Below are 72,089 nucleotides of genomic sequence, written 5' to 3'. Positions count from 1 at the left end.
ATGTATGTACCGCAAATTGCGTATTTTTTTCAATTTTAGAATTCAGTCTAGATGTAGCCTGAGTCTCTGAAATTCCAACTCCATGAATTATTTTCTGCCCATCAGTATCCCACCTCCCTCTTCAGATTCAATAGGAAAAGAGGTTTTTCTTCATTGCCTGTTCTAAGCAACTGAATCATAGTGCTGTGCCCTGTTAAACATCTGCTGCACTCCACCAGAGAGGAGACGGCAGTTTGGTAGTGAGCAAAGCCTTGCTAATTATATTAATGGCCATAAACTGTTTGGGGGAGGGAGACCTTTGGCATGGAAGGTGCTAAATATAAGATTATTGTTACTATCTCTTTGATGGTCATTATGAAGAGCAGGAGCAGAGAGAACACTGTGTAGCATCTCTAATGTAGCTGAAAAATCTAAACAGTTATGGCATTTTAATATCTGCACGGTTCTTAGAAATGAAGCCTTCATACGCTTCACCCCCTCGGTCAGGAGAGATTACAATAGCACATGAATAATAGATGCTGTGCTATTTCGATGATGCCAAATTAGTTTTAATGCAGAGATTATTTTCATCAATGTTCATAAATGGAATTTGCAGTGCTGCAAGGAAACCTAATTAAATAGGCTTCTCTTAACTGCTCGGCAGTACGCATGTTTTGGTGAGGAATGGGGAGCTTTTAAACAGTTGTCTCCATCTCTTATTTAAATCCTGCATTGTTATTTTTAGTCCCGACAAGCTAAAAGAGCAACTTAATAATGAGGTTAGAGGAGCCGCCCTTTAATAATGCAAAGCTTACTGCACCAGAAATCAGACACGCCTGCACTCAGGGAAAGTCAGACTGAGGACATGACGGGGTTTCAATGCTAGTTAGTTAGGAAAGACACTTTGTATTTGTTTGGCTTCTTTTCCTGTTATTAAGCGCTAGAATTCAATCAGATCTCCAAGCTAACACCCCTATTCTTGCAAAGAGTGCCAGTGGAGTTAGCAGACATGACCCTAGGTTTACATAAGCACACAATATAGTAAGTTGAGGTGCTAAGTCCCCATTAGCCTCTGGCTGGGACTCTGGGTTAGGTCTGACTCAAAGAGCTGAGAGCTATGTGTAGAATTAGAAATACTATTTCATTTCAGGATCTTTATTTTTCCCTAACAGTCTCTTACCCAAATACAGATGTTCCGCTTAAGAAGTAATCAAATTATTCTGGCAGTCTGACAGCAAACAGGCTTGGGTGCTTTCTTCACCAAGTGTGCCTATTTGGCAGCCCCAAGCGTAGAAGGAAAGGATTATTTTATGTCAACAAGCAGGCTAAAGAAATGCGAAGGATCAACTACATCATGGCAAATCTGCTTCATGTTGTGGAAGGGGGGAATGCAGGAAGATGCATGGGCATGAATCAGACTGCCCTTCACTGAAGCTAAGGAGGTAGTATTTGGATGCGCCAGCAAAAGCTTTTGTAATTTAAAAAAAAACACTTCTTAGTAAAACAAAAGGAAAAAATTATGTAGCACTTTAAAGACTAACAAGATAGTTTATTAGGTGATGAGCTTTCATGGGGCAGACCTACTCCCTCAGATCATAGTCTGAAAGTGACCATAGGAATACAATGAATACAATGAAGTCCTTTGTTATCTATGGTCATGCCAATTCACTTTCCATGAAAGCGTATCACCTAATAAACTATCTTGTTCTTCTTTAAAGTGCTACATAATTTTTTCCCCCCTTTTTTTTTTTTACCAAGGTCAGACTAACTTGGCTACCTCTCTAACTCTTAATAAAACAGGTATTGTGTCAGGAGCAGGCCACACATCATAGTATGTTATTCATAGTGACTGTGTCTAGACTGCATCCCTTTTCCATAAAAGGGATGCAAATTAGACACATCGCAATTGCAAATGAAGCGGGGATTTAAATCCCCCCCGCTTCATTTGCATAAACATGGCTGCCGTTTTTTTCCGGCTCGGAGCTTTGCTGGAAAAAAGCGCCAGTCTAGACAGGGATCTTTCGGAAAATAAAGCCTTTTCTGAAAGAACCCTTATTCCTCTTTAAAAAAGGAATAAGGGATATTTCGGAAAAGGCTTTATTTTCCAAAAAATCCCCGTCTAGACTGGCGCTTTTTTCCGGCAAAGCTCCGAGACAGAAAAAAACGGCAGCCATGTTTATGCAAATGAAGCAGGGAGGATTTAAAGCCCCGCTTCATTTGCAATTGCGATGTGTCTAATTTGCATCCCTTTTACAGAAAAGGGATGCAGTCTAGACACAGCCAGTGTGTTATTTTATAAAATGGCTTAATACACTTTTTGGCTCTGTACAATGCTAAATTTCATCCATAACTGCCTTTCAACATCTGACACGCTTCCACCTGGGGAGCGGTTATTTAGACAACTCCCAGTACTTCACCCATTCAGACATTGCCCTCCTACGAAATGCCAATACGATGCACAGGAAGATCTGCTTAACTTCATCCATCTATTTTCCTAGGGACACAAAGAGGCCAGCTCCATGCTGGCTCCTACCTAAGAAAACCCAGCAAGAAAAATCAGCCTAGCCCAGCATCCATTTCTTTGTGGGTGACAGACACCAAAGGAGCTGGCCAGTTAGAGCCACCATGGCTGTTACTGCTCTTTGGGTGGGATTCTGATCTCATAATGGGGCAAGCTGACAGCACTGGAGTTCACCCACTGTAAAACTGGGTGATATGGTCCAGAGGGACCTAGACAAATTAGAGGATTGGGCCAAAAGAAATCTGACGGGGTTCAACAAGGACAAGTGCAGAATCCTGCACGTGGGAAGAAGATTCCCAAGCACTGTTACAAGCTGGGGACCGACTGGCTAAGTAGCAGTTCAGCAAAAAAGGACCTGGTGATTACAGTGGATGAGAAGCGGCATATGAGTCAATAGTGCACCCTTGTAGCCAAGAAGACTAATGGCATATTAGGGTACATTAGGAGGAGCATTGCCAGCAGATCTAGAGAAGTTATCATTCCCTTTATTCAGCACTGGTGAGGCCACATCTGCAGTACTGCATCCAGTTTTGGGCACCCCACTATAGAAAGGATGTGGATGCATTGGAAAGGGTCCAAGTGGAGGGTAGCCAAAATGATTAGGGGACTGGAGCACATGACCTATGAGGGAAGGCTGGGGGATTTGGGCTTATTTAGTGTGAAGAAGAGAAGAGTGAGGGGGGATTTGATAGCAGCCTTCAACTTCCTGAAGGGAGGCTCCAGAGAGGATGGAGACAGGCTGTTCTTAGTAGTGACAGATGGCAGAACAAGGAGCAATGGTCTCAAGTTACAGTAGAGTTGGATATTAGGAAAAACTTTTTCATTAGGAGGGTGGTGAAGCACTGGGATGGGTTCCCATGGGAGGTGGTGGAATCCCCATCCCTAGGAGTTTTTAAGTCCCAGCTTGACAAATCCCTGGCTGGGTTGATTTAGTTGGGATTGGTCCTGCTTGGGGCAGGGAGCTGGACTCGATGACCTCCTGAGGTTTCTTCCAGCCCTACGATTCTCTGAACTAGGATTCCAGCAGCATGTAAAAATCCAAGGGGCAATAAAACCAATAATGCTCATCTCCAGGGCCCAAGCACTGAACATTGTGTGTCATAGGATGTAAGTGGTCCCTCTCGTTATGCATATTGTCCTCTTCCTCTGAATTCAGAATGCTTGGGAACATCAGTGGGCGCAGCTCTGCCTATTATATCTGAGTTAAACACCCAGGGCACGTCTAAACTACATTCCTCTTTCAAAAGAGGAATGTAAATTAGGCAAATCGAAAGTGCAAATGAAGTGTGAATTTAAATATCCCATGCTTAATTTGCATATTTGCGTCCGAGTGCTTTTTCAAAAAAGGGTTTTTCAAAAGTGAAAGCACAGTCTAGATGCGGTTCTTTCACAAAGGAAACCCTTTTTCGAAAGAACCCGTACTCCTGAAAAAATGAAGAGTATGGGTTCTTTCAAAAAAGGGTTTTTTTTTCCAAAAGAACTGCATCTAGACAGCACTTTCACTTTCGAAAAAGGATGTGAATATGCAAATGAAGTGTGGGATATTTAAATCTAACGATAGGAACAGTCAGCTTTCAGAATGGAGAGAGGAAAATAATGGCGTTTCCCATGCCAGGAGCTGTACTGGGACCACTCCTTTTCAACATAGTCATAGTGATTAGGAAATGGGGGTACATGGTGAGGTCGCATCATTGGCAGGTGATACTAAATTACCCAGAATAGTGAAGTCCAAAGCTGACTACGAAGAGTTATAAAGAGATCTCACCAAACAGGGTGACTGGGCAGCAAAACAGCAGTTGAAATTCAGTACTGATTAATGCAAAGTCATGGACAGTGGAAAATATAATCCCAGCTATAAATACAAAATGAGTGGGCCTAAATTAGCTGTTACCACTCCAAGAGAGCATGGTGTCACCTTGACTAGTTCTCTGAAAACATCTGCTCAAAGTGTTGTGGCAGTCAAAAACGCAAACAGAATGCTAGGAACCATTAAGAAAGGGATAGATAAGAACATAAAATGTCAAAAGGCACTATGTAAATCCATTGCGTGCCCACACCCTGAAAAGAAACATAAGAACAGCCATACTGGGTCAGACTAAAGGTCCATCCAGCCCAGTATCCTGTCTGCCGACAGTGGCCAATACCAGGTGTCCCAGAAGGAGTGAACCGAACAGGTAATGATCAAACAATCTCTCCCCTGCCATCCATCTCCACCCTCTGGCAAACAGAAGCACCATTCCTTACCCAGACTGGCTAATAGCCATTAATGGACTTAACCTCCATGACTTTATCTAATTCTCTTTTAAACCCTGTTATAGTCCTAGCCTTCACAGCCTCCTCAGGCAAGGAGTTCCACAGATTGACTATGCACTGTGTTCCTTTTATTTGTTTTAAACCTGCTGCCCATTACTTTCATTTGATGGCCCCTAGTTCTTGTATTATGGGAACAAGTAAATAAGTTTTCCTGATTTACTTTCTCCATGCCAGTCATGATTTTCATAGAATCACAGCGCTGGAAGAGACCTCAGGAGGTTATCAAATTCAGCCCCCTGCCCAAGGCAGGACCAATCCTAGACCTCCCTCACTGTAACTTGATTTTATATACCTCTATCATATCCCCCCTTAGTCTCCTCTTTTCCAAGCTGAAAAGTCCCAGTCTCTTTATTCTCTCCTCGTATGGGACCTGTTCCAAACCTCTAATCATTTTAGTTGCCCTTCTCTGAACCTTTTCTAATGCCAGTATATCTTTTTTGAGATGAGGAGACCACATCTGTACACAGTATTCAAGATTTATGGATTTATGTAAGGGCAATAAGATATTAACCGTCTTATTCTCTGTCCGTTTTTTAATGAATCCTACGATCCTGTTTGCTTTTTTGATTGCTGCTGCACACTGCATGGAGGTCTTCAGAGAACTATCCTCGATGACTCCGAGATCTTTTTCCTGATTAGTTGTAGCTAAATTAGCCCCCATCATATTATATGTATAGTTGGGGTTATGTTTTCCAATGTGCATTACTTTACATTTATCCGCATTAAATTTCATTTGCCATTTTGTTTTTCAGACACTTAGTTTGGTGAGATCTTTTTGAAGTTCTTCACAGTCCGCTTTGGTCTTAACTACTTTGAGCAGTTTAGTATCATCGGCAAACTTTGCCACCTCACTGCTTACCCCTTTCTCCAGATCATTTATGAATAAATTGAATAGGATTGGTCCTAGGATTGACCCTTGGGGAACACCACTCCATTCTGAAAATTTACCATTTATTCCTACCCTTTGTTTCCTGTCTTTTAACCAGTTCTCAGTCCATGAAAGGATCTTCCCTCTTATCCCATGACAACTTAGTTTACGTAAGACCTTAATTTACATGGGACCTTGTCAAAGGCTTTCTGGAAATCTAAGTACATTATATCTACTGGATCCCCCTTGTCCACATGTTTGTTGACCCCTTTAAAGAACTCCAATAGATTAGTAAGACATGATTTCCCTTTACAGAAACCATGTTGACTTTTGCCCAACAAATTATGATCTTCTATGTGTCTGACAATTTTATTCTTTACTATTGTTTCAACTAATTTGCCCAGTACTCATGTTAGACTTACTGGTCTGTAATTGCCAGGATCGCCTCTAGAGCCCTTTTTAAATATTGGCGTTACATTAGCTATCTTCCAGTCATTGGGTACAGAAGATGATTTAAAGGACAGGTTGCAAACCACAGTTAATAATTCCGCAATTTCACATTTGAGTTCTTTCAGAACTCTTGGGGTTATGCCATCTGGTCCTGGTGACTTGTTACTGTTAAGTTTATCAATTAATTCCAAACCCCCCTGTAATGACACATCAATCTGTGACAAGTCCTCAGATTTGTCACCTACATATATCAGGGCAGACCCCGAGAGGTGAGTGCTGGGCAACCCCCCAACCTCGCCACCGCTCCACCCTTGTCCCACTCCTTCCCACTCCCATTGCACCCCTTCTTCAAAACCCTTTCCACAGCACAGCCATCATGTAGTTCTCCACTGTCAAAGCTGCTCTCATTCTGGTGTCTCGGTGCTAGAGGGCTGGGATGAACTTGGGGCACCAAGTCCAGGAACATTGCTTTCCACATCCAGAAGTTCTATAGTCCAATGCTGATTACCACAGATCCACATCACATAGAATCATAGAATCATAGAATAATAGGACTGGAAGGGACCTCAAGAGGTCATCGAGTCCAGCCCCCCGCCCTCAAGGCAGGACCAAGCTCCGTCTACACCATCCCTGACAGATGTCTATCTAACCTGTTCTTAAATATCTCCAGAGAGGGAGATTCTACCACCTCCCTTGGCAATTTATTCCAATATTTGACCACCCTGACAGTTAGGAATTTTTTCCTAATGTCCAATCTAAACCTCCCCTGCTGCACTTTAAGCCCATTACTCCTTGTCCTGTCCTCAGAAACCAAGAGGAACAAATTTTCTCCTTCCTCCTTGTGACACCCTTTTAGATATTTGTAAACCGTCATCATGTCCCCCCTTAATCTTCTTTTTTCCAAACTAAACAAGCCCACTTCATGAAGCCTGGCTTCATAGGTCATGGTCTCTAAACCTTTAATCATTCTTGTCGCTCTTCTCTGTACCCTTTCCAATTTCTCCACATCTTTCTTGAAATGTGGCGCCCAGAACTGGACACAGTACTCCAGCTGAGGCCTAACTAGTGCAGAGTAGAGTGGCAGAATGACTTCATGAGTTTTGCTTACAACACACCTGTTGATACAACCTAGAATCATATTTGCTTTTTTTGCAACAGCATCACACTGTTGACTCATATTCAACTTGTGGTCCACTATGACCCCTAGATCCCTTTCCGCCATGCTCCTTCCTAGACAGTCGCTTCCCATCTTGTATGTATGGAACTGATTGTTCCTTCCTAAGTGGAGCACTTTGCATTTCTCTTTATTAAACCTCATCCTGTTTACCTCTGACCATTTCTCTAACTTGCTAAGGTCATTTTGAATTATGTCCCTATCCTCCAAAGAAGTTGCAACCCCACCCCACCCAGATCACAAATGGATCGCACCACTTAGTGCTCATTCATGAGGGCCCAAAATCACTGCCACTCGGTAAAACCAATGGGTGAATGCCCACAGTATCTAGCAACGTTCATTCACTGTCCATCTTGCATACTCCTCTTCAGTGCTCCCATTTTCACTGCTGTGCAATCCTTTGCTTTGGATTTGAAGAGCTTCAACAACTAGCAGAGGAATAAGATGTCCTGTTTCCAAACCAGACATATAAACTCAGCTGATCTGTTCACCATCCATGCTTCTGTTAGTGAGATGGTAGAGAGATTCAAAAACAGTGTGAGGAGGGTGCAATGGCGACATTTTACAAAAAAAAAAGTAGCAAAAGAAAAGATTATGGGATGAACAGAGAAGGGAATTATGAGAACTTGACAACAAGCTCCCACAGTTCTCTGAGGCTATGTCTACACTGCAGTGCTATTTTGGGATATCGGAGGTATTCTGAAATAGCTATTCCGCATCTTTTGAGCATGCCTGTTATTTTGAAATAGAATGGGCTCGCTATTCTGACGTCCTGTAAACCTCGTTCCACGAGGCATAAAGGATGTTTCAGAATAGCGATTTATTTCGAAATACATGTTGTGTAGACAAGCGCCAAATTTTGAAATAAGCTATTTCGAAATTGACCCAAAATAAGCTACGCAATTTGAAAATTAAATAGCTTATTTTGAGTAGCGGATGCAATGTAAATGCACCCTGAGAGATATACTAGTATCCCACAATGCACTACAAAACTGTCCAATAAGGGTATGTCAACATTGCAGAGTTTTTCTGGAAAATCATCCATTTTTCTAGAAAAACAATACTTAAGTCCACACTGATATTGCATTTTTTTGCCAGAAAGTAAAAAGAGTGGAGGGGGTTTCCCAATGGCTGTAAACTTCATTCTGCAAGGAAGAAGCCTTTTTCTGAAAAAGCTTTTTCGGAAAAAGGCATGCATGAACACAAAGAGAGTGGGTTTTTTTGAAAGAAGAGGCCTCCAGGAAAAAGCACAGGTGCCCTGGTGGCCACTTTGTCTACAGTAAGTACAACAGAAATGTGAAAGCGACGAGGAGTCCTGTGGCACCTTATAGACTAACTGAAGTGTAGGAGCATAAGCTTTCGTGGGCAAAGACCCACTTCGTCAGATGCATGTAGTGGAAATTTCCAGAGGCAGGAATAAATATGCAGGCCAGGATCAGGCTGGAGATGACCAGGTGGATCCAATCAAGGAGGACGAGGCCCACTTCTAGCAGGTTTGTTGCCAACTCTGCCCACATATATACACCAGCAACACCATCACAGGACCTAACCAGATCAGCCATACTGTCACTGGTACATTCTCCTGCACATCCACCAACGTAATATATGCCATCATGTGCCAACAATGCCCCACTGCTATATACATCGGCCAAACAGGACAGTCCCTACGTAAAAGAATCAATGGACACAAATCTGATATTAGGAATGGCAACATACAAAAACCTGTAGGGGAACACTTCAATCTTCCTGGACACACAATTGCAGATCTAAAAGTAGCCATCCTGCAGCAAAAAAACTTCAGGACCAGACTTCAAAGAGAAACTGCTGAGCTACAGTTCATCTTTAAGTTTGACACAATCAACTCTGGATTAAACAAAGACTGTGAATGGCTTGCTAACTACAAAAGCAGCTTCTATTCTCTTGAAATTCACACCTCCAGATCAGCTGCTAGAAGTGGGCCTCATCCTCCTTGATTGGATCCACCTGGTCATCTCCAGCCTGATCCTGGCCTGCATATTTATTCCTGCCTCTGGAAATTTCCACTACATGCATCTGACGAAGTGGGTCTTTGCCCACGAAAGCTTATGCTCCTACACTTCAGTTAGTCTATAAGGTGCCACAGGACTCCTCGTCGCTTTTGCAGATTCAGATTAACACGGCTACCCCTCTGATACTTAACAGAAATGTGAGATAGCGTCCAATCAATTTTTATCTTTTGAAAAAGCACATTGCTTTTTCGTTGCACTTTTCTGTGTAGACACTCTGGCTGTGTCCAGACTCCATGCCTCCTTCGACGGAGGCATGTAGATTAGCCAGATCGGAAGAGGGAAATGAAGCCGCGATTAAAATAATCGCGGCTTCATTTAAATTTAAATGGCTGCCCCGATCTGCCGATCAGCTGTTTGTCGGCAGATCGGGAGAGTCTGGACGCGATGCCCCGACAAAGAAGCCTTTCTTCATCGACACAGGTAAGCCTCGTGAAACCAGGTTTACCTGTGTCGATGAAGAAAGGCTTCTTTGTCGGGGCATCGCGTCCAGACTCTCCCGATCTGCCGACAAACAGCTGATCGGCAGATCGGGGCAGCCATTTAAATTTAAATGAAGCCGCGATTATTTTAATCGCGGCTTCATTTCCCTCTTCCGATCTGGCTAATCTACATGCCTCCGTCGACGGAGGCATGGAGTCTGGACACAGCCTCTCTTTCGAAAGAAGCTTTTCCAGAAGATCTCTTCCGGAAAAGCTTCTTCCAAAAGAAGCCTACAGTCTAGACGTAGCCTAAGGCAGGGCACAAGGTGACACTAAAATACCTTCCTGCAGTACAGTGCACCTGTTGCCAATACAACCTGTCGCTGTGGGAACACACTGCACTGGCAAAGGCTACCCAGCATGCATGTGCTCCAGTACCCCACGAGAAAGGCTCCTAGTGACTTCCCAGCATAGAGAAGACTGAAGTATCTGACAATGGATATAGAAGCCTAATGTTAAGCAGTGACAGTCACATTCTGTTGCTATAATTTATACCTATGAAAAAAGGCAAAGTGTAGCCCCAATGTGAACAGTGAAGCTGCTCGCAGTGCCTCCATAACACCAGCCATGGAACCATCACAGGTCATTGTTCACACAAGTACAAGTATCTGCAGTTTTAGCTTCATTGAAGCAAAGCTTTGGAAGAGCCCATATAACGCTGACAGACCTTTGTCATCTGTGGGCAGAATCGAACCTGGGACTGCTGGAGCTTAGTGCACGAGCCTCTAAGGCATGAGCTCAAAGCCACTCCAAGTGATTTGGGTGCTACAACAAAGGACAGTAAGGGGAGATGATAGCCTCTGTGGGCTCATGAGCAACAGCTGGAGGGGAGGCTGTCCACTCCATGGTCCTGGAAGGGGTAGGCCCAAGGGCAGAAGGGGAGGGGGGCTACCTAGAGCAGGGCACCCCTCCCCACCCTTACGGCTGCCTGGAGTGTGCCGTCCTGCTCACGCAGCAATTTAAAGAGACCCAGGGATCTAGCCACCGCTGCTGCTACTTAAGCACTGATGGCAGCCGGAGCCCTGGCTCCTTTTGAACTGCCAGGCCTCAGGGTAACTACTCCCTTTGCCCCTCCCCATATCTGTGGGCCTGGGGATAGTACACCACACCCAGAAGGTGTATGAGGCACACCCACTCATTGCTGGTAATTGGCAAATATTGCAAAACCGTCTGTGGGTTTTTGGGTCCATTTCTGTTGACCATGTATTTGTAGCTTTAAATAACATGCCCTGACTTTGGTAAGATTTCTGCCTAGTTGTACCTTAGGATATGCACAGAAGGCTAGCTTTGCTATTCTTTTATGAAATTCTATTTTATGAAGCACCTGTGTATATTGTGTGCATCTGTGCAGATCATAGACACGTTCTACAAGTGATGAGGAAGATTTCGGAGCAGAGCAGTGAGATTATCTGCCCTCTTATTTCTGAGGATGTCTTTACTTTTTCCTGCAGCAACCAGTGTATGGAGCAGAGTCTTTGCACTGAAATGCCTTTGCTGAATAGATCTTTAAGAATGCTAAGCCCCTGATGAATCTTCCTGATTTCTTCAGCACAGCTTACCTTATTGGTTTCTTATCAGATCTGCACTTTGCATTCCATCAGACCTCTTCTAGGATAAATATATTTACTCTCCACTGAAATAGGGAAGTATAATCTTGCTTACAACAGGGGCAGGGAAGCAGGACTCCTGAGATCTCTGAAATATTACATACAGGCAGTCCCCGGGTTACGTACAAGATAGGGACTGTAGGTTTGTTCTTAAGTTGAATTTGTATGTAAGTCAGAACTGGTACATATTGTAGGGGAAACTCTAGCCAAACATTTCTCCAGAGCTCAGTTTTATTCTCCCACACCTCACTTCCCTCAGTCCTTTATTCTCAAGCTGAGGTGTCTGCTGAGAAAAGCTGCTCCGCGTCTCCTTGGTTTGCTGCGGGGGGGCGCTAGCTTCGCGTCTCCCTGGTCTGCTGGGGGGAAGCAGCTAGTGCGGGGTTGCCTCACCCCGTTTGTAAGTAGGGATCCGATGTAAGTCGGATCCATGTAACCCGGGGACTGCCTGTATTTCCTGTGTAGCCTTGGGCAAGCTATCTGGTCCCCAGTTCAGGAACGTATCCCAATTTGGGAAAGTATTTACACACATGATTAAGTTCCGGCTGTGCTGAAGTGCCCTGCTGAACATGGGTAGCCATAATGGCCTGATTTTCAGATGTGCTGAACACCTCTGTCAATGGGAACTGCAGATCTTACCAAGTCTTCAAATAAATATTGAAGCTACTGATCACTCCTGGCCTGTTCTCCAGTTCCATTCTCGTTCTGAAGTGTAATATGACAAGTTTCTGGGGGCACCTCTGAGAGGGACAAACCAGGGCAAATTGCTGAGAGACAGAGCTATTACAACCCAAGACTGGAGGTCCTCCACTGCAGGGCACCAAACCCGTCACAAAGAACAATTCTGTTGCCACACTGGCCAGTAAGAAGTCACACAAGCAATTCCCTTAGACACTCCAGCTTCTCCTCAGCTGCAACCAGCACACTTTGCACTGTAGTGTGGATGCACCACTGCTGTTATTTCGAAAGAGTTCCTCCTCAGGGCCATTCAAAGTAATTATTCACTAGTGCTTCCTGAGGTTCTAAATCAATGTAGTGTGTCCACATTAGGGGTTTGTCTAGACTACATGGCTCCGTTGACGGAGCCATGTAGATGAGTTTACAAGACATAGGAAAATGAAGCGGTGATTTAAAAATGGCCGCTGCACTGTGCCGATCAGCTGTTTGGCGGCACAGCGGGGCAGTCTGGACGTGCCGTGGTCAACAAGGGAAGCCTTTGTCGACCGCTCCGGTATGCCTCGTGAAATGGAGCACTTAAACAGGAGCACTGCACCATTCTGAAGGAAGCACTCTGTGTGCTCTGGGGGTTTCAGGGAGCCAAGGGACGAGGTGAAGAGTTTGAGAGGCTATACAACATTTTGGAGATGCTGCTGCACGAACAAAACTCCTTCTCGCCACATACATAAGCTCGAAACATTGTTGAGCAAGTCATTGCTTTTAGCTTGGGAAAATATGAGCTGAGCATTATCTAAATAACAAAGTGATAACAGTCTCATCTTTTATTGATAGAAATGTAGCCGTGTTAGTCTGGGGTAGTTGAAGCAAAATGCAGGACAATGTAGCACTTTAAAGACTAACAAGATGGTTTATTAGATGATGAGCTTTCGTGGGCCAGACCCACTTCCTCAGATCAAAAATCTTTTGATCTGAGGAAGTGGGTCTGGCCCACGAAAGCTCATCATCTAATAAACCATCTTGTTAGTCTTTAAAGTGCTACATTGTCCTGCATTTCTTCATCTTTTATTGATTCACATTCCTTTTGTCTCTTTGTTTTGCAGCAACCCCAAAAAATGGCTCCTATTTACAGTCTATTCCTTTAAAAAAAAATAAAAACTGTTTCCTGCCTGGGAGAAAAGCCAAAATGCTGAAGGGATCCGATGAACATGAGAGCACACATTAGCTGAAGCAGGCCACTGAAACAAGAAAGTTAAGCATTGGCATGGCCTGCTTTGATTGTCACTAGCTAATCTGAAGGCTGCTGCCTAATAAACCATGGATGTTTATTTTATTTTGCAGCTTAATAATAAACTCTGGCTAAACTGAATGCCAGCCGTGTTTCATTAAGCAATCTGCCACCTCCTTTTGCTGGCAGATGAATGTGCTGGAAAATACAAACTAAGTCTGCAAAGTATGAAGTTTGCAGAATCATGAGACACATAGAAAGCCTGGGTCAGACTCTGCACCATGGTGGAAGAGTGCTACACCCACACCCATTCAGGGTGTAAGCCACTGAGTCCAGCCTTGGACAGATCATCTCAATGCAAGGAGGATCTTCCAGGGCATAGAGGTGATGGAGAGGGTCCAGGATTGCTCCTACTTAGTGGTTTATTGGTGGAAAGCAAGGGAAAGGAGAGATTTCTCTGACACTAGTATATTCCCAACCCAGCTGCAATTCTGGGACCCCAACCAAAGTTTGTTGAAGTCAATGGTAAGATTCCCAGATTTCAATGGGCTTTGGATCAGGGCCTCGCTGTCTTTGCTCACCCTCCAGCCGATCCGATCCCAGATTCTAGCCCATACGATTTCCCATTCCGAATCAGATTTTCAATCCATTTGGTCTGTTCTTTGGCCATTGTGCATCTTGCCAGCAGGGCAATTCTATGCCTAGCACACGGCGGGGGAAGAGATTCCTTCCCAGCTTCTGCTCATATCCCATTAACTTCAAGGCCCTTCCTCGCTGAGGCCCCATGAGTTTGTAGGTTTCTGGAGGTATGTCTACACTACAAAGTTAATTCGAACTAACATCCGTTAGTTCGAATTAACTTTGATAGGCGCTACACTAGCGCTCCGCTAGTTCGAACTTAATTCGAACTAGCGGAGCGCTTAGTTCGAACTAGGTAAACGTCATTCTACGAGGACTAAGCCTAGTTCAAACTTACTAGTTCGAATTAAGGAGTGTGTAGCCCCTTAATTCGAACTAGTGGGAGGCTAGCCCTCCCCAGCTTTCCCTGGTGGCCACTCTGGCCAACACCAGGGAAACTCTATTGCCCCCCTCCCGGCCCCGGAGCCCTTAAAGGGGCACGGGCTGGCTACGATGCCCGTGCCAGGTGCAAGCCTGCCAGCATCCAGCCAGCAGACCCTGCACCTGGCACGGTTCAAGCCAGCCACCCGATGCCCCCCAGCCCTCCCCCTCTTCCCGGGACCAGGCTGGCAGCTCCCGGGAGCTTGCCCGGAACCACAAGAGGCGGGCACCTGCCTGGTCTAGTGCGGACATCGTGGACCTCGTCCACGACCTCCACAGTAGGCACAGGAAAGTGGCCGTCTAGGGCAGGAGAGCTGCCAGCCTGGCCACCCAGGAGCAGGTGTGCATGAAAATCAAGGTGGTCCACTGAGACCCTCGACCCTGAGCCCTGAGCTTACAATGGCCGTACTGGGTCAGACCAAAGGTCCATCTAGCCCAGTAGCCTGTCTGCCGACAGTGGCCAACCCTAGGGACCCTGGAGGGGATGGACCGAAGACAGTGACCAAGCCATTTGTCTCGTGCCATCCCTCTCCAGCCTTCCACAAACTTTGGGTAGGGACACCACTCCTACCCCCTGGCTAATACCACTCCATGGACCCAACCTCCATCACTTTATCTCACTTCTCTTTAAACTCTGTTCTAGTTCTAGCCTTCACAGCCTCCTGCAGCAAGGAGTTGCACAGGTTGACTCTTTGCTTTGTGAAGAACAACTTTCTGTTACTAGTTTGAAGCCTGCTACCCATTCCTTTCCTTTGGTGTCCTCTAGTCCTTCTATTATGGGAACTAATGAAGAACTTTTCTTGATGCACCCTCTCCACCCCACTCATGCTTTTATAGACCTCTATCCTATCCCCCCTCAGTCTCCTCTTTTCTAAACTGAAAAGTCCCAGTCTCTTTAGCCTCTCTTCATATGGGACCTGTTCCAAACCCCTCATCATTGTAGTTGCCCTCCCCTCTCCCACCCTCTCTCTTCCCCTCTCCCACCTCCTTTTCCCAGTCTCCCCCAGTTTTGTTCAATAAAGAGAGATTCTATTTTTGAACACAATTGTCCTTTATTTTGTACATCAGGAAGGGGGGCTAGGGAGGGGTAAGTGGAAGGTGGTGAGGGAGGAATGGGGTACGAGCCCCCGATGGGGAGGACTGGGCTGGCTCTGCGGGCTTCTGGGGGTGGAAGCTCTCCTGCAGCCCCCCAATTGCCCCCTTTCCCCAGATGGCAGCCTGCAGCAAGTGCAGCCGGTCTGATGGCCGAGTGCTGTGATGTGCCCAGTGTGGGTACTCCGGGCAATCTAAGCCAGGACTGCTTTGCAAGCGGGGCACCCCTGAGAACTGTCTGTCCGGGGTGGGGGTCGGGTCCCTTTAAACACAGCCCTCGGCTAGCCTGAGACAGCATCTCCACGCTCTAAGTCCTCATCTGATGCCCTGCCGGCACTGCTTCCGGCCATCCTTAACCCCGGTTCAGGGTCCACTCTGTGTGGACATGCTAGTTCGAATTTGCAAAACGCTAATTCGAACTAGTTTTTTAGTCTGGATCCATTAGTTCGAATTACCTTAGTTCGAATTAGCTAAGTTAGTTAATGGCTAAGTTAGTTCGAATTAGCGCTGTAGTGTAGACATACCCTGGTTTCCTCAGACCTTGCTAACCACTCTCTTAGCAACTCTTTCAATAACTGCCCACCTGTGCCTGCTGCCCCTCCCTGCCAGTGACACTCAGCAATATGTCCTCAGATCTTTCCTCTTCTCCTTCTGCACTTGAACCCTACAGGGCTTTGCCCATTACCACTGGCCTATTACCACTTTGCCCATTATCACTGGCGAATTCTCCTCCTCCCACCAGGTGCACGGTGCCTAGAGGGACCCACCTCTTCTGTCCAAGGCCTCACCCCTTCCGCTGCAACCACTATCAAAATTCATGAAGTGGCCCCCTGCAAAAAGTATTGCCACCCCTGCACTAGGCGCACGTGAAGAATGAACAACCCCGGAGAGCCCATGTGATAGCCAGCACTCTTGTCAGAGTCCACCTGTGGATTTATGGGGCCGTGAGGCAGTACTATTAAAATGATGCCCCTATGCCTGATGACAGCTGGGGAGCCATTTTGTAGAGATGTGATTTTATAATATTCACCAATACGCTAATGAAATATGTTGAAGTAAATTTTAAACTGAGGCTCTGTGGCCTAACATATTTTGATAGTCTTTAAGGTGTTGTTAGAGCAGTGTTTCTCAAACTGTGCCCCGTGGAACCCGAGGGCTCCACGAGACATCTCCAAGGGCTCCGCGAGGTTGACAAACTGGAAACATCGATAGGTACAACACATACAATCAGTCGACCGCTGGGACTCCATATAAGTACAACACATACAATCAGTGGACCGCTGGGGCGCCGCATAAATTTTTATGCATGTAAAGGGATCCGAAGCCCAAAAAGTTTGAGAACCGCTGTGCTAGAGTATTCGTTGTTTTTTCAGTTACAGACTAACCTGGCTACCCCTCTGAAACAGTACATTCAGAAAGTGACAGTATATGCCTGGGCTTGACAAATTCCTGTTCAATGGCTTCATTACCACTTGAATGGCTCTTTCACAGGTTCATTGTCTGCTAATAGTTCTGGCAGGGTTTGGGGGTTTTTCTTCCACTTTTAAGTTAACTAGGTCCTCTTTGGAGGAAGCAGAGTCACAGAACAGAGACAGAAAGAGATAGGTGGGTAGACATTAAGACCCAGTGGGTGCCCCACATTTTTGAGTGCTCCACACAAATGCAGATTCTGTGTGTGGGTAAGAAGGGCTCTGACTCTCATTATACTCACATTCCCAAAGATATCAGAGTCAGGGGGAACTCTCGACAGGCTGTCATCAATGGACGTGGGGGCAAATATCTCCCAGTGGAGTCTGCCCTCCCTATCCTGTGTTATGACCATACCTACTACTTTATCTAGAACATGAGGCTTCCAACCTCTCTTATTATCTGTACTTCCACTTTGAGGTGCCCCACGTTTTATAGGTTGTTCTGTTAGTTAGGATCTACATAGAGGCATCCCCACAGCTACAGCAGTTTCTCATAATGTTGCAGCTGGGTCTCTTGAAGTCTAGATAAGAACTTTGCGATACACTCATAGGCTGTGTCTACACTGGCAAGATTTTGCACAAAAGTGGCTGCTTTTGTGCACAAATTTGCCAGCTGTCTACACTGGCTGCTTGAATTTGCGCAAGAACACTGAGGATCTAATGTATGATTGTCGGTGTTCTTGCGCAAATACACTGACGCTCCCGCTCGGGAAAAAGCCCTCTTGTGCAAATGCTTTTGCGCAAGAGGGCCAGTGTAGACAGGTAAAAACTGTTTTGCGCAAAAAAGCCCCGATGACGAAAATGGCCACAGGAGCTTTCTTGCGCAAAACCGCATCTAGATTAGCACGGATGATTTTGCGCAAAACCACTTTTTGCGCAAAAGCATCCGTGCCAATCTAGACGCTCTTTTCCGCAAATGCTTTTAATGGAAAAACTTTTCCGTTAAAAGCATTTACGGAAAATCATGCCAGTCTAGACGCAGCCATAGACTTTAAGGACAGAAGGGACCATTATGATCATCTAGTCTGACCCCTTGCACTATGCAGGCCACAGAATCTCACCCACCCCTCCTAGAATAATCCTCTCACCTATATCTCAGATATTGAAGTCCTCAAATGGTTTAAGGACCCCAAGATGCAGAGAATCCTCCAGCAAGTGACCTGTGCCCCATGCTACATACATTCCTGAAGGGACCCAGTGGCACATTCTTTACAGTAATCTTTAACTTTACTGATACAGGGCTATTCCTGCGCCACCTACAGATGTCAGCCTTCCTTAGGCCTCGCATGGCATAGCTGACATTTTACTGGCCTCAGCCTGTAGGCCTTGTGCTAGAGCCTTCCATTGCCTGTATTTAACACACATTTATGACTCACAAATACTTGTCAATTTTACAATGTGGACTCACCCCGTGGTGCCACCCACTGGACATTCTGGAGATTAGCTTCATCCTCAGGCAGAGGTTCCTCCTTTGGTGGTTCCTCACCATCATTTCCTTAACCACAGTGGCCACTCTCCAGGCACCGCCCGCTGGAGGTGCTACACTCTATTGTCTTTCCCCTCTTCTGGGGAGTAGCAATCCACAATCCTATCACTCACTTCAGTGGCACACTGCAGTCATCAATCTAGCCTCTTACTCCAGGGGCAAATGGCAGTCTTAGCTGTTCTCATCCTTGGCAAATGTGGGCCCAAGTCTAGCAGTCTCCTAACTTCCTAGCACTGCATGCTCCACAGTGCTGATGGTCCAGTTCTCTTCCCTACTAGGACTCAGTTCCTTCTCCCTGCGCTTCCTTGAAAGAACTGAACCCCTGCATCCCTTAGCTCCTTTTATACAAAGCTTTCTCAGCTCTGATTGGCTGTTTTCAATCCACCCTCCTATTGGCTGTCTTCCGATCCGCCTTCCTATTGGCTCTGTGGTGTAGCCTCCCTGGGGCTGCCTTTAACCCTTGCAAGGGGCCAGTGCTGAGCAGGCACCTTATCACAGCCAGCCTTATATTTCTGTGCTCTCATCCTACTTAAACCTCCCCATCACATACTAATTAATTATATTTAATCACAACAACAAATCCTCTATTTAAATGATTAAATGATATAATTGGCTACAATCTCTCCCAAGTGGCAGGCACTTCGAGAGCCAGTCTGAGCCCCTGAGTTGAGGAAATGAGCAGGTAAGAAGAGCGATGGCACTGATTCAAATGGCGAGCCTTTTGTGCAGAGAGAAGGGTGGTTATGAATTACAGCCAGGTCTGCTATCAAAATAACCCCCCTTCCCTTTTACATAGCTGGGCAAAATCCCTCCAAAATCCCTCTGTGTGGCAATCAGACCTGTACAACCTGATTCCACAAGGCTAACTCCAAACTAGGCATCTGTTTCATTTACTGGTGAAAAGGGAGCCTCCCGGGTTCAGATGCTGGATAGACAGGACTACTTGCATAAAAGGATGCAGCAGGCATTTATTACAACTGCATCTGACAATTCACCCGGCATGGCATAGCTTTTCGAATCCAGGACATTCCTCTGCAGGGACTGTCCCAAGCAGCAAGTAGGAAAGCCTTAACTTTTCTGGATGCATCAAAATGACAGGACCTAGTGAGTTTCCCTCTTCCCTCCCCCCTTCTTGGCACATCCGTGCAGTATGCAACATCCAATATTTCAAGCCGTTGTTTGGGCCGACGCGTGTGCTGCAACATTGGCCCCTCCTGCCGAAATGTGGCCAATGGGGCTGGTGAGAGCAGACTGGACATCCGCACACTTAGCTCGCGGCCTGGTATTCTTTCAACCTCTCTGTTTTCATTACAGGAGAGGACCTGTCAGCCCTGGTGCTTCTATGTACTGACAACTTAACCACGGATGTCAGATTTTGTTGAAAAATGAGTTAATTTATGAGCACATGAAATGTTTGTCAAAAAGACAAAACACTCGGATGGGTTGGCAGTATATAAAACGATAAATACTGAAGGACTTGTTGGCAGGAGCCAGCATTTATTAAAATTATGATCTGTAATGTTTTCAATAATCTCTTTCCTGTGTATATTATTACTCTGCCTCGGGAGTGGTTCAGATAGCCACCAACCAGGCAGCAGGCGCAACCCTAGAACTCGCAGGGGCAATAACTTCAGTGTCAGAGAATCAGAAAAGGGGAGACTTTGAGTATGAGAGAGCTCTATTGACCCTTCCAATCTGGGGTATTTCTGACTTTTCCCAGGATGTGGCTCACGCCTCGATGGAGCAATTGTCTTCTGCATGCATTGCCTCCCATTTGTGACTATATGATGTCCCTGTGGCAACTGCAGGAATAGCAGCCAGGGCAAAGGATCAGGAAAGTGCCTTGTGTACGGACTGCCTTTCAGAAAAGACCTGTTGTGTCCATTTTGAAAGAACTAAACGTTTCCTTTTGCTCATTAAATGTTTGCATTACAGGAGCACTTGAAGATCCCAGTGAGAGTGGGACGCTGTTGCATTCGGTGCTGCATGGACATGGAGTAAGAGAATCTCTGTCCTGAAGATGTTCAAATCTAAATCTATTAGACCAAAGGTGGGAGGGAAAATCAGAAGCAGAGAGAAGGGAAGTGACTTGCGCAAGGTCCAATAGTGAAGGAGCTAGCAATAGGACTGAGGTCTCCTGTCCCGCTTCTCAGCCCTATATCCATGATGCCGCGGTGCCTCTCTTCTCTGTTCCGTTTCTCTGTCACCCAGCCTGTCCTAGAATTCTCCATCCTACTGTCTCTCTTCCATCCCCCACAAGTGCTTGTCCGCTGCCTGTCTTTCTTTCTGACGCCTCCACTTTCTCACTTCCTTCCCTGGACATGCTGCTGAGATGCTTTGTCCTCTGCTTCTCCAGCCTCCCGCTCCTGCAGGTGTCTTCCAACTCCAGTTCCACTGGTAGCTCCCATTGCCTCTCTTTCTGTAGCAGAATCCCCTTAGACGCTATGGCTGGGATAGATTCTCTGCTGCCTGGCTTCCAGTTGCAGTGACAGGCCTCCCTCTTTTCCTTTGGGCAATGAAGGAGGTAGGGAGCTGCAGCAGCAGCCAGAAACAAGGCGGAACCAGCACTATGTCACCAGCTGGCTCTCCGCAGAACACCATCAAGCACCCTGCAGAGCAACCAGGCCTGCTCATGGGGCGGGAGGACAAAGAGGGCAGTTGCCCCCAGGGCCTGGCAATTCAAAGGATCCCGGGGGTCCCAGCCACCCCAGCTGTTGCACAGGGGGCTGGCTGCCTCTGGCCCCACCCCTTCTACCAGAGGCCCCACCTCTTTTGGGAGTGTGGAGCCACACCTTGTCTCGGGGCCCCCAGAGGCTGTTGGCTTCCCTGTGACCTACACAATCCACAGGGCAGGGTTTGGGAACCATCGACTTCCAGTGTAGGCCAGTTCCCTACAGTATTTTGCCAGCTAGCCTAGTTTTAAGTGACTCGGGCAATGGAGTTTCCCAATTGCCTCCGCTAGGAGACCGTTGCAAAATGCAATATTGTCTTATTGTAATAATGGACAGAATGCTTCGCTTTGTCCAAAGATACAGACCTTCCCCAACGCGCTTACCATACAATCAGAAGGACCCCAGCCAAGGACCGGTTTAGAAGCCATGCAGATATTTCTGGTGGATCATTAGTGGAACCATGAAGAAATTCGTTCAGTTGGTGGCTTATGCCAACCAATGTATTAGGAAAGCAGCAGGGAGCTATTCCTTTTTCCTGTGCTCCCATGTCTGATTAGTAGAGATGAAAAGGAATAGCACTATAGGATTGGGGCAGTAATGTTCTGTAGTTCTGGGAGACTATCATTTGTGTCTTTGCAGGATGAACCTCCCATGTCTTAGGCAATGGAGTACAGCATAGCTGGGTTTCATTCTTAGCATCCTGTCTGAGATGTTTTATACCAACACATTCAAACTGATATTCCTGGGTGGTTTCTCTCCCTTCATTCCCACTTGCCACGAACCCTAAGTCCACCTTTTGGGGAAGAAAGGAAGACATTCTATAGCTAGGAATGGAGGTTCTCAACCAACTTGCCCATTCCATAATGCCAAATGGAAAGAGGGCCCCACATAGATGGAAGATACCCGTGTACATTAGATTTAGATTGCACTCGTTAGTGTGTACATGCTTGCTTGCTTTCACCCGAAAATAACTCTCGTTCCTTTTTCTAGATTAATAAACCTTAACGTTTCTTTATTACAGGATTGGCTACAGGCATTGTCTTTGGTGTGAGATCTAAAATATCAATTGGTCTGGGGTAAGTGACTAGTCTCTAGGGATAAGAAGCAATCTGGCTATTCTGTGATTTTTGGTGTGTGTGACCATGAAGCCTGGGAGGTAAGATGGACTTTAAGAGGACTGTCTATGACTCTAGGGTAAGATTCTTACAGTGATCTAGGACTTCACATTTTTAGTGCTTGGTAAAATCTAATTATAAAACACACCACCACTTTGGGGTGTCTGTCCTGTTTTCTGACAGTTTGCTCCAAGGCTGGCGCTCACTGTCATGAGTCACTCAAGAGAGCATAACAGAAAGTGTTTGTGAAAAGCATAAGACTGACAGCTTTGGTGGATGCTAAGTCTCTGTATATCTATGCCACAGAGACAGCACAGGCAATGAGAATGCATGTTTCTCTTTACACTCCTGCCTCAGTCCCTGGGCCCTGGCATGAAAGATGTCTTCAGTTGAATTCAGAGCACTGAAATCAAAGATGAATTAGGCCCAATGTCTTCTCCAGCCACCAAACTGAGTGGACGGTGGGGAATGATTGCTCGAATTTTCTATGCCCAGCTTAAAGAAATGACGTCTGCAAAGCTGTATATAAAGTGGCACCGGGGGAAGATATTCTCCTCTGCTTACAATGGAAAGAATGGATTTCAACTGGGACACAAGCCTTTTAGTTAAAGGCGCATTAAAAACCTCCAACCCCACCTTGTAACTCACAGCGTAAGAATAAGTTCCAGTCTGCAAAGCCAAATCAGTGCTTGGAAGGAAGTGCATTTTGACAGAACTGCACTCTTCTTCACATCTTGGCACATTTGCTCTGCAGGTGACTGGACAAGTCAAGTCTCAGCTCTTCAAACAGAGGGCAAGAGAGTGGATGCATACATACACTCCATAAACTGACAGGTTAGTAGTAAGGTCGCCTAGAGCAGCAAAGGGCCTGCCTTTTCCAGAACTAGCTCCAATTTGCCAGACTCATAAGCCAGTGCTTAGTGCCTCCTGTTCCTTTGTGCAGTCTGACCTGCATGGAGGGTCATAAGTGCCATGCAAAGGTGTCTGGGAGCACAACGGGTCTCACGGAGATTATACCACTTACACGGGAGTGGACGGAAGAAAGCCCAAGTCTGGCTGGGCCAGCACAAAGATTTACATAAGAACGGCCACGCTGGGTGAGACCAAAGGTCCAGACAGTGGCCAATGCCAGAGGCCCCAGAAGGAGGGAATAGAACAGGGAATCAACAAGTGATCCCTCTCCTGTCAACCATTTCCAGCCCTTGACAAACAGAGGCTGGGGACAGGATTCCTACCCATCCTGGCTAAAAGCCATTGATGGACCTAACCTCCATTAGTAATTCAGAGCTCCCTACAGGCCTTCAGAGGGGAATAAGCCATTTCCTCACTCCCCTGAACAGGTTACTCCATCACAGTTCACAAGCAAGGTGGGAGGGCAACCGCTGCTACCTGAGGCAGAAGGGGTAGGTGAGTGAAAGGAGGGAATAGACAAAGTCCAAACTCCCCTAACTCCAGAGGGCCAGCCAGCCCTGGTGAGCTGCTGCTGCATGGGAAGTAAGCAGTGCCAGGAAAGTGGCTGTTATGGCTACTCTGCCGCAAAAGGGAAGCAGAGGCTGCGTTTGACCGAGTCACAGTTTGGGGGTGAATTCTGCTACCCTGTACCCCAGACAAACAACAAGGGGCTGCATCAGCCCTAGGATTGGTGGGAGAGAAACCACAGTGAGAGTCACCACTGCTCAGCGGCCCTATCGGTGATAGGGCACCAGCTTCCGAAAGAGCTGGTAGAATCAGGATCTCTGGACCCATTCACATCCCACCTTGCCAGGCTGGAGCTAGTTCAGAGACATTAAAGACAAGAGAGTTTGGTGAGGGGTAGGAGGGAAGAAAGCAGGAGATGAACTAAATTCTCCATCATGCCTTCCACTTCTAACCATTAGCATTGCTGCCCTTCAGTGCTCATGTAACACCCAAGAAACATCAGCTTTCCCATTGTTCGCAATGTGCTGTACAAATCCCTAACTCTGGGACTGATCCTCATCCTCTGTTCTATCCATCTTCTGTCTATCCTTTGGGGGTGAATTCCACTTTTCTAAAAAGCCCATGGGAGATCTTGCATTTCAGCCAAGCTTGGATGTACTTTTCCACGTTGGCAAACTGGAAAACCTGAGCTCAAGTGTGAGCTCTAAAGAAATGAGCGCTGGGTGGGAAGATTTATTTGTCTTGTGTTGTTCTTCCGAGTTCCCTTACCTGACACATCACAAGTGTCGCAGCATAATCAAAGGCCGGTGGACAATACAACCATTAGAGCATGTGACCAGCTGCCTGCCAAAGTGGATGTGTCACAAATAACCCTGTGAAGAGCATAATTCTAAATCACGGGGGTACCCAAGACCCTCTAACTCAGTGGTTTTCAAACTTTTTACGCCCAAGATCATTCTTTAAATGTCAGAACAAGGGACATCACACCCCATCCTTCCCCCAAGATCCCATACCTTCCTTGAAGCCCTGCCCTCTCTGTTCTCCTCCTCTCCATCACTTGCTATTCCCAGCCCTTGCACACTCTCAGGGTATGGCTACACTGTTGCTTTTTTTTATTCTTCTGAAGGAAGAGGTTTTTCCAACATTTGCCCTGTCTAGGCTGGGCCAAAGTCAGAAAAACCCCTTCTTTCAGAAGCCCCCTTATTCCTCGTGGAATGAGGAATTCAGGGGTTACCAAAAGAGCGGAAGAATAATTAAAACTTTTCCGTTATAAGCATTTTCAGAAAAAGCGCATCTACATTGGCAGGATGCTTTTCCAGAAAAGCACCTTTTGCGGAAAAGCGTCCATGGCCAATCTAGATGCGCTTTTCCGCAAAAAAGCCCCGTTCATCATTTTCACGATCGGGGCTTTTTTGCGGAAAAGAAATCTCTGCTGTCTGCACTGGCCCTTTTCCGGAACAGTTTTCCGGAAAAGGACTTTTGCCCGAACGGGAGCAGCATAGTTTTTCCGGAAAAACACTGACAATTTTACATTAGATCGTCAGTGCTTTTCCAGAAATTCAAGGGGCCAGTGTAGACAGCTGGCAAGTTATTTCGGAAAAGCGGCTGATTTTCCAGAATAAGTGGCCAGTGTAGACACAGCCCAGGTGAATACACAGAAATCTGCACAGCGACTGCAAACCATGGACCAGATTAGGGATGTAGGTTTCTAGTCATGGTTAAAGGCAATGTGGAGAGGATTCTAGGTGGAAGTCATGTAGAAAGCATCCAGGAATGCAGGCCACCATGCCCCTGTTTTCCTCATTCCCTCATGCCAACCCAGCTTTTCTGCCAAGGTATTTCTTGTGTCCCATCCATTCATTCTTGCCCAACGCTTGTCACAGTCTAGCCCAGTGATTCTCAACTCATTTCAGTCCATGGACCACTAGGTGAATCAAAACATTTTCGTGGACCACCTCCTTTTTGAGACGTGATAAAAAAGAGCAGACAATGAACATTTTGGTTTGAAATTTATTTCTTACTAACAGATTTTTGGTGTCTGCCCATGCCGTGTGACTTTGGACTATGTTTCTGTGGACCACCGAAAAGGTCACCATGGACCACCAGTTGAGAACCACGGGTCTAGCCCAAGGAGCACTAAGTTTTCTGAAGTTCATACTGAACTGAATAATGTTAAACTGTTACCAGCTGTTTTAGCAATAGATAATGTTACTCTGAATCAGAAAAGACAGGCTGTGGTATATGAAATTATAACCTGTAATTTAAACCTAATCAGTAGAAAGGAGGACCAGAGACTCAAATTGACGGGCAGGTTAATTGAGACCAGTTTGGACACTAAATTTGACCCAAATATAGAAATATGTATGTACATAAGCTCCATGGCACAGATGTTGGAAAATCTCATGAACATTTTAGCAAGGATGCTAGCTAATGAACCGTACAATAGAGAGAGCACTGGCTGGTTGTTTGACAATGCTTTCTAATAAGAAAAAGAGATGAAGCATAACAAGCGACTGGGCATCAATGCAATTAAATGGGGTTTTATGCTGTCAAGAAAACATGTGCAGTCAAGGTGTGACATTCTACTAAATGACAAGGGAAATGTTTAAAACAAGTGCCATGTGATCCCTCATTCGCATGAACGGGGAGGTTATTGTTTCTTAAGTCCCTTGTTATTTTTTGTCATGGGACAAGTGCTATGAATTCTCTGGGAGGAAAATAATAAAAAAAACAACCTTCCACTATTATTTCTAGTTAGGTCCCACGGGGCCCAACCATGGCAGAACCTTGCTGTGAGGAGTTTAAACAAACACACCAACCCTCTGTATTTCCCAGTCTTGTCTGTAAAGCAAGCACTTTCCAACCGAACATACAGATTCATATTGACATTCATATTCACAGCAAAATTGTTCCTGGCAACTTGCAAAGGGGAATGGAGAAAGAATGCAGGAAATCATCTTTCTCTCTATGGCTTTGCAAGAGGCACCGTTTAATGCCTTTGTTAAACCAATAACATTAGTGCATCTCATTACACTCTCCCAACCAGGCAAAATGCATAAACAGAGGAATACTGAGCAGAAATAGGAAGGAGATGATATTGCATTTTGTATAAGGCGCTAGTGAGACCATGACTGGAATACTACATCCAGTTCTGGTATTCATATGCTGAAGAAATTAGAAATGATTCAGTGGAGAGCAATGATGGTTTATGGTCTGGAAAATATGCCTTACCATGAACTATTACAGGAGCTTGATCTAGCTTATTGAAGAGAAGGTTAAGAGGCCAATTGACATTGGTTGGTAAGTACTTGTACAGGAAGAGGGTATCTGATACAGCAGGGGTGGGCAATAAAATGGCAGCGGATCACCAGGATTAGCCCATTGTGGGCCGCTACCGCTATAGACACCTGCGCCTCCACAGGTACAGGTGACTGCAGCGCCCATTGGCTGGGAATGGTGATCTGCGGCCAATAGGACCTGTGATCGCCCCTACTTGTGGAGGCACAGGTAAATACAGAGGTGTGGGGGTCCACCAGGGACTAACCCAGGTGGGACCGGATCCAGCCTGTGGGTTAGTGTTTGCCCACCCCTGTGTTACATGGTCCTTTTAATCAAGCAGAGAAGGGTATAACAAGAATCAGCAATGGGAAATGAAAATTGGGAAGGCAAACTGGAAATAAAGTGCACAGTTTTTTAATAATGGGGTAATTAAGTACCAGAATAGATTGCCAAGGAAAGTAATAAGACTGCCAACACTTGGAATCTCTATTGAGACACGGATGTCTTTCCAAGAGGAATGTCACTCAACTACAAGCTATTGAGCTCGATGCAGGAATTATTGGATACAGAGGGCAACCTATGCACTGGCAGAGGTCAGACTAGAAAAACAATCGTCACTTCTGCTCCTAAAAGTCCATGCAAATGAGTTCATAGGAAGGGTATAGCTCATAATAAAATCAGTGGTCAATGCTACATTCTTTGGAGAGAGCAGTGGGACAACCCTGCATAATCTGATCACTTCTACCCACACAGGAAGAACCCAAATACAAACTTGGAAGACAAACTCTTTATAGAAACTATGTATAGGCCAAACCACCACCAAGATAATCAATGTCTTCACTGCAATGTTCAAGGGTACTCTTTCATCTCTTTTCACTGGCCCTGGTGGTAAAGTAATAGGTGAAACCAAGTTATAAATCTTTAGAGTTCTCAGCTGCTGACTCAGCTTTTTCTTTAAGACGCACTCAGTTAAGTGCTGGCTGGGATTGCTTCCTGGTGCTTAATGAGTGGAATGGCTGCTTTTATTACAGTGATGGAGGCTATCAGCCCTTCACAACAGAGACAGAATTAGAAAACGTTTTCTTTTAATACAGAAGTGGGTGAGACACAAAACTGATATTTAAGCCATTGTGTGTAAGGCACCCAAAGAGTCACATCCAGTAGAACCTTTGTTATGAATGGTTCAGTTTGCCTGATGCACCATGTGTATGTATAAATGTATGGAATTGCTACAGAAATGGAGAAACACCTGAAAAACAAAAGGTTAATTTTATAATGCACTGTCTCTAGCTAGCCAAGAGATACGTTGTTTACCTGAGCATTCACAGGCATGGATGCTTGCAGCTCCCAGTGGCTGTATTTCACCATTTCTGGCCAATGGGAGCTGCATTAATCATTTCCTGCATCTCCCATTGGCTGGGAATGGTGCATCACAGCCACTGGGGGCTTCAAGAGGCCATGCCTGCAGATGCTCAGGTAAACAAAGTGTCTCACGACCATCTAGCAGCTTACCCTTACAAGTCATGACCCAAAGTTTAAAACCCCTTGTTCCAGTCCAACCCCCTGCTAAAAGCTCCCAACTAAATCATCTCCCAACTAAATCATCCCAGCCAGGGTTCTGTCAGGTACTTAGGGAATTTTTACAGGGAAAATTTCAGTACCAAGCACAATTCATTCGAGCAGGGGAGTTTGTGGATTGCAGTAGTGCCTGAAACTGGCATTAATGTGCACAAGGGACAAGAGCTAAAAAAATTTTTAGAGGGCCAAAGATGCAAGTCAGAAGCCAGGTGGGATTTAGAGACGTGACTCATCAGGAAGTCAGTGGGAATTGGGAGCTGCACCTTTACCTAGGAAAACCTCAGTAGCTGCCTCCCTGCATCTTTAGATTCCGAAACTGTAAACTCCCCCCAGGTCCCTGTGACTGTGGTTAAAAGCTTTAGCTTCAATTTCCACACATAAAAGTGAATCACAAGCAGCAGATTTTGCCTTTCAGTCTTCATCCCTTCCCCCACTCAGTCATCGTCAATGAACCACAAGCTGCACTTAGAGCAAAAAAAGGCAGTTTTTGCTGGAGGAAAACAAGCAAAACTGTGCATGAAAAAAGGAATGTGTTCACGAGTTCTGACATATTTTGACTGATCTTCTCTCCCATGTGTGCCTGTCTCAGTCATCTTTCTCTGTCCTGTGTTCCCAACCTTCCATTATGATTAGTAGTAAGTTACTTATTATATCTTAGTTATCAAGAAATAATGGGAGCTAAAACTTTTTTAAAAAAATAAGAACGATTGGTCTAGACTGCCATTGAAGATATATTGGCCACCACTTCCTGTTCTTACTTACTGATTAGTGTATTATACACAGATCTGGGAGTACCACCAGTCATTACAAACTGCTTGGCACTTTCCCGTCCTGTTTTTAGTTGCTTATAAAACTTTACCAGGTGTTAAGTATTTCCATACTGAGCACCTACTGACAGCTAAATCTTTTTATTGAAATTTTCAACAAAAAGGGCTTTGCTGTTTCAGAGAACGGGGCTATATATTTTGCCCACATGAAAACACTCTAACAAGCCTTTTCATTGCAAAACTCTAGCACCGCTATCCTTCGAAGCAGAGACTTGACATTTTGCAGGGGGTGGCCTGAATGGCAGAGATGTGCCATTTGCAGTCCTTGTGCAAATCTATGCACATTTGGCTAAGGTATAAGCATTGAAAAATTTGCCATGTTCATGCACTCGGTAAAAGCATGTTGCACTTGGCAGCTAAATTCTGCTGAGCCTCTGTATGCAGTGAACACGCTCCAGCTCATGCCAAACATACTCAAATTGCTCCTTCAGGCTGTTGGGGGCCACCAGCACTAAGCCCAGGCAGTAGCATGGTAGGAAAGCACAGAGACCCAAAAGCAGAGGAGGGGCAGGCGAAAAAGGAGTCTGGAGCTCTGATGAAGGAGGGGATAAGGACTGGAATGAGAAGCATGGAGGGAAGACAAGCATATGAGACAGGGCTAGGAAAGTGCCAGGCTGGAAGAGGCAAAGGCAGAAGCACAAGCACCTGGAATTGCATCCACAGTTCCTTCAGTCTCAATCTTCCTGCACCCTCCCAATTCAGCCACATTGCAATGCATCTCAGCGCAGCCCTTCCATATGCTTGGCGGCTCTCCAGCCCCGAATGAGGAAGCACAAGCTGCCCCTCTCCTATCTCTGCCCCAGCACAGGGATGAATCTGCTCCGCCTCCATCTAAAAAGGTTGACCCACTGCACAGAGAGCCAGAGGTCTCCTGGCATGTTGCAAGTGAAGCTCTTGAGTAGGCAAGTTGAGGCGTCTCTGTCATTGACCGAATGGTGGAAAAGAGGGGTGACAAAAAGCTATCATGCTGCTGAGTGTTGTGAGAAATGCAACTAACATAGCAACGGAAAACAAATTTTTGTCAAGATTCAAGTCACCTTAAAGGAGTCATTTAAAACTCACCTGTTCTGAGAGCCTCACCAATGTTGCTAAAATTATCATCACGGTGAGCTCAAATTGCTGAAACAAGGAGCATTTTAAACGAGGTGAGGCAATTTCAAGATGCGATGGTTATAACAATATTAGTTGTGCAGATGGTAATTCTATGCCTGGGCTATTTTTAAAGTCTAGAAAAGTTACTCATCTATGTTTAATGCTGCTAGAGAAAAAAAAATATCTATCTGATGTGTCCCAAGCAGCAAGGAAACCTGGGATCTGCAATATTTGGGTTGTGTACACTTTAGTATTTTGCACTAGGATTAGGGTTCCAGCCTTATAATTGCATATTTCCATCCCATTGAGACAGAAACAGAAAACATACATACTATCAATAATAGCATTATACATAGGATTGGCAGATATCAATTTTGTATTTTTTATCATTTCAATGGTTAATTTCAATATTATTTTAAGCATCAATTTCAGTTGCTATCGATTTAAATATTCACAATTGTGAAAATTATGGGATGTAAGCTTTTTTTTCTTTTTATCAATTTTCATAGTTGCAGGAATTTATGGGGACCAGGCAATTATTTAATTGAAATTGTAAGAGCTAACACTTTGTAACTATTAAAAACTCAAACTGCCTACATTACATGTCAAAATAAATATCCTGAAATCAAACTCTAACAAGTTCTCAAGAGCATTTTCATACTTTGCGTAGCTGTAAATCTCTGCTACTATAGTTAGAGATAGCTTATTGTTGGTTTGCGTGTGTGTGTGTGTGTGTGTGTGTGTGTGTGTGTGAGGTGAAATCAACCTTTACTGACATTTATGGATAAAAATCTAATCCCCCCAACCCTATTTATACAGTACCTACTTTATCACTTTACAAAAAACTAGTCTCCACACCTGTGTAACATCCATGATATAGGTAGGTAAAGCACACAGAAGTCAAGTTACTATCTACATACCAGCAAAGCTGGAAATGATACCCAGGAGTCTTGTATTCCTTGTGCCTGCTCTAATGAGACCACTGCAGCTCTTGGAACACTGATATCAAAAGGTAGTGATCCTGATGCTATTTTAATTGTGAAAAGCATTCCTGAATTAGTGTGTGTTGCAGGGCAGGGCATGCTCAGCTGCTATTTGGGGAGTTAGAGTATGCCTACCTAAATTTCCCTTGCCCTTTCAGCTGAATATAGGGATCTGAGTCTATTCCCAACTATCACATTTATACAGGACTCTACATTTTCTTAACTGTAGCTATTTTATACCAGAATTTCTGCAGAATATCGTTTTTCTGTAATTTTATTCAAGCCATGCAAAATTTGAGCTCTTCTGTGAGTTCAGGAATACGCTACAATATCACTAGAACATAATTTTAAAGCTCTGGTGGGAAACAAGATATTAACTTGTAATAACACAACATGTTGATCCAGGTGGCAAAGCACTTCATAGTTCTTGCAAAAAAAATGCCATGGGCCGCTCTGCCTTACATATAATAGGACGAGCAATCAGAATATTTTTCAGAGATCGATTATTAAGGGCACAAGTGTAAACTATTCCAGCACACAGGAAAGATAAGTATGGCAAGGGAACACCCCTGGCTTGACCAAGAGACCTTCAATGATCTGAAACACCAAAAAGAGTGCTCCAAACTGTAGAAAATAGGTCAAACTACAAAGGATCAATATAAAGAAACTAGAAGATTTATCCAGCATTGCTCAGGTGCTTAACTCAAATCAATTTTGTTCTTCTTCACTTAAATCATTGTTCTGCGGTGGGGCTGGGGATGAAGGGTTCAAGATGAAGGCTTTCCCAGGGAGCGAGGACAACCTTAGCCCTCTCTCACCACAGCACCTTGTGGCCAGATGAGAAGTGATTATCCATGGCCTCTGCAGTGGGCACAGCCAGAAGAGGGGTACACATCCCCAGGCTGGGAGACAGAGACCCACAGACACACAGGCACACAAACAGACAAACTCTCTTAAATATATAGTAGATAGCTGTTCCTTTCTCCGCCTCTTCCCCCTGCTGGCCCAGTGGGGTTATAGCTGTCCCAGTCCCCATCTCTGGCCCCTTTCTGCTCCCTCTGGTCAGTCTACAGTATAACTTTCCCTCTGACCAGAGCCCTCCCTTTCCATTTTATGGGAAACAATTGAATTCCAGCCACATCCCATTCTCCTGACATAATCAATCTCTTACCTTGCTTTTAAGTTATAAGGGGAAGGTGCGTACCAAATGTGGTGGTCCTAGCTTTTACCTTTCAGGAACAGTTCTTGAACAAATGGTCTCACAAACAGTTGGACACAAAGACAGATGGACAAACTCTCTCAAATAGATAACCCAAGTACATAGGTACAAAATTAGAAAGGCCAAGGGACAAAATGAGATGAAACTAGTTGAGATATAAAAGATGACATCCTTGCCATCTTTTATATCTTCCTTCTACTGTGAGAGGGAGACTAAGGTCAGGGAAGGCTCTATTATTCAATGAAAGGAAGGAACACCAAGAACAGTGCAATAGATTGGGTCACGGAGATCCCTGGAGACTTTTGTCAGCACACGGAAATTAAAAGCAGGAGTTGTGATGTTAGTAAGGTGATGTCTGACCAAATGCCAAAGGTACAGGGTCTATCACCTGTGGTCAGGGGTGGCCCGTGATTTTAGGCCGTCTCAGCTGTCGCCTAGGGCGCCACCGTCAACGGTGCCTGATGATGACGTCACGGGGCACCTGGGGCGCCCAATGATGATGTCACCACATTGACGGCCGTGCAGGTGGGGGTGCCGATCGCATGTTCCACCTGGTGCACCAGCTGCCACAGCCCACTTCGGGCCGCTCCTGCCTGTGGTGAACCTGAAAGTTTAGGTAATCTCCTCCCCAAATAATGAGAAGACACTTTGTAAAATAAACCACGGGAGAGTGTATTAGGGATTGAGTACAACGTTAGGGGGGAAAGGCAGAAGAAAGAAGTAACACAACAATGAACAACCCTAAAGAGAGAGTGACACAGTAACTTGTCCCAGGGGCATAAAGCACAGTTAGATAATCTTGGGCAGTGAATAATAGGTAACTAAAAAAGACCTAATCTTGAATACTGATTGTGGCTGTCGCTGAGAAGATGATGTGCTCAGAACCTTCAACCCGTAGGGCCTTTCGAGCCCTTAGGGAGGACAACTGAGGAGTCCCTCAATGTCAGCTTCAACGGAGAAAAGTCACAGATGACAGGTGATCTCCAGGTGAGTAGCTGGTGATTAGTGATGATACCCAGATGAGAGTAACTCTTCTTCTTTCCTTCTCTGGCAGGCACTGATGAATGATCCTCTACAATGGTTGAAAGAGAACCTGAACTCTTGCTGCCCTTGGGGTGGAGAGCAGACAACTGACATCACTCGTAGCTTTTTAAAGATTCCTTGGCAGGAATCGGAGCTAAACGGAACCCACCCAAATATGGGAAAATCTGGATGAATTCAGTTCTCTCACGGTCACTGAATGTTCTGGAAGGGAGGTGGCAAAGCCCACGATGGAGTCCTGGGGTCAAAGGTTGTGGATTCCATATTGTTAAACACAAGCTATTGCTTTTTAAGATTAGAACCACTTATGATAATACAAGTTAAATGACAGATTTAAAACAACCTCTATCACTGTCATCTGATGGGCACATCATACCAATGAACTTGCCACACCATCAACCTGTCCTGCTGAGCCAGAAACTCTGGTCTCCCTCAGCAAAGGCACAGAGTTGGAGTCAAAGCCCACAGCAGAGCAACACAGACACTGAAAGCAGCTCAGCTCTGAGAAGTCTCCATCACAGGGACTTAACATAACAGCCCGGTGCCCAGCCCCAATGGATTCAAACCCCCAACTAAATCCATCTTACTCTGCAAAGAAGTTTTACACGGAGAAAGCTCGTATGTGGCTCTCACTTTACAAATGAAAGAGAGATGCACAGCTGTTGTCCCTTCCACAGTAGCAATTATTTACACTGGGTTTGTTAATAAACCAAAGTGCTTTATGAAGTATAAAAAGTAGGATTTAAGTTGTTGCAAGTGATAATAGACAGATAAAAGTAAGTTATGAAGCTAAAACAAAACAAAACAAGGCTGCTAAACTTAATACTCTAAGAAACTTGTTACATTTTTTTGAGGAAGAACAGCTCTTGTGCAAAAGGGTTTTTTTGCACAAAAAGGCGTCATCTACACAGCACTTTTTTGTGCAAAAACCTCTTGCACAAAAGGGAAAGGAAGAGAAAATGCAAATGCAAATGAGCACTCTATTTGCATTTGCTCTTCTGCAGGAGGCTTGTAGTGTAGACGTCACCTTAGAGAGGAAAACTCAGTTGCACAAATACAGAATGGGAAATGACTGTCTGGGAAGGAGTATTGCAGAAAGAGATGGGTAGGATCATAGGAAGCTAACTATGAGTCACCAATAAAACACTGTTGGGAAAAAAGCAAAGATCATTCTCTAATGTATTAACAGGAATGTTGTAAGACACAAAAAGTAACTCTTCAGCTCTACTACGCACTGATAAGACCTCAACTGGAGTATTACTTTAGGAAAGATGTGGACAAATTGGAGAAAGTCCAGAGAAGAGCAACTCAAATGATGAAAGGTCTAGAAAATATGACCCATGCGGGATGATTTTAAAAATGGATTTGTTTAGTCTGGAGAAGAGAAGACCAAGAAAGAACATGTAATAGTTTCCAAGAACATAAAAGATTGTTACGAGGACAGGGAGAAAAATTGTTCTCGTCAAACTCTGATGATAGGACAAGAAGCAATGGATTTAAATTGCAGCAAATGTGGTTTAAATTGGACATTATGAAAAACTTCCTTTCAGTCTAGTTGAGCACTGAAATAAATTACCTCAGTAGGTCGTGGAATCTCTGTCATTGCAGATTTTTAAGAACAGTTTAGATTAAACCCTAATCAGGGATGGTCTAGATATATTTAGTTCTGCCTTGAATGCAAGCAACTGGGCTAGGTGACTCTCAAGATCCTGTCCAGTCCTACAATTCTATGATTCTGATATCTTTGTAATTTTTCAGCACATGCATGGGAGATAAAAGTATTAACCAAATTCTGCTGTGAATGCTCATCTACCAGTTCCTAAGTACACAAGAATTATTCATAGAAGCCTTCCTCCTGCTCTCTAATTCAAAGAATTGAAGAGGTCATATGAAGACATCTACACTTATTCCCTTCTGCCTCATTTAGACAGACTTGTTATGAGAACAGAATAAAAACTTCATATTACTCATATCAGTGAGCATCACTGTGTGAGTCACAGATCTGACTTGCATACATCAGAGTTCAGCTCTGCCACAGGCAAAAATTGCAGTATAAGTCAATATACCATCACGAAGACCAATGCACTTATGTCATTTATTGCAATTAACTAAATACAAGAACCCAATACAAGGAGCAAAAATACCCTGGCTATTTAGAAATCACAAGCCAACTGCTAGAGGAAAAGTTGATCTATCAATAGCTAAACACTATAGCTGCAGTTACTGGTGATTTTCAGACAGGAGCATTTCCCAAATAAAATTACTCAGGAGCTGAACAACCTGACTGGGGTGTGTTAGTAGGAAGCAGTGATGCCTTTATTTTCTTTGCCCTGCATCTTTAAATTTTTAAACATCTCCCCTCTCTCCCATGGGCACATTAAGCAGCCATTTTGTTTTTAAAGTTCAGTACTGATTGTCAGGGGATTGCCCTGTTGGAGACTTTTCCTTTGTTCTGTATTATTCAGCTGTTCTTAGAGTAAACCCAGTATCAGATTACTTTTTGTGCATGGCAAAATAAAACCTTCAGAGAATGTTAGGATTTAGTGTCTTAACACAATCTCTCAGTGAACGCTGTTTTTACAATAATATCATACACCCATATGACAACGAATTATTACTTCAAAGCTGGAATGTTTGGGCTCTTCCAAGGAATGAAATGAACAAGCACACACATGTAAATACACACACTGTACTACAGAGCTGTGTGGGTTTAATTGTAATGCCCCTTTAAAGTCTGCCATTTAAAGGAATTCATCTGTAAACATCCAGAAGATGATAGGTAAGGTGATAGGTAACAGCCAGCATGGATTTGTAAAGAACCAATTATGTCAGACCATTCTGATAGCTTTCTTTGATAAGATAACAAGCCTTGTGGTTAAGGGAAAAAAGGTGGATGTGGTATGCCTAGACTTTAGTAAGGCATTTGACACGGACTCGCATGACCTTCTTATCAATAAAGTAGGGCAATACAACCTAGATAGGGTGACTATAAGGTGAATGCATACCTGGCTGGATAACCATTCTCAGAAACTAGTTAACGGTTCACAATCATGCTGGAAGGGCATAACAAGTGGGGTTCTGCAAGAGTCTGTTTTGCTACTGGTTCTGTTCAATAGCTTCATCAACTATGTAGGTGATGACATAGAGAGTACCATTATTAAGTTTGCAGATGCTACCAACCTGGGAGGGGTTGCAACTGCTTTAGAGGATAGGGTCATAATTTAAAATGATCTGAACAAACTGGAGAAATGGTCTGAGGTAAATAGGAGGAAGTTAAATAAGGACAAATGCAAAGTCCTCCACTTAGGAAGGTGCAATTAGTTTCACACTACAGAATGGAAAGCAACTATCTAGGAAGGAGTACCGCAAAAAGGGGTCTAGGAGTCATAATGGACCATAAGTTAAAATTGAGTCAGTACGACACTTGCAAACATGATTCTGGGAGGCATTAACAGAAGTGTTGTGAGCAAGGCTATGTCTAGACTGCAAGCCTCTTTCGAAAGAGGCTCTTTCGAAAGATACTTTCGAAAGAGCCTTTTTCGAAAGAGAGCATCTAGACTGCACGTTGAACTTTCGAAAAAGCGGCTTGCTTTTTCGAAAGAAAGCATCCAGTGAGTCTGGATGCTCTCTTTCGAAGAAGCCCTATTTACATTGAAGAACGCCTTCTTTTGAAAGAGGAACTTTCGAAAGAAGGCGTTCTTCCTCGTGAAATGAGGTTTACCGCCATCGAAAGAAAAGCCGCGTTCTTTCGATTTAATTTCGAAAGAACGCGGCTTGAGTCTGGATGCAAGGGAAGTTTTTTCGGAAAAAGGCTACTTTTCCCGAAAAAACCCCTGAGTCTGGATACAGCCCAAGACATGAGAAGTCATTCTTCCACACTGCTCTGTGCTGATTAGGCCTCAACTGGAGTATTGTGTCCAGGTTCAGATGCTGCACTTTAGGAAAGATGTGGAGAAATTGGAGAAGGTCCAGAGAAGAGCAACAAAAATGATGAAAGTTCTAGAAAACATGAGCTATGAGGGCAGACTGAAAAGACTGAAACTTGTTTAGTTTAGAGAAGAGAAGACTGAGAGGGGACATGATAGCAGTTTTCAAGTATCTAAAAGGGTATCTCAAGGAGGAGTTGTTCTCTTTCACCTTTGATGACAGGACTAGAAGCAATGGGCTTAAACTGCAGCAAGAGAGGCTTAGGCTGGACATTAGGAACTCTCAGGGTGGTTAAAAACTGGAATAAATTGCCCAGGGAGGTTGTGGAATCTCCATCTCTGGAGATATTTAAGAGCAGGTTGGATAGACATCTCTCAGGGATGATCTAGACAGTGCTTGATACTTTTTACTGCCTAAGCTCTGGTCTACACTAGGGCCGTGTCCAGACTCAGGGGTTTTTTCGGGAAAAGTAGCCTTTTCCCGAAAAAACTTCCCCTGCGTCCAGACTCAAGCCGCGTTCTTTCGAAATTATTTCGAAAGAACGCGGCTTTTCTTTCGATGGCGGTAAACCTCGTTTCACGAGGAAGAACGCCTTCCTTCGAAAGTTCCTCTTTCGAAGGAAGGCGTTCTTCAATGTAAAGAGGCCGTCTTCGAAAGAGAGCATCCAGACTCGCTGGGTGCTCTCTTTCGAAAAAGCAGATTTTTCTTTCGAAAGATCCGCCTGCAGTCTCGACGTGATCTTTCGAAAGATGCTCTCTCGAAAGATGCTTTCGAAACAGCATCTTTCGAAAGAAGCCTGCAGTCTAGACATAGCCTCGGACTTTATTTCGAAATAACCCACTTAGGTTAAATGTATAAGCAGAGGACCCACACTACCAAGCCCGTTATTTTGAAATAACGAGCAGCTTAATTTGAAATCTGTACTCCTGCTTTTTATCAGGAGTAACACTAATTCCAAAATAGTTATTTTGAAATACCAGTAGTGTGGACGCGCCAGTGCTACTATTTAAAAAAAGACTACTCCCCAAAGTAAATCAGACTAATTACTGCCCAGTGCTTCCTGGGGCTCTAAGTCCGAGGTAGCACATCCCCATTAACGGAGCCTGCATCAGACTAATTTCGAGGTTTCCCCATAGTGTGGACACGCTAGTTCGATTTTTTTAAATCAGGAGTTAAGTCAACTTTACTAATTTTGAAATAATTCTCTAGTTTAGACATGGCCTATAGGCGGTAGATACCTATTGTGATGGCATTAATAACTAATGTGATAGGCTTGCATTCAGGCCACTATCGTTATTGTCATAAGAACAACCATCTAGTCCAGCATCCTGACTTCTACCAGATGTCAGTGCCATGAGCTGCTTCAGTAGGAGCGCAAAGAACAGGACAATTATCAAGTGATCCACCTCCTGTTTCCCCCTCCCCAATTCTGGCAGTCACAGGCACTGGGACACAAAGAGCATGGGGTTGGGTGCCTGACCATCATGGCTAATAGGTTCACCCGTGGCTATCCTCCATTAACTTATCTAATCCTTCTTTGAATCCAGCTATATTTTTGGCCTTCACATTTCCAGGCAATGAATTCCACAAGTTGACTTTGCACTGTAGAAAGAAGTACTTCCTTGTGTTTATTTTAAACCCGCTGCCTACTAATTTCACAGAGTGACCCCTGGTTCAACTGTTATGTGAAGAGGGAATAATGCTTCTCTATTCACTCTCTCCACACCATTCATGGTTTTATAGACTTCTATTATATCTCCTGTGAGTCGTCTGTTTTCTAAGCTGAAACGTCCCCGTCTTTTTAATCTCTCCTCATAAAGGAGCTGTTCCATTACCCACCCCACAACTATTTTGGTTGTCCTTCTTTGTACCTTTTCTAATTCTAATATATTTTTTTTGACATGCACTGACCAGAAGGGAACAGAGTATTCAAAGTGCACATGTACCATGGATTTATATAGCAGCATCATGATATTTTATGTCCTATTATCTATCCCTTTACTCGTGGTTCCTAACATTGTTAGCTTTTTGCACTGCCCCTGCATAATGAGCAGATGTCTTCACAGAACTATTCAGGATGACTCCAAGACCTCTTCCTTGAGTAGCAACGGCTCACTTAAACCCCATCGTTTTGAATGCATACTTTATGTTATGTTTTTCCTGTGTGCATTATTTTGTACTTGACTTTCATTTGCAATTTTGTTACGCAGTCATCCAGTTTAGTGAGATGCCTTTATCAATTTTTGCCAGGGCTGGCAACAGACTTTGCCTTGCTCTGGGCGATGTGGGAGAGGCTCACTTTGGGCCACCAGAAGGGATGGGACCCCAGGCAGAAGGGGCAGGTTTAGAGGTAGCCAGCCCTCAGCACTGCCCATTGCATGCCAGATGGGGCTCCAGTGGTGATTTAAAGCAGTGGTCTCCAATGCGGTGCCCATGGGTGCCATGGCACCCAACTGGGGCATTTATGTGCGCCCGCCCAGTGATCGGGGCCAGCGTTGCCCTGGGTGTGCGGCGCAAGCGTGGTGTCAGCCCTGGGCGCATGGTGCATGGGCGGCCCTGCCCCCAGGCGTGCGGTGCATGGGGAGTGCTGGCTCCAGGCACATGGCTCATGGGCGGCCCCACCTTGGGCACACGGCGCATGGGGGGCACATGGCGCATGGGGGGCACCAGCCCCGGACACACAGCACATGGGGGGCTCTGCCCCAGGACAACTGCCCCGTCACCTCACCCCCATCACACATTCACACCCAGTCAGCAGCCCTGCTTTTCACAATCAGCTTGAGACTTAACTATACAAATTAGTGTCATCTGAAATGTATGTATTTAACCATCTTTTCTATCTCACTTACAAATATGTTCAACATCAGAGGTCCCCAGTACAGATCCATGGGGACCCAGGTATTTACCTTTCTGCTCTGCATCCTGGTCATTTATTCCTACCCATTGTCTTCTATTTTTTAAACCAATTAGTGATCTATGAGAAGACCCTCCTTTTTATTTCATGACTGCGTACTTTGCTTGAGAGCCTTTGGTGTGGAACCTTGTTGACTCCAAAAATCCAGAAATCAGGTTCCAGAAAAGAACAGATTTTGGATTGTTTTATTTACCTTCTGGTTTGTAGCACGTAAGTGCACTTACCTCACCTCTCCAAGCTTTTCTCCACAACCACCAAAGCCAAAAGCTTACTTTAAAAGAAATGTAAGTGGAAGATTTGCTACTGAGTCCAGCAATTAGGGATTTTGGGGGGAAAAAAAGATTATTAGGCTTGCAATCAAGTCACGTAAGTTGGCCACAATGCATTAATCCATGTTTACCAGAATAATATTCTGTACTTATGTGTTCAAGCTGCCCTAGCATTTAAAAATTAAAGGAACCTGCCTCAAAAAATTTACTCTTCCCTCCACCCCAAAATGTGGAAGCAGAGACACAGGGCATGTCTACACAGCAGGGCAAAAGTTGAATTAAGCTACGCAACTTGAGCTACATCAATTGCATACCTTAAATTGAAATAGCTTAATTTGGCTTTTGGCGCTGTCTACACAGCAGGAAATTGAAGGAAGAACACGCTTCCTTTGACTTCTCTTACTCCTCATAAAATGAGGGTTACAGGAGCTGGAGTAAGAATTCCTCCAGCTCAACAATATTTTGAAATAATGGCTTGCTGTGTAGACTTGCTATTTGTTATTTCGGAATAATGTCAGTTATTCCAAAATTATGCTGCAGCATAGATGTACGCACAGTGTTCCATGGGCCTGACATCTAGAACTGACAATATTTAGCCTTAGATTGTTTTTAAAATCCATTATTTTTTGAATCAGTGAGGCTCTAAATAGATGCTGTTGAGAATACCAATTCCTAGTCCCTGCAATCATAATCTTCAAGTCTAGTACAATAAACTGTACTAGGCTGTAATATCCCAACATTGTCATTCAGAGAATCTTTAGACATTGAGACAAATGGTAACCAGGATTCACACAGGTTCAGTGCCCATGAAATATTTTCTCTCTCGTTCAATTTTAGCATAGGTCTTCTGCAAGGTGGGTGGCACATAAAAGCAAGAGTGTAAGGGCTGCCTGTGAGTGATGAGGTATTCTAAACACCAGTGAAATTGTAATGATCTGAAGAAATCCCACAGGATAGCTACCAGCCCTAGACACACACATATGAGATCTACTTATTCCACATATTTGGTGATGATAGATACCTCACCTGTACTCTGACTACTAAGATCATTTCTAAAAAGTTCCAAACTGGAAGCTTCAAACAAATGTCCCGTCACCCAAAAATGCCTGCAATAAAAAGTTTATTTCAAAAGTGCGGAAATGCCCACTCAAATTGCATATGCATATGCCGCTTTTCAGGTTTCATGAGGCATAAGAGAGCGGTCGACAAAGGCTTCCCCTGTCGACTGATCCGCGTCTTGACTCGCATGCTGTACCGACGATCAGCTGAGCCGGCACAGTGTGGTGGCCATTTATATTTTAATGAAGCCGGGGATATTTAAATCCCCACTTCATTGACTATGTTGGGTAGCCTATTTTACATGCCTCTGTCGGCAGAGGACAGGTTCCTTTTGAGGCAGGTTTCTTTAATTTTTAAATGCTCTGTCGGCAGAGGCATGTAGTCTAGACAATCCCAAAATGTCATTGAGCCAAGGATGAGCAAGATTCAGTCAGACACCAACTAGTTCGAAGTCCCATATCTCACAACCCTGCAGTGGTAGGAAATGAAACTTTTTGTTACTGGTAATGAGGACATAGGGCATGGAGGGGGTTTATGTTAAGGAATAAAAGGAGACAATCTGACAGCAGGAAGTTGGATTAAGTTCAGGAATTCAGACAGAAATCCTGCTTTGCTTATAAGAAGCACACGGGATCTTTTTCAGGGGAAAGGGCAATTTGCTGCATTTGTTGGAAGTGCAACCTGAAAAGCAGCATATGCATTTACACACATAGAGGTCCTGCAGATGGTGCATAATTACCAGTCTGTTGTCACTCAGGTCAGTCTTACTAACCAGGCAAGACTGACTGAGTGAGGATTTAGGATCTTTTGACAGTGACCTGAGGCTCCCGTGAGACTTGGCTTGCTGGACCAAACCCAGAGTCTAATGGCAAAAGCCCCCCATTTTACACTTCCAAGGTCCCATTGGAGTCTATGGGTTTTGTAGTGTCAACTGCAATCATCCATCCTTAAAAGGTTATTCTTTGATGGTTATCGTCAGGCTTCCCATCATTGCCTCTTGTTTATGTCTCACTCTTGGGGGTGTCTGCCTGTCTCTGGGATTTGTCGATTCTGCTAATGTAATTCAGCCTCAGACACAATGGATGTTTCCTGACTATCTCCACAGTTCCCACTTCTTGACCACCTGGGCATTTGTGATGGCTTTCACACTTCCATACATCCTCCGCTCACACCAGACAATTTTGCAGAGTTGCAGACAAAATTAATAGCTACTAAAGTAATAACAAAAAGAAAGGAATCTTGCACAACTTAGTTAGAGATACAGACAAGGTGTACAACTTAGTTTGTAATGCTAACAGGAAGCGAGACTTTACAGTAAACATTGCCTAATCATGAGAGACAAGATGAAATAGAAGCATACAGAATTATCAGCAAGTCATTATACATCAATCATTATATTCTTAGACCAATACTAAAATAGTGCATTTTGGCTACAGACCCATCTTGCTCCATTCCTTCTCATGTGAGAAACTTCAACTTTTTATAATTAATCTTTTCATGCCGCACCTAGAGAGGAATATAAAACAGAGGCTGAACTGGATGTACAGGTCTATGGGTCTGGGCTTTGTCCAGTTACAGCCTGAAATGTTTATTTCAATTGAAAAACATGGCAAAGTAAGAGATAGCAAATGGTTATCTGCAATCAATCATGAGATTCCCTTATGAGTGAAGCTAGTTGGGAGTTTTCCCAGAAAATATTCAGTTTCTGTAAAACTAAAGTTTGCCCATGGGAAATGTTTTATTTTAAATATTTGAGTTTCTATCATGAAAGAAAAACCTCAAAGCAGTAATTCATTTCAGATAGAGTCAACCCAAATTGATGTATCTTGCTTTGTAGGACTGACCTGAAATGTTTTATTTTGAACCAGTTTGGTAAGCCAATTAAATTGCATGGCTTATCTGGACATTGCCTTAGGAGAGATGTTGTGCAGCAGCCCCCCATGCTTTCATAGGGAACAGACTCCCTAACGGACTACAGATGGCTCTGGGTGCATTATGGGAAATGGGACTCGGGCAAGTGTTGAAATTTTGAGAGTTAGGACAGAAATTCTGAAGTTCACTCATCTCTATTTGCAAGCTTGTTCCAGCTCCGCCTACAACTTGTCCTCAGGAGCAAGCAGAGCTGCAAGGACCAAGCAGGGTTTCTCCTGCACGCTCCAGGCCAGCAAGGACAGCTAAAGCTTGGTGACTCAGGTCAGAGAGTACATCTGCTACACACCATGTACAACCCCCCACTGCCCTGTTGCCAGTATGGAACCATGAATGGGAGGAGGTGGCATTGGCAGCCGTCAGCGGCTCATGGCCAAGATAAGAGGCTTAGAAGAACAGACAGAGAACTGGGGTTCAAAAGAGAAGTGGAAGGGTGGAAAAATTCCCCTGTGTGTCCCTGAGTCCGTTGCTCCATATGGTAGTGTTCCTTCTCCCTTCCCCCAACACTTTCCCCTTAGCCTGTTCCACCTTGAATCCCTGCATTGTGCCAGACCCCACGAGGAGCACTTTTCTACAAGGACAGGCCACGCACATCCTCAGCTGAGCCTCGAGTTCCAGTGCTCCTGTTTCTCACCTTGAGCTCTGCCCGGTGATGCCCACTGAGATAGATTCCTGTTCAGAGACTTTCAGCCTCTTCAGGGGGGCAATGCATATTAGCAAGTTTCTGTGGCAACTTCTTGCAGCCTTTTCAAAACAGAGCAAGGTTTCTTATCAACTGAAATAGAATAATAGGATAACAGAACTAAAAGGAACTTTGAGAAGTCATCAAGTCCAGTCCCTTACACTCATGGCGGGACCAAGCACCCTCTAGACCATCACTAACAGGTGTTTGTCTAACTTACTCTTAAATATCTCCAGTGATGTAACTTACTCTTAAATATCTCCAGTGATGGAAATTCCACAGCCTTCCTAGACAATTTATTCCAGTGTTTAACAACCCTGGCAGTTAGGAACCTCCCTTACTGCAGTGTAAGGTGGTTGTGCTATCATCAGAGGTTAAGGAGAATAATTTTTCTCCCCCTGACCTGTAACACCCTTTTAGATACTTGAAAGCTGTTACATCCCTTCTCAGTCTTCTCTTTTCTAGACTAAACAAACCCAATTCTTTCAGTCTTCCCTCATAGGTCATGTTTTCTAGATCTTCACTTATTTTTATTGCTCTCTGCTGGACTTTCTCCATTTTGTCCACATCTTTCCTGGAATATGGTGCCTAGAACTTTAGACACTGTACTCCAGTTGAGGCCTAATCAGTGCAAAACAAAGCAGAAGAATTACCTCTCATGTCCTGCTTACAACATTCCTCTTAATACATCCCAGAATGACATTTGCTTTTTTTTTTTTTTTTTTTGCCACAGCGTTACAATGATGATGCCTTTTTAGCTTGTGGTCCACTATGATCCCTGGATCCCTTTCTGCAGTACTCCTTCTACACAGTCACTTCCCATTCTGTATGTGTGAAACGGATTGTTCCTGCCTAAGTGGAGGACTTTTCATTTGTCCTTTTTAAACTTCATCTTATTTACCTCAGACCATTTCTGCAGATTGCCCTGGTCCTTTTGAATGTGAGTCCTATCCTCCAAAGCACTCACAACCTGTCCCAGTGTGGTCTCATCTGCACATACAACACCAGGAAGTCCTTACTAGGGCAGCAAAGGTTACAATCCAGTCCCTAGTTCATGCAGCAGCATAGGGCTCTGCGCTGCTGTAGGAATCATTCTGGTCTCCTTTCTCTCCTTGTTTCTTTGTCACTCTAAGGCCTCATGTACACTACAGATTTTTGTCAACAAAAGTCAACTTTGGTCAACAAAATAGTGGCAGTTGTAACAGGGCAGACTCACCACAAAGGATGCCACCTGCTGGCCACTTAGGGAATTAGCATTTTTGGTGCTGGAGACACCCTTTTGGCTGGTGTCTCAGCCACTGTTTTTCTCCACCACTCTAAGTGAGGGCCCATGCCTCTCCCAGACTGTGGCACCCTCCTCCCTGGGTACTGCCCTACTGCAGTGCCCCACACTCTGGAGTCCTCCTCCTCTGGGAACCCTATAACCCCCCTATGTCCACCTTGCCTCTGTGACCCACTGCCAGTGGCATCTAGCAGCTGCCACTCAACCCCTGGCAAGGGGGTGTGTGGACCTACTGCTTTTTTCTAATCTGGGTCTCTCCCTGCAGCCCCACCACCCTCAGGCCTTGCTTCAGGTCCTGCAGTCTGGTAGCGAGGTCAAACCAGAACTCCCCAACTCTGCCAGCGTTTCCTTAGACCTGTTCTACATCAAGAAGCCTCTATCTTCCCTAGCAGCTAGGTCCCTCCTGCTCACCGGCCAGAGCAAGAGTAACTCTCCCTTGCTCCCTCCTGGAGCCCTTATGTATACAGCCCACAGCTGGGCCCTAATTGGCAAGTACCTGCTGCAGCTGCTTGGTCCATGACTCCAGCCCGCCAGCTCTCACCCAGGGCTGGGTTTTAACCCCTTAAAGGGCCAGTGTGGGACAGACGCAGGGGTGTACACAATCATTGGGTGTACACAATAAAAGTCATGATTCAGCCAGTGATACACATTTGCAGCAGCAGCAGCAGCAGCAGACTAGGGGGAGGGATAGTTCAGTGGTTTGAGCATTTGCCTTCTAAACCTAGGGTTGTGAGTTCAAGCCTTGTAGCAGCCATTTGGGGCAATATTTTGTCAGGGATGGTATTTGGTCCTGCTGGGAAGGCAGGGGACTGGACTCAATGACCTTTCAAGGTCCCTTCCAGTTCTAGGAGGTAGGTAATCTCCATTAATTTAATTTATTTATTTTAATTACACAGACCTCAGGCAGAGGAGAAGCCGGGCTACGTTACAAGTCTTTCTCCCATGAAAGATGCAGCAATTCAAATGTAGTTATTCATACTGTTAAGCTCAAAGCCGTGTGAAAAGGCAAGTGTAATCTTGCGTACAGTGCCCTCTTTCAGAGCTGCAAGTCATCCTTTGAGTTAACATAGGTCTGCCTTCCACCCTGGATGACAGGAATAGTGGAAACGACCATTGTTCTCCCTACCTCATAACATGAGAGCAAGGGAAACCGAAAGGTGGCAAATTCAAAACTGAGGAGGAATCACTCTCCCATTCAATTGAATAACAAATTGGGGGGTTCGTTGCCACCAGATCTCACTGGGCCCAAGAGCAGCATGATTCAAAGATGGGATGGATAATTACACGAACAAATAGCCAGACTTACAATAGCTCATGCTAAAAGAAGAGTTGTGGAAGAGATCTACAAGCTCAAATTTCAGGATTTAAGCCAAGATCCTCTCAGGCATCTTAGTCCAGATCTGCCTACTTCTTTGCTGCTACCTCAGACACATGGACAAGGATCCCATGAAGCTAGGCACTGACCACGCTCAGACACCGAAGACTGGATTGTACGGATCATGAGTCTGAACACTACTGTGGTCATTTCTATATTGCACTATTTCTCTAGGAATGTCTTGGGATTATCTTCCACCTATAGCAGCACTAGCAGAGAAGAATCTGTTGGCTGAGAGATTCCTCTTCCATTCAGACCATCTACATGTGGTGCTCCTGAGTTCCTGCATGGTAAAAGGCAAGATGTTCCTGCTCCCATGTTCAGCCTTCTTAAAGCTAAATAGATTCTTCAGGCTCTCGACCTCTTTGCGAGCTGCTATCTGTAACCATAGCTTAATCCAGCTCCAGTTTTCAGTAGCTAGGTGGTACTATGACGTAATATCAGAACCTAGACATTCTCTACAGGGTCACAGACTGGTGTTAGGGAGTCACAACCACCTGTCCTTCCCATATTGCCAATGGTAAGAGGGTTCTGGCTAGATGGAGAGGGTAGGGTAAAGGTGATCCTGATTTGGAAGTGTATCCTGGTATAAAAGAGTTAAGAACCACTATCCTAGCCTCTAACTTATAACTTCCAGGATTGTTTAAGCCAAATGGGGAATGAGTTTGGTTGGTTGATCCTGGTCACTGGAGGACACTGTATTTTTTATGCCACAGATCTGTTCACATCACTGATCAGAGATAAGCAAGAGTGTTGCACACTGAGGCTATATAAATGCTAGATAATTTCATGGAGGTTAGGTTCATAAAAGGCTGATAGCCAGGGGGTAGGAATGGTGTCCCTGGCCTCTGTTTGGCAGAGGCTGGAGACGGACGGCACGAGACAAATCACTTGATCATTGTCTTCGGTCCACCCCCTCCGGGACACCTGGCATTGACCACTGTCAGCAGACAGGATACTGGGCTAGATGGACCTTTGGTCTGACCCAGTATGGCCATTCTTATGTTCTTACGTTCCTATGTTATGTTCTTATGTACATCTACACTGCAGGCTTCTTGTGCAAGAAGCTTTTTGCAGAAGAGCTTTTCCACAAAAACGTCTTGCGCAAGAGAGCATCCAGACTGCATGGATGCTCTCTCGCAAGAAAGCTCTGATTGCTATTCACAGAATAGCCGCCAGAACACTTGTGCTTTTTTCGATTGCCTCTTTTTTTGCGCGAAAAAACCCTGTTGCCCATCCACACACACCTTCTTGCACAAGAACTCATGCACAAAAAGGAGTTATTCCTCATAGAAAGAGAAATACCTACACCGCAAAAACCCAATTGGGTTTTTCCCTTCCTGCCAGATGTTGCATCCTGTGCCTTCCCCTGAGAGGACAAGAAGAGGGCCAGTCTTTGAACTCCTGGATGCTGATGTCACCAACTGTTTGCTGATGAGGTGAGGTGATGCTCTGTGACCCAGGGAGATAAGACACTTGGCATAAGGAACAGAAGGTGAAGCAGTTTGGGAAATAGAGTGATCAGCGACATTATGACTTGCAATCTAGGGGATCATCTAAGCAGTGCCCACTCCTGCATTACACATAAGAATTTGATCCCTAGCACCTAACAAGTGCTCTTGACAGATCACAACGTTAAAATCAGGATGGAGGGATGGTTTTTGTGCGTGTCTGATGCCTAGCCTATTTTTATTGAGGCTGGGGATTATAAAATGTAAGTAACTTACACTGCTTTTGATACGCATCACGTTCCAATCGGATTATATTTTGAAAAGTCACATGATGTTCAGGATAAGGCCATGTCAGACAGCAAGATAAAGACTCCAAGCGTTTCCTTCGTGCATTAGCTTTAGGGAGGAGCCAGGTCACTGAGAGCCAGTGTTGAAGCCCAGGCATGAGTGTAAAGCACATCAGTGACAAAGGAGAGTTCTGCTTCGTTAATTCAGGCTGAGACAAAGAGATTTATCAACTATCCCAAGGCACATGCCACAGGCAGACAGGCAGGGATGTTTGTGCGACATGCCACCATCCCTGTTTGCATGTGGCTTTCTGGCTCAGATCCGACCACCTGCTGTTTTGTGCTGCTCTCCTTCAGATCCTGAATGTCTCTCCCCGTTCATTGCAATGGGTGAAAGGCTACTGCATGTACCTCTGTGGCAAAAACCACCCAATTGGCTTTTTTTTTTTTTTTTTTTAACATATAGTCTGTCTCTGTAACAGGGCATGACTCACCACCATGGCACCTCCTGCTGGTCACTCAGGGTACATCTACACTGCACCATTATTTCGAGATAATGAGCGTTATTTCAAAACAATAATGCAAATGTCTACACAGCCATTCCGTTTTCAAAATAATTTTGAAATAATGGACGGCTTATTTTGACATCTGTAAACCTCATTCCACGAGGAATAACGCCTATTCCGAAATAACTATTTTGAAATAAGACGTGTGTTGACGCTCCACTGCTCCTATGTCGACATAGCTCCTCCCCAAGGCCATTCTAAATTATTCCTTCCCAGTGCCTCCTAGGGCTAATTTTGAGGCTTCCCTGCAGTGTAGATGTGCTATTTCGAAATAACCATGCAGTGTAGACATACTCTCAGAGAACCAGCTCTTCGGCCTTGGTGCACCTCCTTCTGGCTGGTGGCTCGCCCGCGGTTACCTTTTTTTCTCCACCACTTTGTGTTAGGACCCACGTCCCTCCCAGATGGTGTCATCCTCCCCTCTGGTTACTGCCCCACTGGCAGTGCCCCACACTCTAGGGTCCTCCGTCCCCAGGGAACCTCCAACCCTCTACACCCACCTTGACCAGTCGTCATCTAGCCCCTGACTCGGGATGAACTAGTCTGAAATAGCCACTCACCATTTTCAAGGGGGTGTGGACCTGCTGCCTTTTCTTGCCCGGCTGCTGCCCTGCAGTCCTAATAACCTCAGGCCTTGCTTCAGGCTCTACAGCCTGGGAGTTTGCCTGGCCAGAGGCTCCCCAGCCTTTCCTGCCTTTCCCCTGCCCTGCAGCAGGAAGCCTCTCGCTTTCCTGGTAGCCAGGTCCTGCCTGCTCCCCAGCTACAGCAAGTGTGTGTGTGTTCTCCTCCCTCCAGGACCCCTTATTTATGCAGCCCCAGCTGGTCCCTAATTGACTGTATCTGCCTCAGCTGCAAGCTCCACAGTGCCAGCCCTTTCCCAGGGCTGGATTTAATCCTTCTTTAGCCAGTGTGGGGCAGATACTCCATCACAGTCTCCAGTCAAAACCAGCAGGCTGCTAAGAATCTGTGGATTAGTCTGGATATTACAAACAATTCTCCGTAGGGAGCGGGCCCAAAGCTTCCCCCAGACGCGGCACTCCCCATTGCTAGGAGCGTCTCGCTGGCTTCACGGAGCAGCAGGAATTTAAGTCAGGGAAACACAAGTCTGTTCTATGCCTCTGCTGCGTGAGGCTCATCACAGAGATGTCAGCAGCATGAGTCAGCCACAAGCTGACGCTGCGTCATCCTCACAGTCATCGGGTTAGTGGCACAAGGAGAAGCACAGACACCAAGAAACTCCTAATCAGCTTGCTGCGGGGGGAGGGAATGTGTCATTTCCCCCGGAGCTAAACCAAACCTGTGTTGTCCCAGGAGCTAGTTAGTGGAAGCTCTTCCAAAGGAGCCTACTTCCAGCACACAGGGTATCGCTTGCTGGCATCTTCGGGTGTCGTCATATGAACACAAGGCTGGAAAAGATCTGCTGGGTTGTCGAGTCCCATCCCCTGTTATTGCAGGCAACAGATCAGAAGAGCTGGGTTCAAGTCCCAGTTCTGCAATAGACTGTGTGAGGCACTGGGCAAACCACAACCTCCCTGTGCCTCAGTTTCCTACCTGTAAAATGGGGATAGCAATAATTTGCTTCTTCCGTTTATCTCTGCTATGAGGGAAGAGGTAGATTATGTTCTGACTTCCTTCCCAGAAGTTGCCAATTGTCTAAGAGCCAGTCCCACCTGGTCCTAGAAGGCCGGGGTTCTGGGCCCTAAAGAGCACAGCATGGATGACGGGGAATGGTTCCAGAAATCAACTGATTATTATTTCTTGTCTCCCTCTCAGTAGCTATCTCTATCAGTCCCTGGGTCTCCTGCAGTACTGAAATGGAGTCTCCTGATCCCAAACACATCCCCATATGGCTTTAACATGCCAATATACATCATTACAGGGCCCCACCCTGCCCCACTGGAATCAAAGACTTCAGTGGTAGCTGGATTAAAGACATAGGTCAGAAGCATCCAAAAGTGATTTAATAGACCAGCTTTCCCTCACCACTGAAACATAACCACCTCTCTGAGGCTATGTATACACTACACTAATCTTCTGGAAAAAGCTACACAAATTGCGAACCACAATTTGTGTAGCTTTTTCCTCTTCTTTTTTTCAGAAGAGGCTTTTCCAACATTTGGCCTGTCTATGCTGGGCTAAATGTCAGAAAGAAAAAAAAACCCTTTTTCAGAACATTCTTTCTTCCTTGTAAATGAGGTTTACAGGTATGACAAAAAAGCACATCTGCTCTTCCAAAAAAAAACTTGGAAGTGCAGACACGTTCGTTGGACACGGCAGTTTTTCCGGGATACCTCCGGGTATCCCGGAAAAACTCTGTAGTGTAGACAGCCTGATGTGTGCAGCAGCGCTCTGTTAGAGTTTACCAAGGGAAGTGAAGAAGACTGTTTCTAAATGCAGCTTCGGGGGAATTCTGTGGAGGTAAAATGTTACTCACCCAGTCAAATGTCCAAAGTCACATCAGAGTTAGTATTCCCATTCTTGCAAGTGCCAGGGTATCTGTAAAGACCATGAGTGGTCAGGGTGACTTTTGTTTTACCTCTCCTCCAAAAGACGTTCCCTCTTCTCATCCAATCCTTTTTCTCTCTGCCGAGTACGCCAGTAGCATTGCCAGTTAGAGCAGAGTTGGCGACATTGACAGTCCTGCCTGCATAAAGCTAGCCTGACAGTGCAAATTCCTTTCACATCATCTATGAAGATATCATCAGACTAAGCAACACTCCGTCATGGACAACCCAGGTAGCTGCATTTAACCCAATGACCTGAAGGTGACAAGTGACTGTATTCCATTAGCAATCCCTTAAGGCACCTGAACGCTCTCTGTGCAGCCTCAGAGAGAACCATGAACCACTCTGTAACCTGGCCTGTTCATATGCCTTAGCCTAAGAGAAGCAATACTGGCTAGACAAATACCCCTCGAGTGATATCCCAACAGAGACAGAAAAACCAAATAAAACTGAATGAAGAAAGAAAGAGCTCAGCAAGATTCTCATTTCATGTGTACAGACTGAACTTAGATTTACTGTCACCAGTTAACTGGTTCTGTACAGAAGCCACTTACATGTAACTGATAGGTAGTAAAAAGAATTATTTGATGATTATCCCATTGCTTTCCATTACTGGCCTGACCTGATAAGAAGCAGCTCCCCTATCCATCAAAGCTGTGACCACTCTTGCTGAATTCATTTTTCAGACCACTATCAGCTAGCCTTGGCTATTTTTACTCCCAGATTTATAGGACAAATTCAGTCCCTAAATTCAATTTTCTTTGCGGAAAGCTTTTCACAAGTTTCTCCCCTGCACCTTTTGTTTTCTGTAAATTATGTGTTATTGTCTCTGTCCCAGATATAAGTCCAGGACAGTTATCTGCCTGGACATCATGAAGCCTCCTGCTTTTTTTTTTCTTTGACTATTGACCTTTTTCAGCAATAATTATCATCATCCAAACATTGTTTCGGAAGTTTCAGAACAAGCAGAAATCTGTGCTTTTGTGGGTATGATTACTTTGTCTCATCACTCGACCTACAATCCAATTTTGATCTCATTTATTATAGTGAGCATCTTAATTTCAGCAAGGCTGCTAGTAAAAGGTAGTGTTCACTCATGCACTGTAGGAATATTATTTCATTTATTGATTATTTATTTATTCATTATTTCATTTAATTTACATTGAATAGAGACCTACATCTGAGCTCACGTGGCCAACGTGTCCCCCTGTGGTTGGGCTTTCCTTCCCTGGCACCCCCTGATGTCTGCTACTTCAGTCCTGCCCCAGACTGTTTCTCCTCATGACTCAGCCTTGCGGCCAGGTATCAGGGCTCTTTCCCCCACTCTGGCACTTTGAGTGCAGAAGATGGAGGCCTACAAAAGATCTTGCTGCGAAAGGCTCTCATTAAAACTCCCCAAGGTTACAGGTTCCCTGGCCTGGGATTGGTCTCACTGCCACCTCCCAAATGCAAAAAAAAAAAACCTTTGGAGAACCCAGGTAAGTGCACATGGGAATTATTTCCTGTGAGATACCCTCAAGCTCATTTAACCCTCCCTCTGGAGAGAGATTGAAACCCGGCAGCGGAAACCTGAACTTTAATTTCTCTTAGTAGTTTGGCTGCGTGGAATTAGACACAGAACCTCTCCTCTTCTAGGACACAGGAATCAGATTACGTTCTTAAAATGGTGATTTTTAATTTTTTTTTTAAAGAAAGCACGTGGGGTAAAAGCTTGTTTGGTTGCTAGGTGGTACAGAGCAGGTATCTTCCTCCAGGTCCCTTCCACTGCTCCTCTGGGCTCTCCAGCCTATGTGCTGAGCCCCCACTAATGCTCTCGCACTCGCCTGTGTTTCTGCTTCCATCCCCAAAGTCCCTAGCTTCGACTAGTATTATGTCTTGTACTGTGGCAGCAACTCAGAGCTTTGGACCTGACTCTGCTAAGTGCTGCACAAACTGCTCTCTTTCTGCCAATTCCCGGTCTCTCTTCCTTCTCCAGGCTCATCCTCCCCCTGACTCACTGATCTCCCCCTTCTGTCTTTCTCAGTGTTGCAGTGGAAGGCCTTGTGCAGTCTAGTTTCTGACAACTTAAGCACTTAGTTCCCTGGGGAGACTGCTCCTCAAGAGAATCACGCTGGCTACTAGGAACTTTTCCTCTAATCATCAGCCTACCTCTGAGCAGTAGGGCCTGCAGAGCACCTGGGGAGACTGTTTTATTATTCTGCAGCGCTGTGCAACTCTGCAAATGCTCCTTCTTCGCATTCCAGCGAGGGAGCCTGATCTGTCTCCTCTCTCCGTGTGGATGTGTGCAGAGGTGAAAGTAACCAGGGGCACCCCAGTGCGCAGCTCCGGTCGGAGCTGGCGGGGGCAAGTAGCAGGCAATGGAAAGGGGCTGGCTAGGGAGAGCGTGAATGCTCCCCGTCAGGCTACTAGGAGGGGCCGGAAGCAGCTCCCATCTGGCCATGGGGCCTGGCTCTAGCCCCACTCCTGCCGTGGGGTGGAGCGCAGAATTGGTCTGTCTGGCCATGGCTGTGGCTGCAGCTGTGGCAGCCTTCCCTGGCCCCGGTCCTAGGACAGGCCCCACAGTCTGGTCCCCATCTGGCTATGGCTCCACTCCTGCCGCAGTGGCTCAGCCTCGCTCCTGCCACGGGTGCGGGGGAAAGGGGCCGGTGCAGAATCGGTCCCTGCCTGGCTGTGGTTCTGGCAGGCCAGCCCTGGCCTGGAGTCTGCAGTCTGCCCCCATCTACCACAGGAGGGGCTGGCAGTGGCCCCATCTGGCCATGGCGCTTGGCTCCAGCCCTGCTTCTGCATGGTGGGGGTAGGAAGGGAGGTGGAATTGGCTGCAGTGGCTTGGTTCAGGCCCGTAAGTTAACCTGCCCCCCCATGCCCTCTTCCTCCACACACCCCAACCCCCTGCCTCCTACACCCTGACACCCAACTCCCTGCCTCCCACACACCCCCAGGCTCCATCCCCCTGCCCTGAGCCCCTTAGTACCCCCAACCCTGACTTCTGCACTTCCCCCCATATGCACCCCAACCCCCTGCCCTGAGACCTCATACAGTCCAACTCTGATGCCTGCATCCCCACATATCCCCAGCCCCCTCCCCTGACTCCTGCATCCCTCCCCCCACACCAACCCCCTGCACTCCACCCCACACTTACATTTGTTACAGCTTCTTTTCTATTGCAAAGCTTCCCCCTTCCTCTTCCCGTTCTGAGGCCCCCCAGCAAGGGGGCCAGGTTGTGATAGTACAGTGCTTATAAAGAATGTAAATTACTTTCTCCCCTGGATATGTTGCCATTGGCTATGGATGTAGTTACTTCTGACACCATCTACATAGAAGCGCCTACAGGTTCTGAACCATACAATTCACTGAGGTGGGCGGGGAACATTAAAAAGCAAAGCCCCATTATACCACAATAAGGGTAGGTCTACACTAGCTCGTTAGTTCGAGCGAGGTAGGCAAATGAGGGCAACCGGAGTTGCAAATGAAGCTCGGAATTTAAATATCCCGGGCTTCATTTGCATGTTCCCGGGCGCCGCCATTTTAAAATCCCCCTTAGTCCGAACTAACTGCCCGCGGCTAGACGCGGCAGTTAAACGTTAATTCAAACTAACTCCTTAGTTCGAATTAACTGTTACTCCTCATTCCACGAGGAGTAACAGTTAATTTGAACTAAGGAGTTAGTTTTCATGTCTTGCTTACAACACTCTTGCTAATACCTCCAAGAACAATATTCTTCTTTTTTTTTTTTGGCAAGTGGTTCACACTGTTGACTCATATTTAGCTTGTGATCCATTATATTCCCCAAATCCCTTTCTGTTGTACGCCGTCCTAGACAGTCATTTCCCACCTTTCATGCATACAATTGATTGTTCCTTCCTAAGTGGAGTTCTTTCCATTTTTCCTTATTGAATTTCATGTTTATTTCAGACCATTTTTCTAGTTTGTCCAGAACAGTTTGCATTTTAATCCTATCCTGCAAAGTACTTGCAACCCTTCCTAGCTTGGTATGTCTGCAAAATTTAACCATGTACGCTCTATCCCATTTATCTAAATCACTGATGAAGATATTGAACAAATCCAGACCCAGAACTGACTCCTATGGGATCCCCCTAGGAGCATCACAATACACTTCATTGGTGAGTGGCAAGGTTCGCTCTTAATCTTTACCATATGCAGATTTTTTCCATCCATGTGCAGAATAATTTTATGTGCACCGAGGCATGTGTGAATGTGCACCACCACTAGACACAAAAATACAGTTGTGAGCTCTCTGCTAATCAACGAGGCAACATTTGTCTATCTCCTGAGTGGTCACACAAGTGCACAGCTTACAGGGGACACTGGTGAGTGGCCCTGTCAGACCTTGGAAATGCTACATGCAAAGAAGCTGAATGAAGGAAATAAAACAAACACACAGGGAAATTTTCCATCTCTTTGCTCTTTGAACTCTGAACAGGCCAGAGATACTAAACTGAAGCCAGAAACCTCTAAGGGTTACCCCTTGAGAGACATTTTCAATTGACAGATCATGACAACTCTCTGATACTCTTAGGATTTAGATTGTGTGTACAGGCTTGTTTGCTGTAACGTGTGAACAGCTCTTTTTTCTTTTTCCTAGTTTAGATACCTCTCAGCTCATTTATTAGAGGATTGATTAGCTACAAGCCAAACTTTGGGAGGGCCCAACCTCTCACGGCCAGGTGAGGAGGAGCAGGAGGGATGTAGCAGGAGGGACCTGGGCCCCACCCCTTCCCGCCATCATCCTGCCCTCTCCCCCTCCCCCTGGCACCCTGTCTAGGAGGATACGGCTTCAGGGATGACTAGAAGGGCCCGGAGCAGTGTGGTGGCAGGGGTCATGCCCCCCTCGCACTGCCTGCAGCAGTAGCAGCCGCAGGGTGGAGGAGTGAATGCACTGACGCAGCACACTCCACTTCCCCTGCAAGTACTTTCACTGCAGGGAGGCACCAACCCCTTTCTCCAGTGATCCTGAAGCCTCATCCTTGGGAACGGGGTGCCATGTAATGGACAGCTCTGCAGCTCTCCCCCACCCCGGGCCCACTGGAAGTCCTGGGGCAGATTGCGCAATTGCTCCAGCCGGGAACGGCCCACAGGCCGGGAACTGGAGTCCCCTGTTCTAGATCATACCACTCGTTCAGAGGGGGACTGTTCTGTTTTTGACGGTCTCCCCTGAAGTTGGCAGCTGAGGTTATGAGCCACCACCCACAGTCTGCCACCAGCACAGTCTTGACAAAGAATCACAGATGCCAAGGCCATTGTGATCAGCTAGTAACACAGGACACGGAACTGCCCCAAAAGAATTCATTTCAAACTCCTCATTGGTGGAGAATCCACCATGACCCTTCGTAGATTGCACCAATGGTTAATTATTCTCACTGTGCACAATTTATACCTTATTTCCCATCTGAATTTGTCTAGCTTCAATTTCCAGCCATTGGATCATGTTATATCTGTCCCTGGTAGACCGAGGAGCCCCTTATCAAGTATTTGTTCCCAATGTTGTTACTTGTAGACTGTGATCAAATCGCCCCTTAACCTTCTCTTTGTCAGTTGAGCTCTTCTAGTCTGTCACTACAAAGCAGGTTTTCTTATCCTTTGTTCATCCTTGCGACTCTTCTCTGAACTCTCTCCAATTTAATACCAAAAGGTCTGGTAGCACTTTATAGACTAACAAAACTATCAGACCTTTTGTTGTTTTCTAAGTTTATCCTGCACAGACTAATTCGGCTACCCCGAAGCAATTTAACACCATCCTTCTTGAGTTGTCAGCATCCAAATGGGATACAGTATTCCAGCAGTGCCAAACAGAGGTAAAATAATCTGTACCCTTACTCTAGAATCATCTGTTTATATAGGCAAGGATCCTATTAGCTCTTTTGGCCACAGCAAGGCTGTGTCTAGACTGGCCAGTTTTTCCGGAAAATCAGCTGCTTTTCCGGAAAAACTTGCCAGCTGTTTACACTAGCCACTTGAATTTCCGCAAAAGCACTGACTTCCTACTTTAAGAAATCAGTGCTTCTTGCGGAAATACTATGCTGCTCCCGTTCGAGCAAAAGTCCCTTTTGCGCAAAACTTTTGTGCAAAAGGGCCAGTGTAGACAGCTCAGATTTGTTTTGTGCAAAAAAGCCCCGATCGTGAAAATGGCAACCGGGGCTTTTTTGTGCAAAAGCGTGTCTAGATTGGCCACGGACGCTTTTCCACAAAAAGTACTTTTGCGGAAAAGCGTCCATGCCAATCTAGATGCTCTTTTCTGAAAATGCTTTTAAGGGAAAACTTTTCCGTTAAAAGCATTTCTGGAAAATCATGCCAGTCTAGACGTAGCCCAAGAGTTCAAGTGGAGCTGATTGTCCACCACAACCCCAGATCTTTTTCAGGGTCATTGCTTCCCAGGATAAAGTTAGTATGGCCTACGTTCTTTGTTTCTAAATGGCTACATTTACATTTAGCCATAATAAAATGCATATTATTTGCTTGTGCCCAGATTATCAAGCAATGCAGATCCCTATGGATCGGTGACCTGTCCTCTTCATTCCCCCAATTTTTCTGCAAACTTTAATCAGTGATGATTTCATGTTTCCTGTCAGGCCAGTGATAAAAACGTTAAATAGCATAGGGCTAAGAACTGACTCCGGCAGGACCCTACTGGAAACACATGTGCTTGATGACAATTCCCCATTTACCATTGCATTTTGAGACCTATCATGTAGCCAGGTTTTAACCCATTATATGCGTGCCATGTTAATTTTATGTCATTCTCATTTTTAATCAAAATATCTCAGCCATAAGCAAAAAATCGCCTTAAAGAAGTCTAAATATTTTACACTATAACTTTTATCAACCAAATTAGTAATCTCATAAAAATAATTTCAGGTTAATTTGCCAGGAACTATTTTTCATAAGCCCTGGCTGATTTGCATTAATTACATTGCCCTTCTTTAATTCATTATTAAGTATGTCGTATATCAGCCACTCCGTTATCTTGCTCACAATTGAGAACAGCTGATATCATTCCCATTTAGGGTGAGGGCTCTATCTAATTTGTTTTCTTAATGACTTTAAGGCTCACTGTAGGTACCCAGCTGATCTCCCCAAAGATCAAAGTTCTCCGCAAAGTCATAGTGGTAGCACCCCTCTTCTGTGGGGCTGGCTCTAATAAGGGAGCCGGTGGTTCATTGCTAAATACCCATTCACACCTTGGCCTGTCTGCTGAGCTAGACAACAGAGAAGCTAACTGTGATGTGGACACCCACCCACTGAGAACCAGACTGACACAGTCAACTCCTTTCATACAGGCGCTAAGAGCTATCAGAAGCTAACCACTTTCAGCAACTGTGCACGCACCTCAACTCTGAACCTGTAACCCCAAGATGAAAGGCTCTTGACCCCATTAGCAACCCCCTGAGCACTCCTGGAGCTGCTTTGCAGATTTAGATCATCTCGATAAACACCTCCTTTCAGTGCGCTCCTGTCCTTTCTCCCTGTGGCCTGGGTGGCCTGTCTCACTTTCAGAAGTCCTGCGGCGCAGGCAGGTATCGTCACTTTAATTACATTTTATTTGCTGAGGTTAATAGTCTGTCCACCCTGAGGTGTCGTGCTGATCGGAGCTAAAACCAACTCCCACATCCCCTCATAGCAATGCTTCACTGTCTGTCTCAGGCGCTGGCAGCCCCCTGCCACTCCCAGAGTCTCTTACCCAAGCAGGTTTATTTCTCAGCCATAAGCAAAAAGCCAGCACAGTTCCTCAGCCTGCCCCGGGCTACATCCCTTAGGATTTTCCCCTTGGTCTCTCTCAGTCCCTCATGCGCCAGGGCTTATTGCTGGGTTCTCCCATGCCCTGCCTCCCAACGCGCTATTGCTGAGGGTCCTTTTCCCACTGCTTCCCCTCCCAGAAGCCTCTGCCAGGGAACTTCCCAATGTTCTTGCACCCTAAGCATCCCCTTTCCTTATTGACCCTGTAATTGGGCCCAAGTGGGAGCACCTGTTTGAGCACCAGGGAGCTCCACCTGCTTCCTTGCAAGGGGCCAGCCACTTTGTGATAGTTCTTGATTCTGTATTCCGGTGACACGTGTCCCATTCATACACCCTAGCCCTGTTGCGGGGGGGCCTCTGGCCAGCCTGCATGGGGGTAGCTATTACTAGCATGGAAACATGTAGCCCGGGATGAGGAGGGGTCCTTGTTTCTCTCTCCCTCACGTTCTCTCTCCTCGCAATGCTCTTCCTACGTCACCGCTTTCTGCAAGCTCTTTCCCAATTCCCCACCTGCCACCAAAATTTACTGACAATTAACCTTGAAAACAAACCACCTTCCGCCTCGTGTCTTTTTTTAGAACAATTCGCTCAGCCTTGTCTCGGTCTCATTGGACTGACTTTGCTGGCTGAGGTAAATTTCTGCAGGGACGCTGCGAGAGGCCTGAGTCTTCCTTTACAGCAGAGAGAAAGTGAGAGAGAGAGAGATGAAGTGGGGCTCAGTTTTCTTTCTTCTCTGCCCTTTGCAGGACACCACTAATGCAACTCAATTTAAAATCAATGGAGCAACACTGTCCTAAAACCCAATGCAGAATCAGACCCTTATGTCTTTCTATAACTTTACACATTCCACAGGCATAATCAATGTTTCTCGTCAACAGGGCATTCTTGAGAGTACCTGTTCCTCTCATACCCTGTATGATTTCTATAGAGATCTCAGCACTGCATTTATTAATCCAAAGCAACTGGACTAGTTAGCATTTCTTTTCCCAGTACCTATTCTTGGTACCACACTAGGATATTGCCATGGAAACAGAGAGAGTTTGAAGTAAAGGCAAATATGCTGGCTTTTCTGATTTTTTCAGTGGGGACCACAAAATTTACAGAGGTATAAAATAATACTCACACCATCTGCCTCTTAGAAATTGTAGAGGAATGTTATGTTGATAAACTGCATTGTAAATCTCTTGACCACACTTTGGTCTCTTGAGGAAATTTCATAAGCAACCAAAATCAGTCAGGTTTATTAATACAGTTCAGGGAAAAGGTTCAATGGGAAGCCGTCTTGCGAAGCAATGTTGCATTCACCTTACACAGAAGGTACACTCCCCTCACGGTGCGCATTTCAGCTGATATTATGAATACAACAATTTTACAAGTTTCACATCTTTTGGCGTGTTATTAAAATCCAGCTCATCAGTTTGTCTCAGTTATTTACTTTGTTGTTCTGTCACCTCTTAATCATTATGGTGGATACTAATATTCCAGGTACAGATGCTTCCCTCCGCTTGTACTAAGAGAACAAAAGTATCTTGATTTTGCAAGTTTCTTACCTACTTGTCCCAAAGGATTACTTCAATAAGTGCACAGAGTTATGGGATAATTTAGCGTAAGTGAACAGGATTTGGGCATAGGCCTGTTTAGGCTCTTATCACTGTAACAATATATGTTCCTGATGTTATTGGTACTTAATGCATATTCATATATAGTGCAAATACATGCTTTATGATGCTAAGCTATATATACCTATCTCTATATACGCACACAGGGTATGTATACACAGCAAAGTTATTTAGAAATAACAGCCGTTATTTCAAAATAACTTTACTAGCATCTACACAGCCACACTGCTATTTCGAAATGAATTCAAAATAAGCACAGGCCTCAGATAGCCTCAGGCAGCAGCCACACAAAGTAACTCATGACCTGATGCCCTGTGGGACCTATTTCGCTATAAGTGTCTACAAACTGCTCGTTTCAAAATAGCTATTTCGAATTTGGTGTTATTCCTCGTGGAATTAGGTTTATCAAATTCGAATTAAGTGCTCCGCTATTTCGAATTAATTTAAAAATAGTGGTTTGCATGTATAGATGCTATTAAAGTTGTAGTAAATTGAGGGTCAGTAACATGGAGTCAGCAGGCCCAAGGCCTGTAACTTGAAAACAGCAACAGGACTGCAATCTAGCGAGCAAGACTATGGTTCAATAACTCAGATACTCATAACTGTGTAATTGTGTAAGTTAGGATACAGGGAGGCACGGAGAAGAGACTGTAAGCCAAAAGGGAGTAACGGACCATCTTAAGGAATGTCCTGGTACAAAAACTCCCTAAACACGAATGCACATAGCGACCTAGGTTCAGGACCAAGTCGGAATTGACAGCATGAAGGATAGTAAGTAAGCCCCCCCTTCCGTAAGGTGAGGGGTGGTATCTAAGCAACAGAGGGTGGTAACCCATACGTAAAGAAATGATGTAAGTTGTTTGTATCTGTCTATAAAAGGACACCACAAAAAGTGCTCTCCGGCCGACCTTGGGGGGCGCACTAGGCGCCTGAACAGCAGATGTCATTGCCTGAACTTACAGAACGCACAGTAGCTTAACTTTGACTAACTGCTGTTAATATCTGTTATATGGCAGTAGGCCTGCCCGGTGTTGGTACCTTGTCAACTCGGGCCATAGTGGTGTAACATTGTACTGATCTCTGTTACCAACTGGTAGAGCTTCGCATTTGACAATAAACCTGCTCGACTGATTTCAAACCTTGCCTGCATCTGTCATTTCTGGGGCCTCTCAGAGATCTCCTGTGTTGACCCAAGTGCACTGGGCCTAACACTCTAGATAAAGGGAGTACCGATTGTTACGCACGCAGCCGAAAGTTTATCACCAACGGAGTAGAGGTCCTGTCAGGAGTGCGCCAGGAAAACCCTGACCAGACGACGCTGACACTGACAGTCCAGACCACCGAAGGTACCGAGGTACGAAAACACCGAGGTACAACAAAAGTTAATTCGAAATAATGGCTGTTATTTTTAATTAACTTTGCAGTGTAGACATACCCTAATAGATTAGTAAGACATGATTTCCCTTTACAGAAACCATGTTGACTTTTGCCCCAAAAATTATGTTCTTCTATGTGACTGACAATTTTATTCTTTATTATTGTTTCAACTAATTTGCCCAGTAGTAACATTAGACTTACCGGTCTGTAATTGCCAGGATCGCCTTTAGAGATCTTTTTAAATATTGGCATTACATTAGCTATCTTCCAGTCGTTGGGTACAGAAGCTGATTTAAAGGATAGGTTACAAACCATAGTTAATAGTTCCGCAATTTCACACTTGAGTTCTTTCAGAACTCTTGGGTGAATGCCATCTGGTCCCGGTGACTTGTTACTGTTAAGTTTATCAATTAATTTCAAAACCTCCTCTAATGACACTTCAGTCTGTGACAAGTCCTCAGATTTGTCACCTACAAAGGATGAGTCAGGTTTGGGAATATACCTAACATCATCAGCCGTGAAGACTGAAGCAAAGAATTCATTTAGCTTCTCTGCAATGACTTTATCGTCTTTAAGTGCTCCTTTTGTATCGCCATCGTCCAGGGGCTCCACTGGTTGTTTAGCAGGCTTCCTGCTTCTGATGTACTTAAAAATTTTTGGGTATGTCTACACTTGCTCCCTTGTTCAAACTAGGGATGCAAATGTAGCCCACCGAAATTGCTAATGAAGCGGGGATTTAAATTTTATACTTAATTTGAGAGTGTTTATGCTCCTTTCTATTTACCTCACTAGGATATGACTTCCACTTTTTAAAAGATGTCTTTTTATCTTTCACTGCTTCTTTTACATGGTGGTTAAGCACAGTGGCTCTTTTTTAGTTCTTCTACTATGTTTTTTAATTTGGGGTATACATTTAAGTTGGGCCTCTATTATGGTGTCTTTGAAAAGTTTCTATGCAGCTTGCAGGGATTTTATTTTAGTCACTGTACCTTTTAATTTCTGTTTAACGAACCTTCTCATTTTTGTATAGTTCTCTTTTTAAAATTAAATGCCAGTGTTGGGCTGCTGAGGTGTTCTTCCTTCCACAGGAATGTTAAATGTTATTATATTATGGTCACTATTTCCAAGCGGTCCTGTTATAGTTACCTCTTGGACCAGATCCTGCGCGCCACTCAGTACTAAATCAAGAATTGCCTCTCCCCTTGTGGGTTCCTGTACCAGCTGCTCCAAGAAGCAGTCATTTAAGGTATCAAGAAATGTTGTCGCTGCATCTCGTCCTGAGGTGACATGTACCCAGTCAATATGGGGATAGTTGAAATCCCCCACTATTATTGAGTTCTTTATTTTGATAGCCTCTCTAATCTCCCTTAGCACTTCATAGTCACTATTACTGTTCTGGTCAGGAGGTCGATAATAGATCCCTACTGTTATATTCTTATTAGAGCAGGGAATTACTATCCATAGCGATTCTATGGTACATGATGATTCATTTAAGATTCTTTCACATATAGTGCTACTTCCCCACCTGCATGACCTGTTCTGTCCTTCCGATATATTTCGTACCCCGGAATGATTGTGTCCCGTTGATTGTCCTCACTCCGCCAGGTTTCTGTGATGCTTATTATATCAGTATTCTCCTTTAACATGAGGCACTCTAGTTCACCCATCTTATTTTGTAGACTTCTAGCATTTGTGTACAAGCACTTTAAAAACTTGTCACTGTTTATTTTTCTGCCCTTTTCTGATGTGTCAGATTCTTTTTTATGTGAATGTTTTTCATCTGATCTGGCCCATCTAGCCCACTTTATCCTCTTTCATCCTCTCCTCCTGACTAAAATGTAGAGAATCTCTAGCAATAGACTCTCCTCTAAGAGATGTTTCTGTCCGATCCATGTGCTCCTCTGCACCAATCGGCTTTCCCCCATCTCTTAGTTTAAAAACTGCTCTGCGACCTTTTTAATGTTAAGTGCCAGCAGTCTGGATTCTCTATGGTTTAGGTGGAGCCCATCCTTCCTGTATAGGCTCCCCCTATCCCAAAAGTTTCCCCAGTTCCTTATGAAGCTAAACCCCTCCTCCCTACACCATTGTCTCATCCACACATTGAGACTCTAAAGCTCTGCCTGCCTACCTGGCTCTGAGCATAGAATTGGAAGCATTTCTGAGAATGCCACCATAGAGGTCCTGGATTTCAATCTTTTTCGTAGCAGCCTAAATTTGGCCTCCAGGACATCTCCACTACCCTTCCCTATGTCATTGGTACCTACATGTACCACGACCACCGGCTCCTCCCCCACACTACACATAAGTCTATCTAGATGCCTCAAGAGATCCGCAGCCTTCGCACCAGGCAGGCAAGTCACCATACAGTTCTCCCGGTCATCGCAAACCTAGCTATCTACATTTCTAATGATCAAATCTCCCATTACTAACAACTGCCTTTTCCTACTGACTGGAGTGCCCTCCCCCGGACAGGTAACTTCAGTGCGAGAGGATACCCCATAGGGTCCCAACTATAGGAAGATTTCCCTCAGCTCCCGTTGACTGCTCTCCTTCCCTGAGCCTTTCATCCTCCTTAACAGCACAGGGGCTGTCTTACTGGAGGTGGGACAATTCTACAGTGTCCCAGAAAGCCTCATCTACATACCTCTCTGCCTTCCTCAGCTCCTCCAGTTCAGCCACCCTGGCCTCCAAAGTCCATACACAGTCTCTGAGGGCCAGGAGCTCCTTGCACCAAATGCACACATATGCCACCCACCCATAGGGCAGGTAATCATACATTCTATACTGAGTGCAATAAACAGGATAGTCCCCACTCTGCTGCTGGGCTTCTGCCTGCATTCTCTCATAATACCTAGATTATTGATAGGGTTTCTAGTTAAATCAGGAAGTTTTGATTAAAACCTTTAAACTAAACTATAAAGAATGGCAAGTGTACCTTGGCCCCTTCCCAACTCCCTGTCAAAACTCCCTGTTTGCTGTCCCTGTTCACAAAGCTCCCTGGGAGCTGTCTCACTGCTTTATAATGCCCTGGCCTGCCTGATTGCCTCACCTCCTAACTAAGGCTCAGCCAATTAACAGAGGCTTCTAGATTTCAAACTTTTAGAAGTTCATAGCTTCCAACTGTCGGCCACAGCACACGCTCCTTCAAACAAACAAACCAAACAGACAGACAAACACAAGCAAGTAACCCCCAACACACAAACACACGCTACAGACAGCCACTTACCTCAAGGATCCCGTATTTGCTCCTCCTTTACCTGGAAAACTCCCTCTCAATACTCCCTGTTTACCGCTCCTGCTCGCAAAGCTCTCTTGCCCTTTCTGCCTCACCCTGATGGCCTGGTGAGCACTGTAGGGCAATAGATCTATTAATACATCTCCTAGATTTTTGCAGAGTTGGAAGGGATGGAAGGGGTGACTGATGCAAACACACTGTATTTGATATTGTTGTTTCTCTAGTGATGAGACAGCTACACTAAGAATCGTGTTCTTCCAGCCCCAAAGGGTGTTTCTACTGTGAGAATGTAAGCACATGAGGGCCCATATGCTGTGCCACCCCTCACGACACAGTCTTGAGTGATTAACAACTGTCTGCATTTCCAAAAGTCAAAGTAAAATCTTTCTTGGAGGCCTCGATGCTGCCAGCCAAGGGTTTGCACTCTAGTGGTATATGTGCCCATATGAGCAAGCATGACACTCTCCCCTGGACTGGGAGTGTACTGGGAAAAGGTCCCCTGGGGCTGATGGCTGGAGGTGAGGGGAGGGACATTCTTATGTCCAGCTGCTTCTGAGTCACTTTTCACCAGCAGATCTCCCATTGGTTAGCGCTTCGGGAATAAGAGAGCCAGAACGGGTCAGGTAATATTGTCTACAGGACCAGCTTCTTGCACAGCTCGCCGACTCACTGCTTCTTGGAAAGTGACAATAATCATGATACCGTACGTTGATGTAGCCCCTGGATTGCACAGTGCTGCACAAGCTTGACACCTGTGGGAGCAATTTCAGCAGCCACGGCAATGCAAGCCTCTAACCTCATGTACCAAGAGGCAAATAGCCCTAAATTCAGGGCATCTCCTAAGTCTGAGCCTAATTCAAAGATAAGCCTCCTCCTTTCAGTTTTCCTTGACCACTGCTCCTCCCTAGGCCATCTCCTTACCTGGATCTGTCTTCCTGGGACCATCTTTTACCTGTCTCCCCTCCATCATCTTGGTGAGACAACCACCATCTCAGAGACCCAGGCAGCTGAGGACAGAGTAGGGAGTTTTTCCCAGCCGGTAGGGACAGGCAGCTCCATGCGGGGAACACAGCACCCGCTGGCTGCGCAGGGCTCATTAAGCAACTGTGGGGCCGTGCTACTGCGCAACTTAAGGGGAACCTTGGACACCTGTCTACTTTGTCTATTCATGTAGATGATGGAACAGCCATGATACGGTAACAGCGTTGTCACCGCTACTTCTCTGGGCTGAAGTGAAACAGTCAAGTTAGGGTTAAAATCTGCTCTCACTTACACCCGTGCAACCTCCATTGACTTCTGTGGGCCCTTACACCCATACAACGGAGAGTGGGAGTTCCTCGCTGTCAATTCTGCCCGCCTGCCATTTTCTGAGAGCCCCATCTCCCTCCCTCCAGTATCTGGGCCTGCTCTGCTAATCTTTCATGCGTGACGTAACCAGCTGGAACCTGGGAAGTTGGGTGGTCTCGTAGATTGTATTAGCCCTACAAGTAGGTCATAGAAATAGCTCAGCCAAGCCTGAGAGCTCCCACAGGACTGTAAATGTGGCATGATTTGGGCTCTCCCACAGGAGAGCGTGCTAATCATTGTCTGTAGCAGCTGTATGTGATTAATTTAAGTGATTTAGCACCCTGGGATTCACACTGACAAAGAGATCGATGATTTGGATGTTTCCTGCATTATTGCTATCATTACAATTACCTCCCACAGGCACTTGCTCTCGTGTTAATGAGCCGGAGGCCATTAGCTTTCCCGTCCACTGCCTCACTATGCTGTGGAGATGTGAAAGGGTTCCTCCTCCATGTCCGAATCTCATTTGCACATGGGCAGGTGAATTTGCAGTACATAAAAAAGAACCTGTTTCACATGTATCTGGGAAAGACAAAAAGATGTAGCCAAGTAGACTGAGCCATGGGCTTGAGTCTTATCTCATACTGGTGCCAATCAGGCTGGTTCCAGTGAGATCAATGGAGTTTCATGGGTATAAATTCAGAGCAAGTAGAACATGAGACCATAAGAACGGCCATACTGGGTCAGACCAAAGGTCCAGCCAGCCAGTGTCCTATCTGCCAAAGTGGCCAATGCCAGGTGTCCCAGAGGGAGTGAATCGAACAGGTAATGACCAAGCAATCTCTCTCCATCCATCCATCTCCACCCTCTGACAAACAAAGGCTAGGGACACCATTCCATACCCATACTGGCTAATAGCCATTAATGGACTTCACCTTCATGAATGTATCTAGTTCTCTTTTAAACCCTGTTATAGTCCTAGCTTTCACAACCTCCTCAGGCAAGGAGTTCCACAGATTGATTATGCTCTGTGTGAAGAAGAACTTCCTTTTATTTTTTTTCAAACCTACTGCGCATTCGTTTCATTTGGTGGCCCCTAGTTCTTAAATTATGGGAACAAGTAAATAATTTTTCCTTATTCACTTTCTCCGCTCGAGTCATGATTTTATATATCTCTATCATATCCTCCCTTAGTCTCCTCTTTTCCAAGCTGAAACCTCCTGGTCTCTTTAATCTCACCTCTTATGGGACCCGATCCAAACCCCTAATAATTTTAATTATCCTTCTCTGAAACTTTTCTAATGCTAGTATATCTTTTTGAGATGAGGCAACCACATGAGTGAAAGACGAACCCGGCCCTCGGTTACAAAAAGAATGGTGTGAGTTACATGTCACATACAAGTGACTTCTAAGCAAGGTGGGTAAATGGAGGTAAATAGCAATTGACAGTCCTTTGGCAGGCAGTGTGTGTGTTCCTCATGGGGGAAAATTCAACCACAAAATCATCACAAGTTGGGCTAGGGTTGGGCTAGCAATTTGGGCTATCACAAGTTGGGCTAGAAATTTGCCCCCTTGGTTTCTGTCCTAGCAGAAAACAAGCAGATCACTTGCATTCAAGCAAGAGGGGAAGCACAGTGTTTTAGATTGCGAAAAGAGGCAATTTATCCAAATCTCTGTCAGCCAAGAGGCGGAAATGCTAATACTGTATACATGTCTCACTGTCAGTGGGCTCCGTCTGAGGGAATTCTGCATTTCTTTCCCTTCAACAACCAAGACTGCCTTGCAGTAAAATGCGAGAGCCAAGTCCAGCCTGGGAGTGCACAACTGCCAGTCTTTTAGCCTTTGAGACAATGACACCATCTTACGACATGGCTGAACCTGATTCTCCGGCCTCCCTTCTGAATGACCCATCTGAAGTATGCCTGCCAGAGCCTTGTGAGCAATCTGTGTGTCGAACCGCTTCGAAAGCATGTGTCAATAACCGCAGGTACCTGAAGATCACCTGTATATCATTGAGACTTACACAACCATAGGACCCGACCTCACAGATCAGAGCAGGGGACCCCCATCATGGCACCAACATCAGTCACTGCATCAGAGGAAGATGCAAGAAATACCATACTGCAGTGTCTCCCAAAAGGTCGGTCCCAGACCATTTGTGGAGCCTGGGTAGCTTCCAGATGGGTCACTGCAACCAGGGTTGGATTAAACCATCATTGGCCATGGCCTAGACAACCACAAAGTTCTCCCAGATCAGCTCAGATGGGAGGCATTGGGATTGGGGTTAGGGTGGGGGATGGGATGGGTTGGAAACTGAGCCCACCCTGCACTCCCCCCAAGCAATGGCTCCTGACCCATGAGGCCAGGCTTGGCTCCCTTTCCACCTCCCCTCCCCCCCCTCCCCCGACATTGTGAACTTGCACATGGGGGTCACAGCACCTCTCATGTCTGGCCCAGCCACTGCTGCCTCATGATCTGAGGTAGGGGAGAGTCATGGCCAAACCCTTCTGCGCATGGTCACAGCACCAAGCAGGGCTGGCCCAGCTGGAAGTTTGCACTAGGTAGCAATGCCACTCCGCTGTCCCTCCAGCCTGATTGGGCATGAGGAGACCACTGGGCCTAAATGGAGTGGAACTGCAATACTGTGCACCACATATCTATAGCTAGGCCCACCCCCTACAGGACAGAAGCAGATGCTGCAGGATGTGTGAGAGGTAGGCTCTCTCTCCCCTTTCAGCCATCTCTGCACACCAGATTAGGGATTAGGGTGGTGGTACCAGGACAGTGGGTGCAAACATCTAATGGTGGGTCACAAAAAAAGACAAAATACTACTGGCATGTCACCCATTTAAAAAATTCGGGAACCCCTATTGTAATAGATTTCCTTGAGTACAGGGGAAATTTTCTTCCTATCCCCAAATACTTTGGATTTGGATTATGCCCTGAAGCATGAGAGTTTTATATCCTTTACGTATTTTTTCCCTTTTTAATATCACTGTAGCTGTTTCCTTAATCCATGAAAGTGTCCATCTCTATTTGACTTAAACACTTTCATGGCCTCAGAGCTATCTTGTCCCAGCAAGATCCACAAGTTCATGTGGGTAATGGGTTTGGTTTTGGTTGTTGCTGGTGTTTTTTTTAACGTTTTCATGTATCAGTTTTAAATGTACAGTCTTTCAGTTCAATTGGATGTCATCTTGCCCATGTATATTGAGAAATGGTAACTAGGAGCACCTCATTTCCCTTCTCCAGTCTGTTCGTTCTTCTGCTCACTTCTAGCATCTCCCTGCGTGTTTGTCTCCGTGGAACAAAAGCCTTTCTCCAAAGGAGCTGAGCATTCTATTCCAGGTGACCTTTGATTTAGATCGTATTCTGGGTTCGATTTCTCCTATCTGGTAATGTTTGGTTGGTGATGGCCACAGCACTATGCGTTTCTTCATTGTGGTGCAGAATGGTTGTATTCCTCCGCGGAGTCGTTCGCAGACGGGGCCAGCAGATTTGTCCATGGAGATACCAGGAATGCTGAAGTTTGAATGGCTCTGGGCCAGGTTTGTAAAAGGCATGTGTGTGCCTAAAGAGGTTGATAATTGTCAAGTGGCCTGGCTGTCTCATATTCCATTGAGAATTTGGAACCTAAGCACTTTTGCAAATCCCTTTAAAGCTAGCGCCTCACAGGAAATGCCCTTAATTTTCAAAAAGTGCCTTCCTCCCATGGGAGTCAGCAATGGAGGCACTTTTGAAAATCCTGGTAAGTAACTACCTGCTTCTTCGGGCACCTAAAGACCTTCAAAAACCTGCCCTTCTGGATTGAACTCTTTATCCCTTAATTGAAGAATTACACTGAAAATCATTTGCTTGCATGTAGGCATGAGTCAAGTTCAACAGCCTGTTGGCTGTTTGTGGCTTCCTTGTTCAGTCTGCATGAACAGAGATGCTAAAATTGCCACCACACCTACCCATGATGATCACCCCCATAGATAACAATGTTTGCAAACAGGGCCAAGAACGATGACACTGTGTGATGTGGTGCAAAAATCACATCTTAAAATGTAATTGTGTGGGTGGTATGTATTGCCCTTGATAAAGAAGCTCTTCTCCATGCTGCATCATGAGAATGCTAGTCTAACCTCCCAAAAGTTGAGGCCAACTCCATTATCACCATTGTTTAGCTATAGGCCAACGACAGATCTCCACTGAATGGAGTATGACAGGCCCACTTGTTTATCTGTAAGTGAGCTTAACCAATTTATCACATTTAAGGCCAAAAGGGAGTGTCTATGAGAAAGCAGGTTGTGTTCATTTCTAGGATTTTTTTTCCCCACTGCTAATGTAGCGGCCCCAGAAATAAAATCCTCCAGTAGCCACAAAATCACTTACCTTAGGAAGGGACAGTTTTTGGATCCCACCGCGATGGATGTGGCAGAAGAGGAGTATAGGGGAGACCTCCGACATGACTCAAGCCTCATCTGGAAGGGACTGACACTAGAGGGTGGGTCATTTGAAATGCCTGTTCAGTCCTCTCCTCATCCCACAAGGATGCCGGGTGAAAACACTTCCCACCAGAAATGGGACCGAGACCCCAAAGCCCATTTGAGGCAGTACACTGCATAGGCATCCGATGGCAATCATTTGGGGGTACAATCCTGACCTCGGTGATCTCAGTGGAACTTTTGCCACTGACTTCCATGACACTAGGATTTCACTCTGGGTCTATACACTGGTGGCCAAGAGGGGAACAGCTCGGTTGTCCATAACTCATTATAGCCACTAGCCTGTGGGTAAGGTTTTACTATTTTCCCATTACTTTCTTTTTGCCCTGGCTACATCTGATTCATCTGGTCACAACATAAGCAAGTATTTGATAAAGGTTCATATTTCACTCTGCACATACTTTTGTCCAAAAA

This window comes from Pelodiscus sinensis, chromosome 2, assembly GCF_049634645.1.
Source record: "Pelodiscus sinensis isolate JC-2024 chromosome 2, ASM4963464v1, whole genome shotgun sequence".
Lineage (NCBI taxonomy): Eukaryota > Metazoa > Chordata > Testudines > Trionychidae > Pelodiscus > Pelodiscus sinensis.
This window is presented reverse-complemented; position numbering follows the sequence as displayed.